Genomic DNA, 71540 nt, shown 5'->3' with positions numbered 1-71540 from the left:
CCATAGGTCTCTGGCAGTATAGCTAATTTTTATTGAATACTTAATATGGTGGGCATTGTGATAAGTTTTTTACATTTATTATCCTCTTCAAGGCCCTCAGTCATATCCCCATTTTATAGATGAGGAGAGTAGATCTAGAGAAGTAACTTATCCAAGGACCGCTAACAGAAAGAGCTGAGATTTGAACCCAGGACAGGCTACTTATCGTGGTCCATCCCTTAACTAATACATATGCTGCTTTTTTTATTTACCAAGCTTAAAGCAGTGTTGTACTTTTAAATGTCTGTGGAATTCATGTCACTTGTTTTCTGTAATGTCCTGTGTTTGTCCCGTCCATCCCCTAATCCTTTTTCCTTTTAAAAATCAGTATTAAGTCTATACATTGATTTTGTTTGAATGTTAGATGGTGTTAGGGACACTAAGTGATACTGTTGGATGTCCCCAGAACTGATATAGATAGTATAGCTAAATGGTTACAAGCACTAGTCATTGAGTCTAGACTGCTTGTGTTTGTTCAATGCTGACTTCACCACTTAACTACGCTGTTAGTTTGGCCAAATGACCTCTTGGCTTCGGTTTCTCCATCTGAAGATTGAATGAGTTAATATGTAAAGTTCTGAGACCACTGCCTGGCATGTGTTAAGTGATTGATAAATGTTAGCAATTTTTATCAACCCCTCATCAGGAATGTACATACGTAACATTGATGCCTCATCACACGTTGATTTTAGATAGGAAATATTCACGTAAAATTAAATTTATGCTTTTTGGATTTCCTGTAAAACTTTGATATTCTACAGTCCTGGCTATTATATTAATAAAAGAAAAAAGCAAGCATAAACACAAAATAAAATGTTTTTATTTTGTGCCCCTGGTGACAACCTGAATGGAAAAGACAGTTTATGGACTGTCTTCTTGTGGGTGTTTCCCTCTTCGCACGCACACCCTACTGCAAAAATTATTAGAGCCCTTCTTAAGTATATTTGTCATTGAAAAATTAGGACTTTTTCTACTGTGAAGGTAACTTTTTTTTTTTTTTTAATAATTCTAGGTTGTTTCTCAGTATTCAAGTCTGCTTTCTCCAATGAGTGTAAATGCAGTGATGAAAGTGATTGACCCAGCCACAGCCACCAGTGTAGATCTTAGAGATATTAAAATAGTTAAGAAGCTTGGGTAAGCATCTCTAATTGCAACTTGAAAAAAAAAATTTGAAAATGAGCATAAGATTGCCAAAAATAAATAAGTTACAAACACCTAGATGAAGGTCACAAAGCTCTCTTTTCTCTTTTTGGTTTTGTTTTCATGAGAACTTGTATTAGTAAGTGGATCTCAAGATTTTGTTTATATTACTTTATGATAATAAGACAGCAGTGGATCAAAGAGATCCAGTAATGGGGCAATAGTAAATGTGAGGCTGAATCACATTTTATTGGACTGATGACTTTTAATCTGTTAACAATCTATTAAATGTACAGATGTCCACTCCCTCTTAACTACCCCTCTTTGTTTTTTTCTTAGTGGGACAATTGATGACTGTGAGTTGGTGGAAGGACTGGTTCTCACCCAAAAAGTATCAAATTCTGGCATAACCAGAGTTGAAAAGGCCAAGATTGGGCTTATTCAGTTTTGCTTATCTGCTCCCAAAACAGATGTAAGTAGAATCCAAACGAAATTGGTTCTGTGTTTAACTTTTTAATAACTCAGGCATTTCTTTATTAAAAATAGAAAATACTTCTAGTGATTTAAAGCATAGATCTCAAAAGAATTACTAGAATTGAGACAAAAATAGAAATTGTTGGTGCTACAAGTGACAAGTCTACATCCTCAATTTGGATATTGAAATTGAGAACTAGCCGATTGCAGCGATGCCTGTAGTCCCAGCTCCTCGGGAAATTTAAGCAGAAAAATTGCTTGAACCTAGGAGTTTGAGGCTGCAGTGTGCTCTTCTATCACCTGTGAATAGTCCCTGCACTCCACTCCAGCCTGGGCAACATAGTGGGACCCCATCTTTTCATCATTGTTAATTTGCAAATTCACACAGATTAGAGAGGGACTCCATCTTTTAGAAACAACTAGGATACCCATTTTATATTTTTTGGTTATAAAAAATGTACCTGCAAAAAAGTAAGATGCCATTGTATTTAGTTGAAAGTAAGACTGAAATTTGGGGTATGTATCTTACCCAGACTCTTTTTCTATGCATGTCTGTATAATATATTGCTTGGTATAGTTTTGGTTGAATTTATACAGTACATAGTATTTTCACTTAAAATTCTACTTTTAAAGTTAAAATATCTTACAATGCAAATTATGATGTTTTTTCTAAACAGATGGATAATCAAATAGTGGTTTCTGACTATGCCCAGATGGACCGAGTGCTGCGAGAAGAGAGAGCCTATATTTTAAATTTAGTGAAGCAAATTAAAAAAACAGGATGTAATGTCCTTCTCATACAGAAGTCTATTCTAAGGTGTGGGACTATTTATTTTGTTCATCCCTTAATAATAATTTTGAATCTCCACTAGCAGTTTATTTTTTCTGATAAAATATTTGATTTAATCACTTACTCTAAATTGGTATTTTTTAAGGGATAACTCTTAGGTGAAACGAAATAGAGAATTTTTGTTTTAAAAGCACGGAGATAAAATGTTAGGCCTCGATATTGTACCATCATTTGCTCAGACCAAGGGAAACAAATGATATAAGTTCAGTTAAGATGTCTAGGAAAAGCACTTTAAAGAAATATATGACTTGTAAATTTAAAACAATAAAGGTATAATTTTGTTTTTTTGTGTTTTTGTTTGTTTGTTTGAGACGGAGTCTGGCCTGTGGCCCAGGCTGGAGTGCAGTGGCGCGGTGTCGGCTCACTGCAAGCTCTGCCTCCCGAGTTCACGCCATTCTCCTGCCTCAGCCTCCGGAGTAGCTGGGACTACAGGTCCCCGCCACCACGCCTGGCTAGTTTTTTTGGTTTTTTTTAGTAGAGACAGGGTTTCACCATGTTAACCAGGGTGATGTCGATCTTACCTTGTGATCTGCCCACCTCGGCCTCCCAAAGTGCTGGGATTACAGGCGTGAGCCACCATGCCCAGCCTCTAATAGCAATTTTTATAGAAACATTTGAGTTGGGTAAACCACCAGAAATCTGCATTTTAACTGGAGTTTTGCTCTTGTTGCCCAGGCTGGAATGCAATGGTGCAGTCTTGGCAACCTCCGCCTCCTGGGTTCAAGCGAGTCTCCTGCCTCAGCCTCCCGAGTAGTTGGGATTACAGGCATGCCCCACCACACCCGACTAATTTTGTATTTTTAGTAGAGACGGAGTTTCTCTGTTAGTCAGGCTGGTCTCAAACTCCCAACTTCAGGTGAGCCACCAGCCTCGGCCTGCCAAAGTGCTGGGATTACAGGCATGAGCCACCACGCATGGCTCTATCCTCCCTTTTAAATGTGGGATATATAACCTTTCCTAGACCAAGGTCCTAAACATCAAGCCTTGTTCTTTTAAAAACCAAGTTTGTTGCAGAATTAATTACCTGGTTAAAAGTGGAATTTATTTAAAGGTCTGTGCAATTGCTTGCCTTGTCACGGGCATGTGCCACCATGCCTGGCTAATTTTTGTCTTTTTAGTGGAGACGAGGTTTTACCATGTTGGTCAGGCTGGTCTTGAACTCCTGACCTCGTGATCCACCTGTGTTGGCTTCCCAAAGTGCTGGCATTACAGACGTGAGCCACTGTGCCTGGCCAGTATTTTTTCCTAATAGACACATTCCTATTTATTAATATGCCAGAATGTACTGTGGGTGTTCATTTTATATAGTCTTTGATTGAAGACTCAGAAGACTTGGTTCTAATCCCAATCATATGATAGCTACTGACCTTGAGTAAATTGCCCCCCAATATACAAATTATAAAGATGAGCAAATTGCCTGTACAGTTTGCTCATCTGTATAATAGGGATAGTAGTAATATCTACCTTTCTAGTATCACAGAGTTGTTAGATTATTCACAGTTCATGGGGAAGTGTAAATTTGTGGAGTCTGATTAATACTTCTAAATTCATGAAGTATTAATAAGCTTTAATTTACCAAGATGTGCTCATTTTTTAAGAAAAATGAGGTCAGGCACTGTGGCTCACACCTGTAATCCCAGCACTTTGTGGGGCTGAGGTGGGAGGATCTCTTCAGCCCTGAGTTCGAGACCGGCCTGGGCAACATAGGGAGACCCTGTCTCTATTAAATAAATGGGCCAGGTGCGGTGGCTTATTCCTGTAATCCCAGCACTTTAGGAGGCCAAGGCACGTGAATCATCTGAAGTCAGGAGTTCGAGACCAGCCTGGCCAACATGGTAAAACCCCGTCTCTACTAAAAATACAAAAATTAGCCAGGTGTGGTGGCAGGAGCCTGTACACTCGGGAGACTGAGGCAGGAGAATCGCTTGAACCCAGGAGGTGGGGGTTGCAATGAGCTGAGATCGTGCCATTGCACGCCAGCCTGGGCAGCAAGAGTGAAATTCCATCTCAAAAAATATATATATAAAAATAAATGGGGAAAAAATAGTGATCTAGTTATTTTGTGTATGTTAGTGTCATTGGGGACAGAGTACATTTTAATACTAGAATTGTACTAAAATGTCCTTAGAACTGGAAATCTTAATTTTGACCTTATGAACTTAGTAAACTAAAGCATTTTTCTTCAGGAATAATGATTGGTCATTTAAGAAACAGTAATTAAAACCTTAAAGGCATTTGAAGAGCAAAATTTTTCTTTTAACCTAGCATTGACATAATCACTGATTTTGTGTTTTAGAGATGCTCTTAGTGATCTTGCATTACACTTTTTGAACAAAATGAAGATTATGGTGATTAAGGATATTGAAAGAGAAGACATTGAATTTATTTGTAAGGTAAAACATCAACATCTGTATTTGTAGAAAATGTCTAATAATCAGATAAATGTTGCCTTAATTTGTGGATTTGACTTTTTTCCCCAGACAATTGGAACCAAGCCAGTTGCTCATATTGACCAATTTACTGCTGACATGCTGGGTTCTGCCGAGTTAGCTGAGGAGGTCAATTTAAATGGTTCTGGCAAACTGCTCAAGGTAACAATATTACACTTAAACTTTTATTTGCTTAGTTTTGGGTGTGGGTTTTTTTTAACCCTTCAGATACTTAATTTGGAATTTGTTTACTGAAGATTACAGGTTGTGCCAGCCCTGGAAAAACAGTTACAATTGTTGTTCGTGGTTCTAACAAACTGGTGATTGAAGAAGCAGAGCGCTCCATTCATGATGCCCTATGTGTTATTCGTTGTTTAGTGAAGAAGAGGTAATGTCAGTGTTACATTATTAAGTAACGTTTTGAACATTAAAACTACTGTATTCTGTTTTTTAAGATATAAATAGTAAATTATTAAAAATTTCTGTTGGATAAAATAAGCTGAAAATATATTTGTGAATTTCAGGGCTCTTATTGCAGGAGGTGGTGCTCCAGAAATAGAGTTGGCCCTACGATTAACTGAATATTCACGAACACTGAGTGGTATGGAATCCTACTGCGTTCGTGCCTTTGCAGATGCTATGGAGGTCATTCCATCTACACTAGCTGAAAATGCCGGCCTGAATCCCATTTCTACAGTAACAGAACTAAGAAACCGGCATGCCCAGGGAGAAAAAACTTCAGGCATTAATGTCCGAAAGGTAATCATTTACTCTCTAATGTAGAAAATGTTGGTTAGTATAAAATATTAAAAGCTTTGTAGTCATCTGTTGAATGGAAAGCTCTATAATGAAAAGCATAATCTTGGAAAGCTCTATAATGAAAAGCATAATCTTGGATTTAAATATGAGGCCTGCTGCAGGTTAATTAATCTATGCCATTGAGTGAGAAGGAAGGTGGTGACATCTTAGGGGGAAGTATTATCTGTTCACTAAATCTGCCACTTACTAACTTTTAGCAAGTTACTTAGTCTGGTCCTCAGTTTCCTCAGGTGTAAAAACAGAGATGATTAATAGTTCCCTCATAGGCCTGTTGTGAGAATTAAATGCATTTCTAGTTAACAAGCTCTTAGATAAATGCTTGGCATATACTAAAGACTATAAAAAATCATTGCTCTAGTTAGCATGAGCTAGTGTAGTTGTGTAAGGTAATCACATAGTAATAATACCACTTTTTTAATTGATGTTTTGTTGAGACAAATAATAAACACATGATGGGAAAGAACTGACAATCCAACATTATATTTTCTGTATGGTACAGAACTCCAAAGGATGGAACTGTCTGTTTAGGGAAGGCTTTATGAAGATTCATTTTTGGTTGGTAGGGGATGAGGGAAATTCCAGATAGGTAAGCAGTGGTTTTACAGGTGAGAAGGACCAAGTAGTTCTTCACCTGTGTAGAGCTGGGATTATATATTAAAGATAATAGTGGGCTTTAAGGTTGGAAAGATCAGATAAAAGCTATTAATAGGCTGGACGCGGTGGCTCACACCTGTAATCCCAGCTCTTTCGGAGGCCGAGGTGGGCACATCACCTGAGGGCAGGAGTTTGAGACCAGCCTGGCCAACATGGCGAAACCCCGTCTCTGCTAAAAATACAAAAAAAAAATTAGCCAGACAAAGTGGCAGGCTCCTTTATTCCCAGCTACACGGGAGGCTGAGTCAGGAGAATTGCTTGAACCAGGGAGGCGGAGGTTGCAGTGAGCCAACATCACACCATTGCACTCCAGCCTGCACAACAGGACGAGACTCCGTCTCAAAAAAAAAAAAAAAAAAAAAAAAAAAACTATTAATAGAATGAGGAGGCCCTTGATTATTGAGCCAGCCATTTTTTTTTTTTCCTTCCCGTAGTTGGGATCCACTAAAGTGTTTTTTGTTTGTTTTTTCTTTGGAGACGGAATCTCGGTCTGTCACCCAGGCTAGAGTGCAGTAGCACTGTCTCAGCTCACTGCAACCTTCTTTCTCTTCCCAGGTTCAAGCAATTCTCCTGCCTCAGCCTCCCGCGTAGCTGGGACTACAGGTGTCCACCACCACGCCGGGCTAATTTTTTTGTATTTTTTAGTAGAGACGGGGTTTCACTGTGTTGCCCAGGCTGGTTTTGAACTTCTGAGCCCAGGCAATTCGCTTGCCTCAGCCTTCCAAAGTGCTAGGATTATAGGCGTGAGCCACCGCGCGCGGCCTAAAGATTATGAGGCTAAGGACATGAATATTTTAAGAAGAGAAGACTGGAAGCAAGGATGCCTGTTAAGAGGCCATCAGGAGTAATCCTGGGATAAAGGGAAGTAGGATGGTTCAATGAAGAATTTAAGGTGGGAAATATGAGACTCTAGACCGGTGTTGGTCTAATTAAGAATTAAAATTCACAGATGATTTCAACATTAAACAGATAATGTTTTGTTTGTTTTGTTTTTTTGAGACAGTGTCTCACTGTCACCCAGGCTGGAGTGCAGTGGTGCGATCTTGGCTCACTGCACCCTCCGCCTCCTGGGTTCAAGCCATTCTCTTGCCTCAGCCTCCCAAGTAGCTGGGACTACAGGCGCTTGCCCCCACGCCTGGCTAATTTTTTGTATTTTTAGTAGAGACAGTGTTTCATTATGTTGGCCAGGATGGTCTCAATCTCCTGACCTCGTGATCTGCCTGCCTTGGTTTCCCAAAGTGCGGGAATTATAGGCGTGAGCCACTGCGCCTAACAAGATACTGTAATTTTTAACTATGATCATAATTTTTAACTGTGATCATTTTGCTAATTTTGCCAACATTTAAAAATAAGTGGCAGGGTGCAGCAGGTCACACCTGTAATCCCAGCACTTTGGGAGGCCAAGGCAGGCTGATCATGAGATCAGGAGATCGAGACCGTCCTGGCTAACATGGTGAAACGCTATCTCTACTAAAAATACAGAAAATTAGCCGGGCGTGGTGGTGGGCACCTATAGTCCCAGCTAGGCCGAGGCAGAATGGCGTGAACCCAGGAGGTGGAGCTTCCAGTGAGCCAAGATTGCGCTACTGCATTCCAGCCTGGGCAACAGAGCGAGACTCCGACTTAAAAAAAAAAAGTGATACTTAGAAGTTGTTTGTGAGTTAGGATTGGGTGACTATAGCATTAATTCAGTTTTTCCAAATTTTAGTTGAAATAATAGCCCGCAGTGTAGAGAAGGGCTTAGTAGAGTATCTCATTCTAATCTGCCTAGACAAAGGGAAAACTAGATTTAGGTCTTGAGGTACACTGTTAACCACGTGGCTGCTGATGTATATTATTAAAGACACTAAAAGCAACTTCTGCTGATTTGATTTGCAGGGTGGTATTTCCAACATTTTGGAGGAACTGGTTGTCCAGCCTCTGTTAGTGTCAGTCAGTGCTCTGACTCTTGCAACTGAAACTGTTCGGAGCATTCTGAAAATCGATGATGTGGTAAGTGTTTCCAGGTTGCAGATTTTCTTAGGAGGTCAAAAAGGCATATATTTTTTAAAGGTTTTTTGTTGTTGTTTGGTTGGTTGGTTGGTTTTTTTGAGACAGTTTTGCTCTGTTGCCCAGGCTGGAGCACAGTGCCACGATCTTGGCTCACTACAACCTCCGCCTCCGGGATTCAAGCGATTGTCCTGTCTCAGCCTCCCACCTCCCAAGTAGCTGGAATTTTAGGCATGTGCCACCACACCTGGCTAATTTTTGTATTTTTAGTAGAGACGGGGTTTCACCATGTTGGTCAGGCTGGTCTTGAACTTCTGACCTTGTGATCCGCCTGCCTCGGCCTCCCAAAGTGCTGGGATTACAGGCATGAGCCACCATGCCCGGCCAGGTTTTTCCTTTTTTTTTTTTTTGAGACGGAGTCTCGCTCCGTCGCCCAGGCTGGAGTGCAGTGGCCGGATCTCAGCTCACTGCAAGCTCCGCCTCCCGGGTTCACACCATTCTCCTGCCTCAGCCTCCCGAGTAGCTGGGACTACAGGCGCCCGCCACCTCGCCCGGCTAGTTTTTTGTATTTTTTAGTAGAGACGGGGTTTCACCGTGTCAGCCAGGATGGTCTCGATCTCCTGACCTCGTGATCCGCCCATCTCGGCCTCCCAAAGTGCTGGGATTACAGGCTTGAGCCACCGCGCCCAGCCTAGGTTTTTACTTTTGATAAATGTTTGCTAGTCATCAAGGTGACAGCAGTTCTTAATACAGTTTTTCCTTTTGTTAATTGCCTTAAACATTTTCCAGCCTTAAAATTCTGTCTGGTTTTGAAATCTAAGTTTTTCTCTTATCAGGTAAACACTCGATAATCTGGATAACTGACTAGCACCATTATGGTCACCAGTATTGCTGCTGGCGTGGAAGATGATCACCTTGGTGTTCCTTGTTTGGAAGATTATTTCCTCTGAATTTTTGGGCTTGGTCTTCCAGTTGGCATTTGCCTGAAGTTGTATTGAAACAATTTCATGAAAATATTAAATATTTGGTTTCAAAAGGCAGATTTATCTTCTCCCAACATTCTGTTATTTCTGATACTTTTGAAAAACTAATAAAAGAAGCGTAAAAAATGAGTTTATATGTTGAGGAAAAAGATGGCCCAGTATGCTCAACACTGATAAATGCTCATTGGCATTAAAAACTACCAACATGTAAATATATGCTGTCTTAAAAGTGAATATTAGTGGCACCTCTCTGAACCTACTCTGGCTTGGGAGGCTGCCAAATTTAAAAAGAAATAATGTTACAGAAAGAAAATTGAAAAATGAAAGCCTCCTTTTATCCTATCCTAATCCCTTTTCCCGGTAATAATGACTGCTGTGTTGGATTCCTTCTGCAAATACAAGTGTATACATATATGTAGCAAATCTTACTTATACAAAAGGGATTCTTAACTAATGTCTTGTTTCATTGGTTTTAAACATCTCGATTGCCACTGTCCTGATCTAAGCAACAGTGTCATCTCACCATGAAGAGGTCAAATCTGTAACTAGTCTCTTTAGCCACTTTCCTGTCTGTCTATTTTGCACACATTAATGTCTAGTGATTATTTTTTTAGAGAAAAGCTTGTCACCCAGGCTGGAGTGCAGTGGTATGATCATAGGTTACTGCAGCCTTGAACTCCTGGACTTGAGCTAAGAATAAAGAATCCTGCTTTATTCTTTTGAATAGCTACAGCTACAGGTGTGTGCCACCATCCCCGTTTTGTTTATGTTTTTTTCCAGAAGCAGGATCTCACTATGTTGCCCAGGCTGGTTTTGAACTCCTGGCCTCAAACAGTCCTGCCTTGGTCTTCTAAAGCCCTGGGATTAAAGGCACTTAGTCAAGCACTCCTTTTGTAAAAGCTTTCATGCCTTTGAGTAAAGGCTAGACCTTTTAAGGTGGATCACAAGTTTGGCCTACACAATCTGGTATTTCAGCTACCATCTCCTTGGGTATTTTACAAGGAGTGTCATGAAAGCAACTGGGCCCCTTTCTAACATTGTGGAGAAAGAATTTCGACCAAACAGTCTGAAGCTCCTTTTGTGTTCATCACAGAACTGAAATAGTTAACTAACTTGGTAAGTGTCTAATATTTTTAGATAAAGATTTCTGTATTATCTGGAATTCAGTATTTCAGTTTATTCTTCCTTTTGATAATTAAGAACGTGTGAAGTATGTTAATTCTAGCTGCCATAAAACAGTTGAATCAGGTATATCTTAAAATCGTAAGTCAAAATACTTACCTAATCCATATTTAAACATTTGTCACTCACTCAGCATCAGATATTTTTCAGTGGCAGTGCCTTGCCATGTTGCCTTGGCAGGAGTGTGGTGGCTGTTCATGGGCAAAGATCATAGCTCACTATAACCTCAAACTCCTGGGCTCAAGTTATCCTGCCACAGCCTCCCAAGTAACTAGCAATACAGGCCTGTGCCACTGCATCCAGATAGCAGAAAAGTTTTTTGATATTTTTTTGAGACGGAGTCTCGCTCTGTCACCCAGGCTGGAGTGCAGTGGCGCCATCTTATCTTACCACAACCTCCGCCTCCCAGGTTTAAAGGAATTCTGCCCCAGTCTCCTGAGTAGCTGGGATTATAGGTGCACGCCACCACACCTGGCTAGTTTTTGTATTTCTAGTAGAGATGGGGTTTTACCATGTTGGCTGGGCTGGTCTTGAACTGACCTCGTGATCCGCACATCTTGGCTTTCCAAAGTGCTGGGATTACAGGCATGAGCCACCATGCCTAGCCAAGTGCTTTTATGTGTTTTGAGACAGGGTCTTGCTCTTTTGCCCAGGCTGGAGCGCAGTGACACAACTACGGCTCACTATGGCCTCAACTTTCCAAGGCTCAAGCACTCCTTCCACCTCAGCCTCCCTAGTGGCTGGGACTACAGGCACACACTACCATGCCTGGCTAGTTTTTGTATTTTTTTTGTAGAGATGAGGTCTCGCTGTATTACCCAGGCTGGTGTTGAATTCCTAGGCTCAAGCTATTCTTGCCTTGGCTTCCCCAAGTGCTAGGATTATGGGCGTGAGCCACAATGCCCAGCCTAACAGCACAAAGCTTTTTGTTCTTAGGTTATGCCTAAATAATACAAATAGTTTATATAACAACATTCTTAAAAGAGGATTCTTCCAGTTGGGCGCGGTCACTCAACGCCTGTAATCCCAGCACTTTGGGAGGCCGAGGCGGGTGGATCACGAGGTCAGGAGTTTGAGACCAGTGTGGCCACCATGGTGAAACCCCGTCTCTACTAAAGGTACAAAAAAAAAAAATAGCTGGGTGTGGTGGCAGGCACCTGTAATCCCAGTTACTCAGGAGGTTTGAAGAGTAGAATGAACATTGTATTACCCTCCACTTAGATTTAGCTAGTGATTGACTTGTGATATAGTTATGTAACAAACAGAAGTCATTGCAGTATGCAAAATTGAGGCAACACCCAAAAACTAGCACAAAGGGAACCTAATTAAGTTTTACCCATGTTAAAGGGTTATGAAGTACTGTATTAATACATCCATCTCAAGGGAAAAAAAAAAAAGGGAAAACAATTGTAAGAAAACAATTCTGTGATGTCCAACCCCAATCCGTGTTCAGATTTTTCTGACAGCCTCTAGAGCAAGGGTGTCCAATCTTTTGGCTTCCCTGGGCCGCGTTGGAAGATGATGAATTCTCTTGGGCCAAACCATAAAATACACTAATACTAAGAATAGCTGATGAGCTAAAATAAATATATATATAATGCTTTAAGAAAATTTATGAATTTGTGTTGGGTCGCGTTCAAAGCTGTCCTGGGCTGCATGCGGCTTGTGGGCTGCGGGTTGGACAAGCTTGCTCTAGAGTGTCTTTTTTTTCCTTTTTTTTTTTTTTTTTTGAGACAGAGTTTAGCTCTTGTTGCCCAGGCTGGAGTGCAATGGCATGATCTCGGCTCACTGCAACCTCTGCCTCCTGGGTTTAAGCGATTCTCCTGCCTCAGCCTGCTGAGTAGCTGAGATTACAGGTGCCTGCCACCACACCTGGCTAGTTTTTGTATTTTTTGCTAGAGACGGGGTATCACCACATTGGCCAAGCTGGTCTCGGACTCCTGACCTCAGGTGATCCACCTGCTTCAGCCTCCTAAAGTGCTGTGATTACAGGCATGAGCCACCGTGCCTGCCTCAGAGTGTCTTTTCTACCTTGTGGGGTTTTTTGGTTTGTTTTTGTTTTTGTTTTGTTGTTTTTGAGACTTCTCGCTCTGTCACCCAGGCTGAAGTGCAGTGGCACAATCTCGGCTCATTGCAACCTTCACCACCCGGGTTCAAGTGATTCTGCCTCAGGCTCCTGAGTAGCTGGGATTACAGGCGCGTGCCACCACGCCTGGCTAATTTTTGTATTTTTAGTAGAAACGGGGTTTCACCACGTTGGTCAGGCTGGTCTCGAACTCCTGACCTCGTGATCTTCCTGCCTCAGCCTTCCAAAGTGCTGGGATTATAGGCGTGAGCCACTGTGCCCAGCCCACCTTGTGTTTTAAACCAAGATTCATTTGGGGTTTACACATAGTATTTAGTTATGTCTTACGAGTTTCTAATCTGCATTCACCCACTTTTTTGTCTAATGGCATTAGTTTTTTGATGAGTCCTAACTAGCTATTGTGTATCTGTCATCTGGATTCCCTCTTTCTTGTTTCTCTGTTTCCTGTAAAATAAAAAATTAGCTCTAAAGAGGCTTAGATTCAGATTAAAGTTTTAGCAAGAATATTTCATAGAGGATACAGTATATGTTGCAGCACATCTGCCTTAGGGTTCTCCAGAGAAACAACCAATAGGATAAAGAAAAATATGTCTCTAGAAAGATTTATAATGCAGTATTAGATCACATAATTATGGAGGCCAAGAAATCCCACAATCTGCCATCTGCCAACTGGAGACCTAGGAAAGTTGGTGGTGTAGTTCAAAGACCTGAAAGCCAGAAAGACGACGGTGTAGATTTCTTTTTTTTTTTTTTTTTTTTCCGAGACAGAGTCTCACTCTGTCGCCCAGGCTGGAGTGCAGTGGCCGGATCTCAGCTCACTGCAAGCTCCGCCTCCTGAGTTTACGCCATTCTCCTGCCTCAGCCTCCCGAGTAGCTGGGACTACAGGCGCCGCCACCTCGCCTGGCTAGTTTTTTCTGTTTTTTAGTAGAGACGGGGTTTCACTGTGTTAGCCAGGATGGTCTCGATCTCCTGACCTCGTGATCCACCCGTCTCGGCCTCCCAAAGTGCTGGGATTACAGGCTTGAGCCACCGCTCCCGGCCGACGGTGTAGATTTCTAGTCCAGATCTGAAGGCCTAAGAACTAGGAGCTCAGAAGGTAGATTTGCGTCCCAACTCAGCAAGAGAACAAGTTCAGCTTTCCTTCACCTTTTTCTTTTTCTTTTTTCTTTTTCTTTTTCTTTTTTTTTTTTTGAGACAGTTTTGCTCTGTTGCTCAGGCTGAATTGCGATGGCACAATCTCGGCTCGCTGCAACTTCCGCCTCCTGGGTTCAAGCAATTCTCATGCCTTGGCCTCCTGAGTAGCTAAGATTACAGGCACGTGCCACCACATCCAGCTCATTTTTGTTGTTTTGTTTTGTTTTTTGTTTTTTTAGTAGAGACGGGATGTCACCATGTTGCCGAGGCTGGTCTTGAACTCCTGAACGCAGTTGGTCCACCTGCCTCAGCCTCCCAAAATACTGGGATTACAGGCGTGAGCCACCATGCCCAGCCTGAGCCCACGGTCAGCCACCTTTTTTTAGCCTCTCAACAGATTGGATGATGCTCACCAACATTGGGGAGGGCTATCTGCTTTATTCAGTTCACCAATTCAAATGTTAATCTTCAGAAACATCTTCACAGACACTCCCAGAAATGTTTTAACCAAATACCATCCCTTGGCCAGGTTAACACATTAGGCATCATAAATCCACCCACTGTCAACTTGGCCATCATACACATCTTCTTAAACCATACTTAAACCTTCAAATAAGGTAATAATGTGGTCATAAATCCAGCTGATATGATACAACTATCCTGTGTAGGACCAAAAACACACTAACCCCTTCCTCAGAAGAAGAGTTAAAGTCACCGAGTGAAGTCTTACTCTTCTTGATACCCCATAACCCAAATACTGTAATACAAAAAATACACCTTATGTTATTATGGGATAAGGAAATAATGAGAGGAAAGTATATGTATATAAAGTATATGTATATATATCCACATCCATACTCATGACAAATGAGGAACTACTCATGACAATTATAGCACTCGTTTCTGTAATGTGATTTTGGTTGTAGCTGTTATTGATAACTACCTTCTATTACATGCTCTGTTTTCCCTTTGTCTTCAGCAAGCACCTCGACTGTTAGTGGTCCTTTCCTCAGTGGGGTGATCCAAATCATTGTGAAGGGTCTGGGCCATTAGTAGTTCCACCTTAATTGGGCGGTTATTATTTTCCATTGGCCGTAATCACAGAGCATGGTAATACTAAGAGACAGCCTAAGGGATCTCCTGTATTCCAGACATGCTCTTCCTTTCCTCTATTGTGGAGAAGTAATTCAGTTTCCCCTTGGTAGTCAGTATCAGTCACCCCAGCCAGCACTGTAACTCCCTCCACATGTTGATTCAAAGGTGCATAAGGAGCCAAACAAGGCCAAGTGGCCAACTTAACTTTCCATTTCAGTGGAATCTTTGTTATGTCTCCTGGTGGAAGCATCCCTCCGTCTGGAACTAAGACCTCTAGACCAGAAGAGCACAAAGTCACAAGTACAGGAAGCAAAAATTGTATTAGTGGGTCACTGGGTGTAGTAGTAAATGGTACCACTTCCATTTCCACCTCTTGATTCCTAGACCCATGAATTCTGGCTATGGGAGAACAACTGTATATTGGGTACTAATTCAGAGTATACAGCCTCTGGAGAATGTCCCAGCCCTGCAAAGTGTTGCCACCTAGCTGGCACTGTAATTGAGTCTTTAAAAAGCCATTCCGCTGTTCTTTAAAACCAGCTGTATCTCAAGCCTGTAATCCCAGCACTTTGGGAGGCTGAGGCAGGTGGATCACAACGTCAAGAGACAGAGACCACCCTGGCCAAGATGGTGAAACCCCGTCTTTACTAAAAATACAAAAATTAGCCGGGCGTGGTGGCGCGTGCCTCTAGTCCCAGCTGCTCAGGAGGCTGAGGCAGGAGAATTGCTTGAACCTAGGAGGCGGAGGTTGCAGTGAGCCGAGATCGTGCCACTGCACTCCAGCCTGGTAACAGAGCGAGACTCCATCTCAAAAAAACAAACAAAAAAACAAACAAATTAAAAAAGCTGTATCAGAGTAGTGGGGAACACGGTAAGACCAGTGAATTGCATGGGGTTGGGCCCATGACCATTTTTTTTGTTTGTTTTTTGAGCTGGTGTCTCACTATGTTGCCCAGGCTGGTCTAGAACCCATGGGCTCAAGCTATGCTCCTTCCTGCTTTGTCCTCCCAAAGTGTTGGGATTACATGCATGAGCTAATGCACCCATAATCCCAGTGTAACCAAGATCTCTATTTTCAAAGTAGCCATTACTTTCTCAAATTTTCCATGTAACTTTTTCTCCTTTGTGTAATGTGTTAAGGAAGTAGCATCAAGATAAATCTAAAAGGGAGTTTTAGAAGGGAGAGAAGCAGCACAAGATAGGGGAAGAAGTGAAGCAATCTTAAGGTTTCCCCTGGAATCTGGCCTCAGCCTGATCCCATAAGGATCTCCCAGAGCATGGATGACAACATATAGTTGTCCCATCAGTATGCAAGGGGTAGCTTAAAAATTTTTTTTTGTAATAGCGAAAAACTGTAAACAACTCAATGTCTATATAGTAGAATGGTGAATCAGTGACTATTCAATTCATGTATAACCAACTCCTCCCTCAAACTTAGTGGCTTTAAACAACATTATTTCATATGATTTTGTGGGGCACCTAGACCCAGATGGGCAGTTATTCTGAGATCACTTATGTGGCTGCATTTAACTGGGAACATTTGGGGCTGGCATGTTCAAGATGTCTAGTTTTTAGCAAAAATTATGAGCCACACAAAGAAACAAGAAAGTATGGCTCATATGTGGAGGGAAAGAACAGTCAATATAAACTGTCCCTGAGGAAGCCCAGATGCTGTGCATATAATAGAGATTTTAAATCTGCTACTATAAATATGTTCAAAGAACTAAAGGAAACTAGGGTTAAAAACCTAACCAAATTATTTATGAGAATGATGTCTTACAAAAAGAGAATATCAATAAAGAGATAGAAATTATAATTTAAAAAACAAAACTTCTGAAGTTGAAAAGTACAATAACTGACATGAAAAATCCACTGAAGGCACTCAGCAGATTTGAACTTGCAGAAGAGAATCAGCACACTTGGAGGTAGGTCAACGGAGATGACCAGGTCTGAAGGAACAGGAAGAAAAAAGAATGAAGAAAAATGATCAAATCCTCAGAGATCTGTGAGACTCCCCATCAAGTGTTCCAACATACTCATAATGGGAGTCCCAGAAGAAATAAGAGAGAAAAAGTGGCAGAATTAGTTTTTTGTTTGTTTGTTTGTTTGGTTTTTTTGACAGAGTTTGGCTCCTGTTGCCCGGGCTGGAGTGCAATGGCACAATCTCGGCTCACCGCAACCTCCACCTCCTGGGTTCAAGCAATTATCCTGTCTCAGCCTCCTGAGTAGCTGGGATTATAAGCGCTTGCCACTATACCCAGCTAATTTTTGTATTTTTAGTAGAGACAGGGTCTCTTCATGTTGGCCAGGCTGGTCTTGAACTCCTGACCTCAGGTGATCCACCTGCCTCGGCCTCCCAAAGTGCTGGGATTACAGGCGTGAGCCACAGCGCTGGGCCATGAGTATTTTAAACTCCCTGATTTGATGAAAAATATGAATCTGCTCATCCAAGAAGCTCAACAAACTTAAAGAGATCCATATTTAGACACCTCCTAGTTAAACTGTCAAAAGACAAAACACTTCTTTTTTCTTTAGATGGAGTTTCACTCTTTCACCCAGGCTGGAGTGCAGTGGCACAATTTCAGCTCACTGCAACCTCTGCCTCCTGGGTTCAAGCAATTCTCCCGCTTCAGCCTCCCCAGTAACTGAGATTACAGTCGCACGCCAGCATGCCCGGCTAATTTTTTTTGTATTTTTGGTAGAGACTAAAATGGTTTCACCATGTTAGCCAGGCTGGTCTCAAACTCCTGACCTCGAGTGATCTACCTGCCTTAGCCTCCCAAAGTTCTGGGATTACAGGTGTGGGCTGCCGCACCCAGACAACAAAACACTTTTTAAAGCTTTTGTTTGTTTGTTGTTGTTTTTGTATGCAATTTAGAGGTTTTTAGTATGTTCAGAGTTGTACAACTACCATCACCACTATCTAATTCCAGAACATTTTCATCCTCCCACACAGACACTCCCTTCCCTTTAACAATCACACCTCATTTCCTTTCTCTCCAGCCCCTGGCAACCACTAAATACTTTCTGTCTTTATGAATTTTCCTATCCTCAATGTTTCATATAAATGGAATCATATAATATATGGCCTTTTGTGTCTGGCACCTTTTACTTTGCATTATATTTTAAGGTTCATCCACCTTGGAGTATGTATCAGTAGTTAAAGCCTTTTTTTTTTTTTTCCAATGTAAACCCCTGCATCTTTTATGTATGTATGTATGTATGTATGTATTTTTAAACGTGGTGAACTTCAACATAGCAATTTTTCTTTTTCTTTTTTTTTTGAGACGGAGTTCCACTCTTGTCACCCAGGCTAGAGTGCAATGGCAGGTTCTCAGCTCCCTGCAACCTCCGCCTCCCGAGTTCAAGTGATTCTCCTGCCTCAGCTTCCAGAGTAGCTGGGGTTATAGGCGCCTGCCACCACGCCTGGCTAACTTGTTTGTATTTTTAGTAGAGACGGGGTTTCATTATGTTGGCCAGGCTGGTCTTGAACTCCTGACCTCAGGTGATCCGCCCGTCTCGGCCCCCCAAAGTGCTAGGATTACAGGCGTGAGCCACCGTGACGGCCAAAATAGCAATTATTACAACAAATGTTATAGTCTAAAGCTCAAACACAGTTTTGCAATTTTGAAATGAATTGCATACAAACCAAATAAAACTTACACAATAACAAATATTTCCATCTAAGACTGTGGGAGCATTTGAGCCTTCCCTGTTTGATCTCAGGACCTTTTCACGCAGGTGCTTTTCTATGTCATCAAAGTTATGTTCAGCTTCATTTTCGGTCTCCTTTGGCTTGTGCTCTGCCACTGGTTCTTGTGCTGAACAGCACAATAATTGTTGTGGGAATAGCAATGGCTGCAGGAGTTACAGCCATTAGGCCATTAGGGCTAGCTGCCCCCACAGGCTTTTCCTTCTTATGTTTTTTGTGCTTCATGTATTTCTTATCCTTTTTATATTGCTTGTCCCATTCTTTTTCTTTCTGACTCCTTCTTCATAGGAATTCCTTGCCTGTGGTGGGCTTGATGTTTGAGCAGTCGCACTCGTGACCAGTTTGTAGAGTAGAGGATGACTAAGACTGGACAGAGGATGGAGGTTCTGGGTTATTTGTGTTTTGTTTTTTCTTCTTCAGCTTCTGGCTCAAGAGATTGTGAGACAGACGGGATAGGACTTGAGGAAGTCCAAGGAGCTTCATCTGGTTGTGCCTTCCAGGTAGACCCTTTCCTGTGCTTTGATGATGATGAAAGAGAACATCTCTTGGTGACTTGGGAAATCCTTTGTTTGGGAACTGAAGAATGGAAGATCCTGTGCTTTGTGGGTGGAGAAAGTGATGCCCTTTGTTTTGGAAGCTGAGGTGGAGAAGAGTATCTCCTCAGTTTTGGAGGAGAGTATCTTCTTGAGGAAGGTGAGTGTTGATGGAAGGAAAAGCAGCCCTTCCTGGTGGTGGTATCAAGAGACCTGTGCTGCAGCTGAGGAGGAGGAGTGAAAGAAGGAAAATGTGCCTTCTGGTGGGTGCTGGGGAGGGACTTCTCTTCCATCTAGCATAAGAGGACGTCTTCTGGTGCTTTCATGGTGATGAAGAGGCACTCTGGGGAGCTGCCTGCCTGCCTGCCTATTTTTCACACGGAACTTCTTGAATCGCTCACCATCATCTGAGGAGAGGAGCAAAGTCAGAGGAAGACTGCTAATTTTGTCATCTATATTGGTATCTCTGCTGCACAGAATCTGTGGCAGCCATTTTGCTACCTTTATCTTCTGATTCAGATAACTCAACTTTTCTAGCCTTTGGGTGCTGATGAAGGGCACTCTTTTTTTCTAAGTACCTTCACATTTTGTCACTTTACTAAGTTCTTCGTGGAGCAGCAAAACCACAACTTTTTCTTATATAGTTTGGCTGGGGTATTGGGGAATGATGCATTTTTGGCACTGGACTTGCTGGAGGCGACAGCCAGTGCACACTCACCTTCAAGGATTTGCTGAAGGAAAGAACTTACTAGTTTTTCAGGGGGCGCTGGATGTTGTCTTGGGAGGCTTCTCTGGTGGTTCCTGGAAACAAGAGGACAACGAGCTACTCCTAGACAGGATGCTGATGAGTGCCTTTTTCATCTCACTGGAGATCTGCTCCCTCTATGGCTTGGTGGACTCCTTCAAGGGGATGGCCACTTTATTGGCCCTTTTGTTCTTGTAGGTGAATATCATCTTGATGGGATCAATGGTGCCATCTAAAGAAAGTATGATAAGGAAAGCCAGACGCATCTGTGATATTGATTTGGAAAATGACAGAGATCTTGGTTGAATCTTCTTTAACTTTTCAGATTTGTTTGTTTCTGGAGAAGGTTCATTACTTGCTCTGGTACAAGTGCACGTTTGGGAACTTTCAGCTGTCACTAGTAGAAGCAGCCTTTTGTACTAGGTTCTTTCACTTTCTTGAAAGGTTCTTGTAGTGCTGGAGTTTTCTCCTTTTCTGGAGCTGGGGAAGGTCTCTGCCTCTTGGTTCTGTGATGGGGAGATTGAAAATGACTGTGCATTCTCTTGCTCCTGACAGGGTAGGATCCTCTTTTAGGAGAAGGAGATCTGAATTTACATTTTCTTGGGCTTTAAGACCTCTCCCCCTTTTCTCTGCTTTCTTTTTTCTTCCTTATCCTTATTTTTCTCTTTATATTGCTTTTTCATAGACACCAATTTTTTTCTTGTTCTATCTGTCCTCCTCCTCCTCCTCTTCCTCCTCCTCCAGTTCTAGGAAAGCAGAACAGATTCCAGTGATGTCTTCTTGTGCACTTAACAGCAGGGACTACAGTTCTCCCATAATTCTCTAGTAATTATTTCATTCAAAAACCCAGTCAGATTGCTTTGTATCATTTTGGAGTCTGGATTTTCCAAACACACATAAGAGAGTGCAGTGTGACATTGGGATGTCCATTCTGCTGAGACCTAATACAATGATGATGTTACACTTGAGATGCAAAGAATAACTTCCATTTTGGTTCAGGTCTCCACTTCCACTTGGTTGAATATAAACTCAATCACAACATCTTCTTCAAACCCAAGGATTTCCATTATTAATATTGTTATCTAAGTCTTTATTAGCCTCCAAATTTACTTTGCTTGTGTCTGCCTTTTTTTTCTAGGCATCCTGCAAATTTCAGCTCCTTCAGTAGCATGTTTGTTGCTGAACCAATGATCTTGTCTTGCATTTGTTTCTTGGAAAGTCATTTTGCTTCTGAGCTCTGAGATTCCTGCCTAACCCAAAGTGCACTGGACCTCCTGAACCAGAGGGAAAGTCCACTTGTTGGGGGAGTGGCTCAGTAACATTTCATTGTATGCATACACCACATTTTGTTTATCCATTCAACAGTTGAAGGAGTGGCTCCTATTAATGCTGCAATGAACATTTGTGTAAACTACAACAAAGATCAAGGCTGGGCATGTTGGTTCATGCCTGTAATCCCAGCACTTTGGGAGGCTGAGGAGGGCGGATCGCTTGAGCCCAAGACCAGCCTGGCAACAGAAGTGAAACCCTACAAAATATTAATAATAAGTTGGGTGTAGTGGCCCGTGCCTACAGTCCCAGCTACTCTGGAGGCTGAGATGGGAGGATCTTTTGAGCCCAGGAGGCAGACGTTTCTGTGGGCTGAGATCATGCCACTGCATCCCAGCATGGGTGACAAACAAACAAAAAAAAAAAACAAAAAACAAAAAAAAATTGAGACACAGAGGTCAAAGGAAATAGGAAATATCATTTAATTTATTTGGGAAACAAAGAATTGCAATTCACATACACTGAATCAGAGCAGCCCTGAATAGTGTCTCATAAGGCAAGCACAGGAGAAGGTTTTTTAAAATAGGGGATTCCCAGAAGTTTTCAGAGGCAGTTCATTGGCTGGGCGGAAATCTTAAATCACAAACCCATTCTGATTGGTTGGTTAATTAGGGTACTCACCACTGAGAGATGATGAAGGCTGGCAGATACTTACTGACTTCAGTTGTTTCTACAAGTCTATTCTGTGGTTTGACTTTTTACCAGGTGTGAATGCAATCCCCTAGCAATCTCCTGACTCCACTTTAGAAAGCCTTCACCTTAGTTACTTCACTTTCTTCCACAATGCACAAATTTTTGTGTGAACATGTCTTCAATTATCTTTGCTGTATACCTAGGAGTGAGTCATATAGTAATTGTATGTTCAACTTTCAGAGGAACCGTCACAATTACTTTTAGCGGGTTTATAGCTTTATTTGACATATATGACGATTGGCAGTTAGTTCTCATCCACACTGACTATCTAGATTTTTGAAAGTGGTAACAGGTATACCGGTAACCAGAGTATAGAGCTTGTTTGGTGAATTTTCATCTTTGTTATGTTTTCTGAACAATCGCACATGTACATGGTGTTGGACATTCCTTATTCCTTTGGCCCTGATAGCTGCGTTAAGCCTGGTATCAGTGCACATATCTGGAGTGCCCATCTTCATGGCAAATTTCTGAATCTCTTTGAATGCCCACAGGGCATGCTTCTTAAAGCCCACTCCATGCATGTGAGCTAGTGACCCAAGTGCGTTCTTGAGTCACTACCTTGTTGATGGCAGAACAGCTCATCTTCTTGCCACCCTTCTTTGCAGGAGCCATTCTGCCAGGCCCAAGATGGAAAGGAAGAGCATGAGCGACTGTGGGAGAAAGAAGGCCTAAACTTTTAAATAAAAGTGGCTGCACCATTTTACATTTAAGGCATTTTGACACACTGTATTTTTGTTATTATTTGACTCTCTATATAATTTCTGCCACGACTTTTTCTGTAATGCACAAATTGTTTTTTGAAGAGTTTTAAATTTCCCAACTAAAAAGGCTTTTCTAGTTATTTTTCTTTTATAATGTCTAACTTGGCTGGGTGTGGTGGCTCATGCCTATAATCTCAGTACTTTGGGAGGCCAAAGCAGGTGGATTACCTGAGGTTAGGATTTTGAGACCAGCCTGGCCAACATGGTGAAACCCCACCCTCTACTAAAAATACAATATATGCCACCCGTGGTGGTAGGCGCCTGTAGTCCCAGCTACTCAGGAGGCTGAGGCAGGAGAATTGCTTGAACCTGGGAGGTGGAGGTTGCAGTGAGCCAAGATCGCACCACTGCACTCCAGCCTGGGCGACAAGGTGACTCCATCTTAAAAAAAAAAAAAAAAATTAAGTTTTGTTAATTACAATAAATTATGTCAAAAACAAAGATAATTTCTTTTTTTTTTTTTTTTTTTGGAGACGGAGTCTCACTCTGTCGCCCAGGCTGGAGTGCAGTGGCCGGATCTCAGCTCACTGCAAGCTCCGCCTCCCGGGTTTACTCCATTCTCCTGCCTCAGCCTCCCGAGTAGCTGGGACTACAGGCGCCCACCACCTCGCCCGGCTAGTTTTTTGTATTTTTTTTTTAGTAGAGACGGGGTTTCACCGTGTTCGCCAGGATGGTCTCGATCTCCTGACCTCGTGATCCGCCCATCTCGGCCTCCCAAAGTGCTGGGATTACAGGCTTGAGCCACCGCGCCCGGCCCAAAGATAATTTCTTAAAACTCTTCACTTTCTCTTATGTTCCTTGCATCTACTGTATCTGTATGGTGGAAATACTATATAACGGTGTGCTACTAGATGTCTTTTCTCAAATTTGCGTTAAGTGATGTCATATTGGTGGCTTGAAATTGGCCATGATGGGAGTATTGACATCATGGAAATCAGCAAATGCTAAAAATTGGACATTTAAACTTAAGAAACTGATGTGGAAAATATTAATAATGCACAGTAAACTTAAAAGTTTGTGTTATCTGTAGCCTTTACATTGTGACTTGCAGAAAAAATTAAGAAAAATTCTTCCAGTGTTAGAAAAGTATTATCTATTTCAGCAAAGAAGTTGCTCATAACACTGACAAGTGAAATTCTGACATATATCTCGGATATGTCACTCTCATCCTAATCATAAATAAAAACAAAAATATTAACTAACATTCATGTTGGAACTAGGTTGTTAATTGCAACCATAAGTTGGCCACAAATATAGGAGTACAGCATAAACCAACCAAAGCATTCTGAGAGAAGCAATTGTCTATGAGGAATTTACAGTAAAGAGAATAGTATATTTCAGTATTTATAATTCATGTGCTCTAATTCCTTATCAATACTTTTTTGTTGTTGTTTTTGAGACGGAGTCTTGCTTTATTGCCCAGGCTGGAGTGCAGAGGCGCGATCCCGGTTAACTGCAATCTCCGCCTCCCGGGAGGGTGCCTGTAATCCCAGCCACTCCGGAGGCTGAGGCAGTTTTGTAGCCACAAAACTGGCTGCCGTGACTGACTGGAAATTGCTCCCCTGGACACTTGGCCATACCTGGCGGTCCATATCTCATGGTTCTAGCTCTGGCTTCTGCTTAGAACCCAGCCAGCATCTGTTCCAGCACTGGAAGGAACTGTTTAGCCAAAACAAAGAGCAGCCTGAAGGAAGTGGGGACGTGGGAGACTTTGCTGGTGCTCACACTCATACAGGAGAACAAAGGTTTGGTAAGGGCTTAGACCTTAGAGATGTATTCTCGACGACGTGCAACGTATAACGAGGAAAATACTGACCGGAGGGGGCCTGTCCTAGGGCTGGGGAGCGGGAGGAGGGCAAAGGATAGAGAGGGGTAGATAGGGAGGGAGTAGATAGGGAGCGGCAGCCTCGGCCTCAGTAAGCAGAGGCTTAGGGAGCAGATGCCTGAGACTGCACCACGTCCGCTATTTTGAGGTTTGGCTTCTCTTACGACCACGTGGTGCAGAGGGAAGGCGCCTTTTGATGCGTCCAAATCCCGAGTGGAAAGAGAAGATACGGATGAGGGAGATGGGTGTGTCTGTGATGACTCTTGGGCACTCGCGCCGTTCAATCCTGTCACTCTCAAGCTGATGAACCCAAAGCAAACGCCAGGTTTACACTACCTGCACCCTCACTCATTAGTGGGAGGGTCAGGCACCACCCAACTCCGGGCTTTTATTGGTCAGGCCAAGAAAAACGCGAGAGGGACAACTGGGAGCCTCCTTCTGATTGGTGGATTCCTACTAGCCCTCAAGTCAATCAGAGTAGAATGTACCTCCCTCCTTCCCACGCTGGCTCCCGCGGGAGACATGATAGGTAGCGCAACGCCAACCTTGCCACTCTTCAGGGGCCGCCACCCAGTAATACGCCCTGCTTTCCTCCTCCGCCGCCGTCTCCTCCATCAACCGTCTCCTTCTAACATATTATTGCAGTTAATAAAAAAGCGCTCTTTTCTTCACAAAAGCAGTTGTTTCATTGTATAATGTGAGAAGTCTGCGTTCAGGCGGTTAAACGCAAAGGAGACGAAAAGTGCCCTGTTCAGCCTGCCAACCTTCGGAACCAGCAAACAGACTCGGTACTGACCGCCACGATCCAGTAAGCACCCGACTCGGGTCTCTGGCAGCCTGAGAGGAGTTTGTGTGACTTTTGGTCCCTGGCGGCTCCTGTAGTGTCCCCAGTTACGGCGCCCATAGCAACCGGCTCCCTAGCTAGGAGCCCCCGGGTCGCCAGGGGCCGCACCAGCTTTCCCGCCCCGGGCCAGCGCAGGCGCTCAGGTCCCGGAGGCGGGGCGATGGCCGCCTCCCACCGAGCGGCAAAGCTGGTGGCCTCCAGTCTCCAGACCCCTGTAAATCCCATCACTAGAGCGCGGGTCGCCCAGTACGAACGCGAAGACCCCTTACAGGCCCTGGCGGCAGCAGAGGCGATCTTGGAGGACGAAGAGGAGGAGAAAGTGGCGCAGCCCGCTGAGGCGTCGGTAATACTGGGGCGGGACGTGGGTTGGGACCTCGCACGGGCTGGTTGCTGGCTGAGGGCTGTCCGGGTCCCCGCCCAGCTGAGGGCAGGCTGGTAAACGCGGGACCCTGTGCACCTACTCCCTACTTGGTGGTCCTGGCCCAGCCCCTTCTCTACGCTCACGAAAAATACTCTAAATCGAGGCGTTGAAAAGTGTTTTAATTTTCACCAGAGAGTCTGTTGTAAAAGTTTCCTAGACAACATTTATGTTACTCTGTTTCTGGCGAGTGCAAAGTATAGAATTTTACTCTTTACTCTCTAGTATCTCGGGAATGGATGGATGGATGGATGGATGGATAGATAGATAGATAGATAGATAGATAGATTTTATAATTTGAGGAAAACTGTTCTGTCAGGTGTGTTTCGTTATTACCTTAAGATCTTGGTTATAAGTGGATCTCAACATAATGCTGGAGAGAGGCGTGTTTAAAACCATCACGTGTTCACTGGCTAAATCAGACACGGATACAGATAAGCAAATCACTGAGGTTTCAGTGTTTCCTAAACGGCTCTTTAGGGTACAGCGAAACAGCCTTTTCACTGATCAGTTTTCAGTGTTAAATCTGTCGTGGACACCAGTCTAGCAGGTGGAGGGCAGGGTCTGCCATCTGCTCTATTCACTTAAAAGATGGGAATCTTGGCTGGGCGCGGTGGCTCGTGCCTGTAATCCCAGCACTTTGGGAGGCCGAGGCGGGCGGATTACGAGGTCAGGAGTTCGAGACCAGCCTGACCAACATGGTGAAACCCCTCTTTACTAAAAATACAAAATTTAGCCGGGCATGGTGATGCGCGCCTGTAATCCCAGTTACTCGGAAGACTGAGGCAGGAGAATCGCTTGAATTTGGGAGGCGAGGGTTGCAGTGAGCTGAGATCTCAGACCCAGTCTCAAAAAAAAAAAAAAAAAAAAAAAAAGGAATCTTGAATTTAAACTAGCAATCTGCAGATAGAAAAAGTTTCTTAACACCATGTGTCCAAAGCTTCTCAGACACAAAACTTATGATTGAGGACTAATTGAAATCCCTGGATATTTTGGAATTCTAATCTCTTTAATCTACCATAAAATTGTTAATGAGAGCATCTTTAGCAACACCTTTTGTGACCAATCTTTCTCCAGTAAACAACTTGAAGTTATCCAGAGTAAGGTAGACTGAGACCCTGAATGTGAACCAGGATCAGAGTGCTAGGACTGATTTTGTTTATTATAAACTACCCCTCAACACAATTTTCAGTAGGCAACAAGGCAGCGTGATGGAGAAAAACTATTTAAGAGTTATGTATTAGGATCCATTCCCTGCCACTCCCTAGGTGGTGTTAGGACATACTTTCCTTAAATCTCAGTTTCCTCATCTGTAAAATAACTATAATAATTGTCTCTTTTTCCCATCTCAGCTCTATGAGAACCAAATGAAAGAATGTGTGTCTCCTCTAAAGAGCAATCTATATAAAAGAGTAATCTATATAAGCAAGATGCCAGTGGGAGTGTCATTTGTGTGCCTTCCCAAAGATTAAACTACTTTGGCTTGCTGTGGGAAAGGAGTCAGTCACTTCTAAGTTGCAGATATGCTTCCAAAGTGCCCTGTTAAACTGCAAATTTGTATTAGAAACTGTTATTACCTTAGGAGGGATCAGTTTATACAATAATCTAGTATGGAAAGGACAGGATCCTACAAAAAACAGAAGGAATCCAAGTCTTAAGAATCTGATACTGTTCTGAGACCACCACACATGAGGGATCCAAAAGTAAAGCTGGGTAAGCTGCCACAGTGGGTCTGATAGCCAGGCGCACAGGACTTGGGGAAGAGGCATTAAAAAGGCAGGAAGAGTGCAGGAAAGAGGCTCTGATTTCTTCACTGGTTGGCTTGGGTCTCCATCTTGATTTCTAAAGGTTAATCTGCCTTAATCTTATCATCTATAAAATGTAGTAAAGTCAAATATTATACCTAACTCACAAGATTGATTTGAGAACCACCCATCACAATAGGCCTCTTTCAGCTCTTTGGTTTTGCCAAAGCCAGACCACTCATCGCACCCCACACTACCCCCCCAACCCCTGCACCATCCCTATACACCCTCCCGGCTCTGGCATGCACATGCATCCCCCCTTGCAGTGCCCATATTGGGCACTGATGCCTGTTCCTTGAATCTAGACTTAGTCAGAGATGTTGGTCCACATATCCTGTTATATGGCTGATGATGACACAGGTAAAGCAATGTTCTGTAATTCGCAATTAAAATCTCACTCACTTTGGGAGGCCAAGGCGGGTAGATCACTTGACATCAGGAGTTTGAAACCAGCCTGGCCAACATGGCAAAACCCAGTCTCTACTAAAAATACAAAAAGTAGCCGGGTGTGGTGGCTCAAGCCTGTAATCCCAGCACTTTGGGAGGCCGAGACGGGCGGATCACGAGGTCAGGAGATCAAGACCATCCTGGCTAATGCGATGAAACCCCGTCTCTACTAAAAAATACAAAAAACTAGCCGGGTGAGGTGGTGGGCGCCTGTAGTTCCAGCTACTCGGGAGGCTGAGGCAGGAGAATGGAGTAAACCCGGGAGGCGGAGCTTGCAGTGAGCTGAGATCCGGCCACTGCACTCCAGCCTGGGCGACAGAGCGAGACTCCGTCTCAAAAAAATAAATAAGTAAAAATTAAAAAATCTCACTCCTAATGCGGCAACCTTTTCAACAAATATTGAACATTTATTAAGTGCTGGTCATTAACTATTCAGTGTCTAGCTCACATCCTCACAGAATTTTCAGTCTGGTAAGGGAAATTAGACAATTAAAAACGAACACGGCTGGGCGTGGTGGCTCATGCCTGTAATCCCAGCACTTGTTGGGAGGCCGAGGTGAACGGATCACCAGAGGTTGGGAGTTCGAGGCCAGCCTGACCAACATGGAGAAACCCCATCTCTACTAAAAATACAAAATTAGCCAGGCATGGTGGCACATGCCTGTAGTCTCAGCTACTTGGGAGGCTGAGGCAGGAGAATCGCTTGAACCCAAGGTGGAAGTTGTGGTGAGCTGAGATCGCGCCATTGCACTCCAGCCTGGGCAACAAGAGCGAAACTCCGTCTCAAAAAACAAAAAATGAACAGACACATAACTATAACATGGGAAATGTTGAGAAAGAAATGAACAGCCAACATTGATTGAAATAAACAGGAGATAATGATTAAAAATAAATAGGAGATAACCCATTTTTTTAAAATTCTGACTCCACTTTTTGTTTATTTATTATTATTTTTTGAAACAGAGTTTCACTCTGTTGTCTGGGCTGGAATGCATCGGTGCAGTCACAGGTTGCTGCAGCCTCAACCTCCCAGGCTCAATCTCCTCACCTCAGCCTCCCAAGTAGCTGGGACTAAAGGTGCATGCCACCATGCCCAGCTAATTTTAATTTTGTAGAGACAGAGTTTCGCCATGTTCCCCAGGCTGGTCTTGAACTCCTGGGCTCAAGTGATCCACCTGCTGTGGCCTCCCAGAAGTGCTGGGATTATAGGCGTGAGCCACTATGCCTGGCTCCACTGTCTATATATATACATACACACATATACACACACACACATATTTTTTTGATATGGAGTTTCACTCTTGTTGCCCAGGCTGGAGTGCAGTGGTGTGATCTCGGATCACCACAACCTCCACCTCCCAGGTTCAAGCGATTCTCCTGCCTCAGCCTCCCAAGTAGCTGGGATTACAGACATGTGCCACCATGCCCAGCTAATTTTGTATTTTTAGTAGAGACGGGGTTTCTCCATGTTGGTCAGGCTGGTCTCGAGCTCCGGACCTCAGGTGATCCGCCTGCCTCAGCCTCCCAAAGTGCTGGGATTATAGGCATGAGCCACCGTGCCCGGCCTATATTTTTTAATTCAACGGTTATTTTAGATACAGAGGTGCATGTGTAAGTTTGTTACATGGGTATATTGCATCCAGGTAGTGAGCACGGTACCCAATAGGTAGCTTTTCAACCTATGCTGCCCTCCCTCCCTCCCCACCTGGTGATAGTCTGCAGTGTCTATTGTTTCCTTGTTTATGTGTTTATGTTCATGTGTACTCACTGTTTTACCTGCCACTTATGAGAACATGCAATATTTGGTTTTCTGTTCCTGTGTTAATTTGTTTAAGATTATGGCCTACAGCTCCATCCATGTGACTGTGAAGGATATGATTTCATTTTCTTTTTTTTTTCTTTTTCTTTCTTTCTTTCTTTTTTTTTTTTTTTGAGACAGAGTCTCGCTCTCTCACTAGGCTGGAGTGCAGTGGCACAATCTCGGCTCAATGAGACATGTGCCTCCTGGGTTCAAGTGATTCTCCTGCCTCAGCCTCCTGAGTAGCTAGGTCTACAGGTGCACACCAGCAGACCTAGCTAATTTTTGTATTTTTAGTAGAGATGGGGTTTCACCATGTTGGCCAGGATGATCTCAAACTCCTCACCTCAAGTGATTCGCCAGCCTTGACCTCCCACAGTGCTGTGATTACAGGCTTGAGCCACCAAGCCTGGCCTAATTTTTTTATTTTTATTTTTATTTTTTGTAGAGACGAGGTCTCACTATGTTGCCCAAGCTGGTCTCAAACTCCTGGGCTCAAGCAATTCGCCCTCCTCGGCCTCCCAAAGTGCTCGAATTAGAAGTGTATGCCACCACGCCGGGTGACATTCTTCTCTTAAAATATCAAATGTTACATATGAGGCTTAGACCCTTTTAACAGCTCTCCCCCAAAGAGAAAATATGAATACCTACTCCCTCCCTAATGGTAGCCACTGTTTCAAAATTGATATGTATTCTATTCTTCTGTCCATTTTTCTATCTCCTCCATATATTTTAATATATAGTACATACTATAAATATACATATATCTAGAGAGGGAGATAGTTCTGCAACTTGCTTTTTTTCTTATTTATTGGGAGTTTAGCCGTGTTAGTACGTGTAGATCTGTGTCATTCTTTACAAATTCAGTGAAAAATTTTTTTCAAAAATTACAGATTGCAGATGAAACTATGTGGGCTATAGCACAAACAGTTCTTCATGGGTGCTGATTACTAATAAAGCAACAGGTGCTGGAAGGATTCATTATCTAAATGGGTCAAGCCAATCTAGGGAGGATTATCCTCTAATCTGGTGGCTGCATTTACAACATTCCACAAAAAGCCGATTAAAGGGAGAGGATGCTATTTTAGGCTCTTGGAAAAATAATGTCTATGGCCCTTATTTTGTATACTAAATATTTTCTCAGTGGAGACAATTAAAGATTAAATTAGAATTGGAGGTCATTTACTAGCCATTCATCTGTTTTAGGTTAAACACTGTGAGATCAGTTTATCTGAAAAGTTCCAGCTAGTGTTAACAGTATTAAGCTGAAAACAGAATGGATCCAGTGCAAAATCAGTACATAAGTATAATTTATCAGACCTGCTGCATCTTTCAGAAGCTACTCATTCTTCTATATGGTTTTCAAATGGTTCTTCCAGGTCCAAATAAATTTGATCCTTCTTGTGTAAATGACTGCTATAAGACTTTTAAGAGATATTCTAAAAGAATGAATGAGAGCACATAGATTCTTTTGCTTAAAAACAGTTCTTTGGAATACCCTCCCTGTTTTAATTATAGTTTTTGGAACATAGGCCTTTTACTTAATACTTGGTGGAATATAACCTTTACAGCAGCCAGAATTTCTTTGCATGGTTCATTCTTTTGGGAGGGAGTAACTGCCCTCTTCCCATGGTGGAATTTTTTTTTTTTACTGTACATTTATTCATTCATTCAGCAAATATTCCTTGAACATCTGCCATTAGCCAGGTACTTTTCTAGACACTGGGTACACAACATTGAACAAAGCAGACAAATCCTTGCCTTTGTTTTTTGTTGTTGTTTTTTTTGAGACAGGGTCGCACTGTTACCCAGGCTGGAGTGCAGTGCCTCCATCATAGCTCACTGCAACCCCAACGTCTGGGCTCAGGTGATCCTTCTGCCTCAGCCCCCCAACTAACTGGGACTACAGGTGCATACTACCTCACCAAGTTAATTTTTTGTATTTTTTGTAGAGATGAGGCCTTGACATGTTACCCAGGCTGGTCTGAAACTCCTGGGCTCAAGCGATCCACCTGCCCCAGCCTCCCAAAGTGCTGGGATTACAGGCCTAAGCCATCATGCCTGGCAAATTCTTGCCTTTGTAATGTTTACTTTTTGTTAGGGGCAGACATGTAATACACAATCAAGTACAGATATGTAGAACGTCAGTGGTGATGAGTACTTCTGGGAAAAATAAGACAGACAAGGGGGCTGACAGTGAGTCCTAGGAGGAGTTGTAATTTTAAATAAATAGGAGAGTCAGTGAAGACCTTGTTGAGAAGATAACATTTACATAAAGACCTGAAGGAGTGAGCAAGTGGGCCATGTGGATATCTGGAGGAAAAGCATCCTAGGGAGAGGGAACAGCAAGTGCAAAGGCCTTGAAGTAATTCTGTGGATTTTTCTTTCTTTCTTTTTTTTTTTTTTTTTTTTTAGACAGAGCCTCACTCTGTCACCCAGGCTGGAGTGCAGTGGTGCGATCTTGGCTCACTGCAACCTCCACTTCCTGGGTTCAAGTGATTCTCCTGCCTCAGCCTCCTGAGTAGCTGGGATTATAGGCATACACCACCACACCCGGCTAAGTTGTGTTTTTAGTAGAGTTGGGGTTTCACTATGTTGGCCAGATTGATCTTGGATTCCTGACCTCAAGTGACCCAAAGTGCTGGGATTACAGGTGTGAACCACTGCGCCTGGCCAATTCTGTTGATTTTTTGAGCACAAACTGCAAACTGGATTCAGACACTGCTACTAAAACGAATTGCTGCTGCCCAGATGAAGAACCATTGCTGGGCTGACACAAGCAGACAGGAAGCAGACAGAGGGCTAACAGGAAGGAGTAAGTCCCCTCTTTCTCCTCTAGCCTTGTGTCTCCCTCTAACTCCACTTTTGGCAGTCTGATGAGGAGCACTGGCAAAGCAGAAGTGTGGTTTGCAGAGTTCCAGCTCTGGCATTGCAAAGCAGAGTCAAGAAGGGTGGCATTGGAGCTGAGAGACACTAGTTTAAAACCTGGCACACCTACTTTATGGATCTTAAAGCTGATAATCAAGAAGTTCGTGCCCACATCACATTGCTAAGTGCAGAACTCAGACTTGACTGATTATCCTAATATCACATCTGAAATCTTTCTCCTAAGCTGTGAGAACACTCCAAACTAAAAGTTATTTAACTCCCACCCAACTCTTTCATCTTAGAAGGGTCATAAGGGGGGCTGAAACGAGGTGGCCAGTAATCAGGAGCCAGTGGTAGACAGGAGAGGGCAACCCCTTCTTGCTTGCCCTAACCTCCCTTTCTAGGTTTGCTTCCCAGAACTGCTTTATGGGTTTTCGTCTCCTTTTATCCGGCAGCCCTGTACACCTTGCCCTCTGCTGTGCACAGTCTCCCCAACCCCAGCCTGCACATTTGCTAATGCCATTTCCTTTGTCTAGGGTACTTCCCCCCTCTTTCCCATAAACACTCTGTGATCCTATAGATTTCTCCATTCTTTTTTTTTTTTTTTTTTTTTTTTTGAGACAGAGTCTCATTTGGTCGCCCAGGCTGTAGTGCAATGGCTCGATCTCAGCTCACTGCAATCTCTGCCTCCCAGGTTCAAGCGATTCTCCTCCCTCTGTCCCCTGAGTAGCTGGGACTGCAGGCACACACCACCACGCCTGGCTAATTTTTGTAATTTTAGTAGAGAAGGAGTTTCACCATGTTGGCCGGGCTGGTCTTTAACTCCTGAGCTCAAGTGAGCCACCCACCTCGGCCTCCCAAAATGCCGGGATTACAGGCATGAGCCACCGTGCCCAGCCTTCTTTTTTCTTGAGACAAGGTCTCACTCTGTTGCCCAGGCTCAAGTGCAGTGGTGCATTCACAGCTTACTGCAGTCTCAACATCCTGGGCTCAAGTGATCCTCCCGCCTCAGCCACCACATCCAGCTAATTAAAAAAAAAAAAAAAAATTTGTGGAGACAGTGTCTTCCTCTGTTGCCCAGGCTGGTCTGGAACTCCTGACCTCAAGTAGTCCTCCCACTGCAGCCTCCCAAAGTGCTGGGGTTGCAGGCATGAGCTGCCACACCTGGCCTCCATTCTTTATGACTCATCTCAAATATCACCTCCTCCAGGAAGTCTTTCCCTATCTTCCAAACTCAAGCCAAACAAAAGTTCCCTCCATTTCCTGTCTACCACTGGCTCCTGGTCACTGGTCACCTGGTTTCAGCCCCCTTATGACCCTATAAAGGTGAAAGGGTTGGGTGAGAGTTAAATAACTTTTAGTTTGGAGTGTTCTCATGGCTTAGGAGAAAAATTACGGATGTGGTGTCAGAATACTCAATCAGAGGCTCCAAAGGCCCTTATCAGTTGGTCTTTGTATCTCTCATGCCACTTTCTACCTCCTATTACTCCTCCTTCCACTGCTTATTTAAATGTTAGTGTTCTCTAACATCTCCATTCTCGGGTCCTCTCATCTCTTGTTGCCCACACTCCCTCCAAGCAGACTCATCCATATCCAAGGCTGCACCTGCTACTTCTATGTGGATTGGTGGCTCCTGTATCTGCTCTCCAGCCCAGCCTTCTCACCAGGTCTCCAGACATATTTATCCACGTGTTTCCTGGTGATGGATGTTCTAGCACTATGCCTCCTATTTATTTATTCCTTTTTCCCTGCCTCCCTGATCTGGCAAACTTTGTCCTCATCCAACCATATGTCTCTAGTTTGACTCACCTCTGTGAATTGTGCCTCTGTCTCTTAGTATCTGACATTGTGACGTACATCTGTCTCCCTCCTTAGCTGGAAGTAACTTGTGGGCAGGAATCAGGTGTTCTGTCTCATTCTAAGTCGTCTGTCAATTATTTATATACATGTCCTTTCCTAAGCTAGCTGGAAACTTCTCAAAGGTAGAGTTTTGTTTATTTGTTTGTTTTAAGTGAGACGGAGTCTTGCTCTGTCACCTAAACTGGAGTGCTGTGGTACGATCTTGGCTCACTGCAACCTCCACCTCCTGGGTTCAAGTGACTCTCCTGCCTCAGCCTCCTGAGTAGCTGGGACTACAGGCACGTGCCACCATGCCCGGCTAATTTTTGTATTTTTAGTAGAGACAGGTTTCACCATGTTGGCCAGGCTGGTCTCAAACTCCTGACCTCAAGTGATCTGGCTGCCTCAGCCTCCCAAAGTGCTGGGATTGTAGGTGTGAGCCACCGCACCTGGCCTCAAAGGTAGAGTTTAAAAAAAACTGACATACCTTTTAGCAGCTAGCTGATTGCAGGATAGCCCCCAAATATTTAATGAATGAGGAAATTCACAAAGTAGTCATCCTACAGGTAAGAAGTTTATGGTGAGAAGCACATATAGAAACAGCAGAAGATATCAGAGAATTATCTTAATTGAATTGTTTGACATACTTAAAGCAGTTCTGATTCATAGAGTTGTTGGTAGCAAATTTCTACATATAGGTTCTATTGAAGACTGATTTTTTTTTTTTTTTTTGAGACAGAGTCTTGCTCTGTCGCCCCAGGCTGGAGTGCAGTGGCACGATCTTGGCTCACTGCCAGCTCTGCCTCCCGGGTTCACACCATTCTCCTGCCTCAGCCTCCCGAGTAACTGGGACTACAGGCGCCTGCCACCACGCCCGGCTGATTTTTTGTATTTTTAGTGGAGACGAGGTTTTACCGTGTTAGCCGGGATGGTCTCCATCTCCTGACCTCATGAACCACCTGCCTCGGCCTCCCAAAGTGCTGGGATTACAGGCATGAGCTACTGCGCCTGGCCCCTGAAGACTGATTTTTTAAAATTTGTTTTCTCTAAGTTACCCCAAATAGTACAACATTGTCCTCTTATACACTGATTTTAGCCCATTAAAAAAACACCATATCTTCTGAGAAGCCTCCAATGGGAAACAAAAACACCACATCTATAACTACTATTTATAATGGACTCTTCTGAATTTTTCTTTTGAGAGAAGCTAAACAGATTTATTTTCTAGAGTCTTATCAGATTGGATCTATAATTTTCTGTAGCAAATTTTTTCATTTTGCGTCTGTTCCAGACAGTAGACTAAATTTAAAACCGTGGTTGGCAGCCTTTTATGCATAGTATCATAAATAATTTCAACTGTTTCTCAACTGAAAACATAATAAAAATTGTATATTTATAGAGAAAATGGGGTTTTATCTCTTTAGTTGCTTCAGTTAAAAGAACTGAAAGGGTAGGGCACGGTGACTCACACCTGTAATCCCAGCACTTTGAGAGGCTGAGGTGAGTGGATCACCTGAGGTCAGGAGTTCGAGACCAGCCTGGCCAACATGGTGAAACCCCATCTCTACTAAAATACAGAAATTAGCTGGGCGTGGTGGTGGGCACCTGTAATCCCAGCTACTCGGGAGACTGAGGCAGGAGAAGGCAGAGGTTGCAGTGAGCCGAGATCACACCACTGCACTCCAGTCTAGGTGACAGAGTGAGACTCTGTCTCAGAAAAAAAAAAAACAAAAAACAAAAAACTGAAAGGTATGTAAAGGGAATGAGGGAGAAAGGCCAGTCAGACCCTTCTAAACATGATCTGTGTGTTGAATAATTACACCATTTTTTCTTCTCTGCTTTGTTGTCATCCCAAAGTCCCTGTCACCCATGGGAGCTACTGCTTTTGTGCCCACAGGAGCAGCTACCCTGAAAATCCCTCCTACCCCCTCCCATGTCCTCTTACTCCCTCCCAAGGTCTTGCCCCACTGTGAGGAGGGCTTCTCCCTGGCTCCTTAATGAGCCACTGAGAACTTTGTCCCTGCCTCCATTCCCTCTATTTCCCTGTCTTCTTTCACTGGCAGTCCTTGGAGCCACACTTCAGAAGCGCAGCTGAAGGGAGAGCATTGGGCTGTGGTTGCCTGGTTTGCAGCAGGAAGAACTGTGTTCCTCTTCATCTCAGTTAAGACTTACAACTCAAGCCGGGCGTGGTGGCTCACGCCTGTAATCCCAGCACTTTGGGAGGCTGAGGCGGGTGAATCACGAGGTCAGGAGATCGAGACCAACCTGGCTAACACAGTGAAACCCCGTCTCCACTAAAAATACACAAAATTAGCCAGGTGCGGTGGCAGGCACCTGTAGTCCCAGCTACTCGGGAGGCTGAGGCAGGAGAATGGTGTGAACCGTGGAGGCAGAACTTGCAGTGAGCCATGATCGCGCCACTGCACTGCAGCCTGAGCGACAGAGCAAGACTCTGTCTCAAAAAAACAAAACAAAACAAAAAAAAACTTACAACTCAGGAGGTTCCTTATAGAAATACTTTGTAAACAATTGTTGGGTTCTATCCTGTTATACCTTTTGTTGGTTGATCTGGGAATCTAACCATCCTTTATCAAATGGATTAAATAACATTTATTTTCTGACAGTTTGGTCTCACTCTCTCTTGTTCTTAAAATGTCACTGGGGAAAATGTACACACAAATAACCTGTAACTCATTCTATATGCATAACCCATAATTAACGTATAACCTAACTAGGTGGACTCTTTAGGAAGCAGCATTTTGGATCAGTGTCAGCTTAATTTGTCTTTCAGCTCCAGTCACCATATAACAGGTGTTTTCTCCCCACCAGGCTGATTTGAACACCAGCTTTTCTGGGGTGGATGAACATGCGCCAATAAGCTCTGAGGACTTTGTGAACTTTCCTGGTATTCACCACTCTAATGAGGAGTATTTCAAGAAAATAGAAGAGTTGAAGGCTGCCCACCTAGAAACTATGGCAAGATTAGAGAAAATGTACCAGGATAAATTACATTTAAAGGAAGTTCAGCCAGTGGTCATCAGGGAAGCCTCTCTTAGTGACGGTTCCAGGTAAGCTTGTAACTCAAAGTTATTTGTGGAGTATAAAATAAAATGTATCCTTAAAAGGACAGAACATAGTTATTTCAGAATATTTTCTCTTAAATAGCCCTTTGTACTCTTAATGATATACAGAGGTAGGATTTTCTTCAAAATGTTTAATGGCTTATCAGCTTACTAGATGACTTTTGCTTGAGGGTCATTTGGTGGCCATTTGGTCTTTTCTCTCTGATCCACCCATAGAACTGAGGGCATGTATCAAAATACTTAGTCTGGGCCATTTTAAATGGTAAACATAAAAGTTTAACTTTAAAAGTTCTTTATAATATGTGGATTAACATGAGCTCATTAAAGATCTAGTACAAAGAGTTCAGGACTAGGAGACATGTTTCTGATTTATGCTTTCAAAATAGTCTGCAATTTCAAGACCCATTTCTGCTGTGAATTCACCTGCTCTGAGACTTACACATCCAGTCAGTCAGCGATGCTTGCATGTCTCCTGTGTGCCAGACTATGCCTGGGCACTGAGGAGTCAAAAACAAGATGCCCTCAAGGAGCTTAGAGACTAGCTGAGAACCAAAAATTGCATTACAGCATGATGTAACAGAGTGTTACAGAGGAAGAAGCAGTTGGTTATGCCAAGCTTTTGGAGGGATGCAGGCCAGAATTTTCCACTGAAGTGTCACATCTGAGTTCAGTCTTGGAGGAGGTATAAGTAGTGGTCTTCTAGCCAGCAGCAACCATGTATGCAAAGGCAAGATGGCATGAGAAATAATATCGTGTGTGAGGAACTTCACAGGACTGGATATGAATGCAGAATAGAGACTGGGGTAGCCAGTGGTGAGGAGTAAGACTGAAAAGATAGGCGCCAGTCTCAAAGGGCTTGTAATCTAGGCTTGACTTTGTAGCAGTGAGGAATTATCAAAAAGTTTCAAGCAGGAGAATGACATGATCAGATCTATGCTTCAGAACTGTGACTCTGGAAATTGTGGGGAGAATTTAATAGAGGTTAGTCACAAGGAGCCTCTGCCATCTCAGGTTCCTTCTCTGTAAAATGAAGAAGTCAAAGTAAATAAGGTATGGGCATCTCCCAGCTCTGTTCCAAATAAAAGTGATAATTCTTACAAGCCCTGTCCAGCTCCTCTCTTCTGATTATACCCTGATCTTAGAAATGTAACTCTTCGCTGGGCGCAGTGACTCACGCCTGTAATCTCAGCACTTTGGGAGGCGGAGGCAGGCAGATCATGAGGTCAGGAGATTGAGACCATCCTGGGTAACATGGTGAAACCCCATCTCTCCTAAAAATACAAAAAATTAGCTGGGCACAGTGGCACATGCCTGTAGTCCCAGCTACTCGGGAGGCTGAGACAGGAGAATCAACCCAGGTGGCGGAGGTTGCAGTGAGCTAAGATCAGGCCACTGCACCCCACCTGGGCAACAGAGTGAGATTCTGTCTCAGAAAAAAAAAAAAGAAAAGAAAATATGTAACTCTTAATTTTTATATTTGGTCACATACAACTGAAAGTATAACATAGTTATTCTTCTCATTTAGATCTGTGTCAGAAAAGAACTCCTATCACCCTGTCTCATTAATGACATCATTTTCAGAGCCTGATTTAGGCCAGTCTTCCTCCTTGTATGTGTCCTCCTCTGAAGAAGAGTTACCCAACCTAGAAAAAGAGTATGCTAGGGAAAACAGAATGATGGCCTATGCTAAGGAGCTTATCAACAACATGTGGAAAGACTTTTGTGTTGAAGATTATATTCGCTGTAAAGATACTGGCTTCCACACTGCTGAGAAAACAAGGAAGAAACGAAAAGAATGGGTGCCCACGATTACAGTCCCGGAGCCTTTTCAAATGATGATAAGAGAACAGAAGAAAAAAGAAGAGTCCATGAAATCTAAATCAGATATTGAAATGGTACATAAACTGCTCAAAAAACAAGAAGAGGATCCAGAGTGTAAGAAGAAATTCCGAGCCAATCCAGTTCCTGCATCTGTCTTTCTCCCCCTTTACCATGATTTAGTCAAGCAAAAAGAAGAACGGAGAAGGTCTCTGAAGGAGAAAAATAAAGAAGCTCTTTTGGCCTCACAAAAGCCATTTAAATTTATAGCAAGGGAGGAACAGAAGCGAGCAGCCCAGGAAAAGCAGCTGAGAGACTTTTTTAAGTCTAAAAAGAAAACAAATCGATTTAAAGCCAGACCCATTCCTCGATCTACTTATGGTTCAACTACCAATGACAAGTTAAAAGAAGAAGAGCTCTATCGAAACCTTAGGACGCAGCTGAGAGCCCAGGAGCGTTTACAGAACTCATCTCCTCTGCCTTGTAGATCAGCTTGGGGATGCAGGAACCCCAGGTGTCCTGAACAGGCTGTAAAGTTGAAGTGTAAACACAAGGTTAGGTGCCGGACTCCTGATTTTGAGGACCTTCCTGAGAGATATCAGAAACACCTCTCAGAACACAAGTCTCCAAAACTCTTAACGGTGTGTAAACCATTTGATCTTCATGCATCTCCACATGCATCTATTAAAAGAGAAAAAATTTTGGCAGACATCGAAGCAGATGAAGAAAAGTTAAAAGAAACACGTTGGCCTTATTTGTCTCCAAGGCGTAAGTCTCCAGTAAGACGTGCAGGTGTAAAGCCTGTGCCTTGTAACTACAACCCTCCAGTGCCCACGGTGTCTTCTAGAGGACGAGAACAAGCTGTAAGGTAAGTAACTAAGACACAGTACTGACTGACTCAGGGTTGCCAGATGAGTGTATGTAGCTCTGTGGAGTTTATGTTGGTGAATTTGAAAATACTTAGAAATTATTATTGTATCTATAAAATATTTTACTATATAATATATGATATTTTGTCAGAGAGCATTCTAAGAAAAAACGTATTTTTCATTTTATAAATTTTGGGGGATTAGAAAATATTAGTCTTAAGATTTCTAGTTTTACCTGGCCAGGTGCAGTGGCTCACACCTGTAATCCCAGTGCTTTGGGAAGCCGAGGTGGGTGGATCACAAGGTTAGGAGTTCAAGACCAGCCTGGCCAAGATAGTGAAACCCCATCTCTACTAAAAATACAAAAAATTAGCTGGGCATGTGGCGGGTGCCTGTAATCCCAGCTACTCAGGAGGCTGAGGCAGGAGAATTGCTTGAATCCAGGAGGCAGAGCTTGCAGTGAGCCAAGATCGCGCCGTGGCACTCTAGCCTCAGCGACAGAGCGAGACTCCGTCTCAAAAAATAAATAAATAAATAAATAAAGATTTCTAGTTTTACACGTCAGATCCTTTTCAAAGGGTTACCTTTTTTCAAATTTTGAATTATCGAAATTCAAATTATCCCATGTTAAATCTTTGCTAAACAACATTCACATTGGCTTAAAGTGGATTAAGCCTTAGTTTGTTACCCTCAGGAGATCACTTGAGGAAAAGAAAATGTTGGAAGAAGAGAGAAATCGGATCCTAACTAAACAGAAGCAAAGAATGAAAGAATTGCAGAAACTTCTGACAACCCGGGCTAAGGCTTATGACTCACATCAAAGTTTAGCTCAAATATCTAAATCCAGAGTAAAATGTCTCAGGTATCATAAAAAAATCTTGAACCTCCACACCACTGGTTTTCAAACTTTCTTTTTTTTTTTAATCAGTAGATAGTAAAATATGAGCAGACTGAAAATGGCATTAGTGTTTTAGCTTATGGATTTAAATTGTCATCAGTTACTTATGTTCAGCACACACACACTCATCTCATGGTGAGAACCAACATATATACTCACTTTCATGGTAAGAACCATGAAGCTATGTTGAGGAATACAAACATTTTCTATTGTGGCCTTAGTTAATAGTTATAATCTTATACCAGTATCTAATCTTGTTCTTTATATTATTTTTGATTGCAGTAAACTGATATATCAAAGAGCTTTGTTCTAAGATTTGGCTGAAATCTGATAGCACAAATTAACACATTAAACATCCATTATGTGATGTGTTCATTAGCACACATGTTAATGTTTAGTAGTATGTGTTGCATTTTGTTAATTTCAATATAAAAATAAAAATATACACGGAATCCTTAGAACCCCTTCACTAGAATTCTGCAGTACAAAGTTTGAAAACCAGTGTTCCAGATGTTGCACATAAAAATGTTGATGTTTAAGTAGGAAAATATCTCCCTCAAAGCCAGGTAAGTAATATGATTTATTACTTTTTAATCTGATTTCTAAATATACATATGTGCTTTTAATTACAATGAGTATTCTTTTATAATTTAGCATTAATCCATTGACAAAGGGAGCTTAATTTGATTAACTTGAGCATAATGTTTCTTAGAAATAGATTACTTACCCTCAGGAAGTAAACTATTAATAGCTTTTTTTTTTTTGAGACAGAGTCTTGCTCTGTCGCCCAGGCTGGATCGCCCAGGAGATCAAGCGATTCTCCTGCCTCAGCCTACAGAGTAGCTGGGATTACAGGCACTCACCACCACGCCCAGCTAATTTTTTTTTTTTTTAGTAGAGATGTGGTTTTACCATGTTGGCCAGGCTGGTCTCAAACTCCTGACCTCAGGTGATCCGCCAACCTCGGCCTCCCAAAATACTGGGATTACAGGCGTGAGCTACCACACCTGGACGATAGCTTTTTCATAACCCCAACTTGTGTATAATTAAGCCTAATTATTTGGAAGTATAATTGTTTTCCCCAATCCGTTAATTTTATTATCTTGGTAGCAATTAAATAGTGTAGTTTAATTTATTATAGGATCTTGCCCAAATAGTGAGAACACTTACGGTAAATTTATATATTTTGGTTCTTGTTTCTCTTTATGTTATGTTTCCATGCGCTTTATTTCTCCTTTGACTTGCTCTCATTGAATTAACTTTGCCACTAACCTGTAGGAGATCTTATTTAGGGGGAAAAAATAACAGCAAAGGCTGGATGCCTTGGCTTACATCTATAATCCCAGCACCTTGGGAATCCAAGGCAGGAAGATTGCTTGAACCCAGGAGTTTGAGACCAGCCTGGTAAACATAATAAGACCCCCATTTCTACAAAAAATTTAAAAACATTAGCCAGGTGTGGTGGCATGCACCTGTAGTCCCACCTACTCGAGAGGCTAAGGTGGGAGGATCATTTGAGCCCAGGAAGTTGAAGCTGCAGTCAGCCATGATTGTACCACTGCACTCCAGCCTGGGCAGCAGAGCAAGAACCTGTCTCAAAAATAATAGGCCGGACGCGATGGCTCATGCCTGTAATCCCAGCACTTGGAAAGGCCGAGACGGGCAAATCACCTGAGGTCAGGAGTTCGAGACCAGCCTGGCCAACATGGTGAAACCCTCGTCTCTACTAAAAATACAGAAAATTAACCAGGCATGGCGGTGCACGCCTGTAATCTCAGCTACTCAGAAGGCTGAGGCATGAGAATTGCATGAACCCAGGAGGTGGAGGTTGCAGTGAGCTGAGATGGTGCTACTGTGCCAGCCTGAACAACAGAATGAGACTCTGTCTCAAAACAAAAAACAAATAACAACAATAAAATAATAAATAAGAGCAAGGTCTTGTTTTCGGAAGAAATTCCTTACAGATAAGATAGCTGATTTGTTCCAAAATGTTCTTGGTTTTATACACTTATAAATGAGACAAGAGGGCTTTCATTCATCTTTTCAGGTCAGTTTGAAGTGCCTTAATATATGTATGCCTTGGGGATTTCAGAAATTGAAGTGTTCAGACTATTCCTAGAGCATAATATGTATGGTCTCAGAACCTAGGATTTTATTCTGCATTCCGTGAGAATTAACCAGTACAGAAGAGGAATCGGGGTAAACTGTGAACTGTGCTCATAATTTCTGATTTGTCAGCTAAGCTAAATGTTATTTCTTTTTTTTTTCATTGACTTTGTAGAGGTTGATAAGTTAAATGTTACATATGTAAGTTCTTATTTCTTAGATGATCTTTTAAAAAATTCCATTGCTTTTATTTAATTTTAGAAAGAGCGAAAAGGAAAGGATGAGAGAATACCAACGAGAACTAGAAGAAAGAGAAGAAAAATTAAAAAAGAGGCCACTGCTATTTGAAAGAGTTGCTCAGGTTGTGTTTATTGGAATTTAAGAGCTGTTGTCAGTTGTTGTTGTTGTTTTTTTTATAGCTTTAGCTCCTAAATTTATAGTCCATTTTTCTTATGTGTTATATAACTGTTGGGATACATTATTGTTGTTTATGTTGGCTTCATCATATCAGCCAATGAGTAATTTTGCTTAAATTTGAGCATTTAACCAAGTGTGGTGGTGTGCACCTGTAGTCCCAGCTACTTGGGAGGCTGAGGTGGGCAAATTGCTTGAGCCCAAGAGTTTTGGTCCAACCTGTGCAACGTAGCAAGACCTCATCTCAAAAAATAATCTGAACATTGAATCTTTTTGATGAAGCACATAAGTTTGATAAATAACATGCCAATCCAGTAGTTTGTAAAATAATTTTCCAAGCTGTTTTCTAATGGCTGGTCTTTTTTCAGTACAAACTTGGTTAGATATTAAGATGAGGCTTCATGATATCACTTGGAGGTCTTTGAAGAATTAAAAAAATGAAACAAAATGGCTAATTGAATCAGAGTTATTTCTGCCAGTTTTTTTTTTAAGTGAGTCTGTAATTCAGTCTTCTCTGCAATTACTAAAAAAACTTCCTTTCTATAAGAAAAACAAACTAGCCTTACAGACAGTAGACCCTGAGTTTACTCAGTTTATGCCCAGTTTTATAATCTTTCCCTTAAGGGAGATTTGTTCATTTTAGGTCATCTTCTCCTTTATCCCATAGAGGAGGCATCTGTATGGGTGACATGGCTTAACAATTGACAAAATCACTGGAGGTTGCAGGTTCTAAATTGTGAATTTGAAGCTGTTATAATTGGACAATAGACAGTTGGAGAATTTACCTGTAACAGATGAGCATGGTTACAGAACTGTACTTGTCAGTGACTCAGTGAGGACAGTGGACATGTATTGTGGGTGAATCTGCACGTTACAGTCTCTCAAAGTTACATAATCTTTTTGCTCACTGATCTAGATATAATTTTATGTAATGCCTTTCATTTTAAGGGATGGATTTTTTTAACATCTTTATTTCAACTTTAGGGGGAAAAATCATTTTAAGCTGTTATACATTATAATCATAAAGTGATTGGCTTTTGGCCCAAAGACATAATCTCCAGCTCTGAACTGCAAGTTTTTTGCTTTTGCTTTTTACACTACTTCTGGGTTTTTCTTAATTTTTTTCAACTTTTATTTTAAATTCAAGGGGTACATGTGCAGGTTTGTTACAAGGGTATGCCAGGCACTGTGGCTCATGCCTGTAATCCCAGCCAGCATTTTGGGAGGCCGAGGCAGGTGGATCACCTGAGGTCAGGGGTTCGAGACCAGCCTGGCCAACGGTGAAACCTCATCTCTACTAAAAAAACAAAAATTAGCCGGGCATGGTTTTGTGTGCCTGTAATCCCAACTACTTGGGAGGCTGAGGCAGGAGAATTGCTTGAACTTGGGAGGCAGAGGTTGCAGTGAGCTGAGATCGCATCATTGCACTCCAGCCTGAGCAACAAGAGCGAAATTCCATCTCAAAAAAAAAAAAAGTGGGGGGGGTATATTGTGTGAGCTGGGGTTTGGGGTATGATTGAACTCATCACCCATGTAATGAGCATAGTACCCAATACGTAGTTTTTCAACCCTTGCCCTCCTCCCTCCACTCTCCCTCTTATATTCTCCAGTGTCTGTTGTTCCCATCTTTATTTCCATGTGTACCCAGTGTTTAGTTCCACTTGTAAGTGAGAACATGTGGTGTTTGGTTTTCTGTTTCTGCTTTAGTTTGCTTAGGATAATGGCTTCCAGCTGCATCCATGTTGTTGCAGAGGACATGATCTCATTCTTTTTTATGGCTGTGTAGTATTCTGTGGTATATGTGTAACATATTTTCTGTATCCAATCCACTGCTGATGGGCTGGGTTGATACCATGTCTTTGCTGTTGTGAATAGCACCAGCACTTGTTATTGTCTGTCTGGTTTTTATAAAAAACTATTTTTAGAGACAGGGTCTCACTCTGTTGCCCAAGCCGGTGCAGCAGTACAATCTCACTGTAACCTTGAACTCCTGGACTCAGATGATCCCCAGTATCAGCATCCCCAGTAGCTGAGACAAAGGCCCACATCATCATGCCCAGCTAATTTTATTTTTTGTAGAGACTGGATCTCACTGTATTGCCCAGGCTGGTCTTGAACTCCTGGCCTCAAGTTATCTTCCCACCTCCACCTCCCAAGTTGATGGGATTATAGGCGTGAGCCGCTGCACCTAGCTTTTGCCTGTCTTTTTGTTACAGCCTTCCTAGTGGGTATTGTTCAGTAACATTCTTTCAACTGTTCTTTTATCTTTTTCATTACAGACTCTATCTACTAGCTTATTGATATGGTAAGTGAGGATTTAGCTGTTTTACCACATTCTCTCGGAAGCACACTTACCTTCCCTTTCTCTGTCTTTCCATCCTTCCATTTCCCAGTCAGCTCTATCACAGATCAGAATTCATTGTTATGACTTAGTAAACAATGTTAGCAGCTGAGCCCTATATTATTATCATCACATTCCTTTTTCTTTTTTTTTTTTTTTTGAGACAGTCTTGCTCTGTCATCCAGGCTGGAGTACAGTGGCACAATCTCGGCTCACTGCAGCCTCTGCCTCCTGAGTTCAAGCCATTCTCCTGCCTCAGGCTCCTGAGTAGCTGGGATTACAGGCATGCACCACCACGCCCAGCTAATTTTTTTTGTATTTTTTAGTAGAGATGAGGTTTCACCACGTTGGTCAGACTGGTCTCGAACTCCTGACCTGATGATCTGCCCACCTTGGCCTCCCAAAGTGCTGGGATTACAGGTGTGAGCCACCACGCCCGGCCCATCACATTTCCTTTAAAAAAATTTTTCCTTGTGTTAATAATTACTAATTTTCTTTGGTCCTCCCCCCACCTTCCCTCATTCCCTGCCAATGTATATATCATTATTATTCTTAAATTTTTCTGTTAGCTCTCAAAAATCCCCCTCAAACAGTTAAACACATTGTTAATTCATCAGTTCCTTTCCTCCCCTGGAGCCCACAAGTGTCCTGCTCCACTTTGGAATGGTTTCTCTCTAGGCCAGCAGTCCTCAATCTTTTTGGCACTAGAGACTGGTTTTATGGAAGACCATTTTTCCACAGACCAGGGTTGCATGGGGTGGGGTGGATGGATGAGGGAATGGGTCATTTCTGGATGGAACTGTTCCACCTCACATCATCAGACATTAGATTCTCATAAGGAGCATGCAACCTAGATCCCTGGCATGAGCAGTTCATGATAGAGGTCACGCTGCTATGAGAATCTAATGCTATAGGAGGCAGAGCTCAGGTGGTAATGCTCACCCTCCCACTGCTCACTTCCTGCTGTGTAGCCTGGTGCCTAACAGGCCACAGACCCGTGCCTAGTTGGTGGTAATGACCCCTGCTATAGGCCTCTGGCATAAGTGACATTTTAGGACCTTTTTCACTGTTACACTGGGGATTAGTTAGATATTAACCTTCTGGATTTATCTACATTTCTTGTATTTCTTTTAAAGTCACTATTAGTTTATTCTGGTTCTGGAAGTTTTCCTCAAATTTATCTTCCAAGTCTGCATTTTTTGCTCACCTAATGAAAAATGACATAATTTCCAGAATGCTTCTCGTTTATTAAATATTCCTTTGGTATTTTTCATGGGTGCAGTACCTTTTTTTTTTTTTTTTTTTTTGAGACAGAGTGTTACTCTCTCCCAGACTGGAGTGCAGTGGCATGATTGCGGTTCACTGCAACCTCAACCTCTTTCGCTCAGGCGATCTTCCCACCTAAGCCTCCCAAGTAGTTAGGACTATAGGCACAAGCCACCGTGCCAGGCTAATTTTTGTATTTTTTGTAAAGACAGGGGCCTTATTATGTTGTCCATGCTGGTCTTAAGCTCCTGGGCTCAAGAAATCCTCTTTTCTCAGCCTTCCAAAGTGCCAGATTCCAGGTGTGAGCCACCACACCCAGCCTATCTTTTATATCTCTGCGCATACTGGTGATGTTGTCTCAGTTTCCTTCAAGTTTCTTTTCCTCTTTTTTAGCCTCTTGTCTATCATATTAGAAGCTTTCCTCAGATTATCTTTGGTTGTCTGTTTGCATTTAAGAGGGAGATTGTACAAAGTTATATGGAAGCTGGTTTCTAATGTTTTTTGTGAGGTTGCTGAAAGACAAGCGCTCCACTAAGCACTTTATATGCATTATCGTTTTTTTTTTTTTTTTTTTTTTTTTTGAGACAGAGTCTCGCTCTGTCGCCCAGGCTGGAGTGCAGTGGCCGGATCTCAGCTCACTGCAAGCTCCGCCTCCCGGGTTTACGCCATTCTCCTGCCTCAGCCTCCCGAGTAGCTGGGACTACAGGCGCCCGCCACCTCGCCTGGCTAGTTTTTTTGTATTTTTTAGTAGAGACGGGGTTTCACCGTATTAGCCAGGATAGTCTTGATCTCCTGACCTCGTGATCCACCCGTCTCGGCCTCCCAAAGTGCTGGCTTGAGCCACCCTGCCCGGCCTATATGCATTATCTTAACTGACCTTTACACTGCTCCTGTGAGGTTCTTATTTCACAGATGAGGGACATCTCAAGGCTTAGATAATACAACCAGAAGAAGGGGAACCAGGATTCAAACCCAGATCTGGCTGTCTTCGTGTGATTGTTTTATCTGTCATCTTGTTTTCCTGCCCCCTTCTCAACAAATGCTTTTTGAATATCAGAAAATCCCTTGAGACTCTTAAAGTCAGATAGAAACAAGACGCACAATTGTAGTCATTCAAGACACACAACTGCAGCAATTACAGATGTGTATTGAGACAAAATTGTCAATATGATTGTTTGGGAGGTTGGGGGAATGGTCAGATTGATATATTCTTTTTTTCTATTAACCTCAATTCCAGGGAGCCAGGTACATAACCTGGGAATACTAATATTTGTGTTAGTGACATGTGAGGCTTGTTCCAAGAGGTCTAGAAAAAAAAAAAGGAAAGTAAATAAAATGCTAAATTAAAGGAATCTTTATGGGTGATACTATAAAACCAGAAAGAAAGTATGAGGTATTATTTGGGAAGACCAAAAACTGAACACATATACAGCAATGATTTATTATAGTGCTGTTTGTCTAAGAAATATCTTTTTTTTTTTTTTTTTTTTTTTGAGAAGGAGTCTCACTCTGTCACCCAGGCTGGAGTGCAGTGGTGCAATCTCAGCTCACGCAACCTCTGCCTCCCGGATTCAAGTGATTCTCCTGCCTCAGCCTCCTGAGTATCTGGGATTACAGGCGCGTACCACCATGCCTGGCTAATTTTTTTTTTTTTTTTTGAGATGGGGTCTCGCTCTCTCACCCAGGCTGGAGCGCAGTGGCGCAATCTCCACTCACTGCAAGCTCCGCCTCCCGGGTTCACGCCATTCTCCTGTCTCAGCCTCCCGCTAATTTTTTTTGTATTTTTAGTCAAGACGAAGTTTCAGCATGTTGGTCAGGCTGGTCTCGAACTCCTGACCTTGTGATCCGCCCACCTCAACTTCTCAAAGTTCTGGGATTACAGGCGTGAACCACCACATCCAGTCAGAAATATCTTTATATTAGAAAATTAGGCCAGTGACTCACACCCTGTAATCCCAACACTTTGGGAAACTAAGGGGACAGGATCATTTGAGGCCAAGAGTTTGAGACCAGTGTCTACTGTTCTCATTTTTTTTTTTTTTTTTTTTTTTTTTGAGACAGGGTCTCACTCTTGTCGCCCAGGCTGGAGTGCAGTGGCGTGATCTCAGCTCACTGCAACCTCTGCCTCTTGGGTTCAAGCAATTCTCCTGCCTCAGTCTCCCGAGTAGCTGGGATTACAGGTGCACACCACCACACCTGGCAAATTTTTTTTGTATTTTTAGTAGAGACGGGGTTTCACCATGTTGGCCGAGCTGGTCCCGAACACCTGACCTCAAGTGATCCACCTGCCTCGGCCTCCCAAAGTGCTGGGATTACAGGCATGAGCCACCGTGCCTGGCCTACTGTTCTCATCTTCATATCTGTGTGTACCCAATTCCTCCCCATTCAGCTGGTCATTGAGAGACCTGTCAAATTTTCTTCCTAAATAATTTTTGGATCTGCCCTTCATCATCCTTGATGGTGAAATGCCAGGTGGAACCTTTATTTCCTATTTGAATCATAATAGTTTGATTGATTTTTCTGCCTTGCTCTTTGCAGAACCATTCATTATATCTTCACCTTACCATTTCCACTCCCCTACTGACATGTTAACCCTGGGTAGATAGTTAATAAGCCTTTATAACAGGGGCAATCATCCATTCTCACCAATTCCATTTATTCTCATTTTCAATGAATGATATCAAGGGGTCTTCTCATTAACTCCTCAAATAGTATATACAGAGTTACTGTGGCAGTGAATCACCATTGCTTTTTTTTTTTAGTACATTTTTTTTCCTGCAGTGTATTTTGCTGGAACTATTGCTGTTAATTAACAGTTGGTTTTATTAAAAACAATTTTAATAGCTTGCAGCTATTTGCTTTGCCCATTTATAGGAGTTAATTGTGGTCTCGCTCCTGCTGAGTGATTCCCTAACACAATATGCCTGTGATTCTTTACAGAATAAACTATGTTGTCCTGTTTCTTGGAAATCACAGGATTAATTAACTGAGAAGATTTTAGATTGAATTTTAAACCAAAGTCAGATAAAGGCTTACTGGCACAAATTTTGACTAATGTCTTATATATTTAATTTGCTGAAGTCAAAATATACTATTGGTAATGCATTCAGAGCTGGGTTTGGGGTTTCTTTATTCTTCTCTGTAGTCTTTAGGGTATAGTTCTTATTTCTCATTTTGCCCTTCCTTTCAGTTCCCCAAGGCTTGTCTGTTGATATTCACAGACTCTGGATGGGTTTTTACTTACATTTCTAAAAAATATTATTGTTATTCACAGTGAGTGCATTTTAGCAGCAGTTTGAGTGCTTCTTTTTCAGTTTTCCAGAGTATCAGGAAATGCACTGGTGATAGTTTTATCCATTGTAATCAGTCCTTGCTATTTCGGGTTCTCCTGTGTAACACTAGACTCCATGGTCCCTCATTATACTAGATTTGGCAAATATCTGACAACTACATTGCTCAAGTCAGACTTTAGGTCACCTTCAAACCCTAGAACAACCATTACCACTTAGAGAAAGCAACATGATGTAATATTAAAGACCTAGGAAATGGTCAAGGGACTTGGTTCTACCACTCACTAGCCTTGTCACCTTAAACAATTTCACCTTTCAGGCAGGGGCTGGGGGAGATTTGGTTTCTTTATTGATTAAATACGGGGGTTAGACTGGATGCTCCTCCACACACTTCCCCGTATGAATGCCATTGGTACATTGGAATTGGGCTAGTCCTAGTCACCTTGCTTTAGTTGGAGGTCCAGAGGGCAGTTCTTGGCCCTCTCACAGTTCAGATCCACTCATAGGAGCTAAAATGGACTAAAGTCGAGGCACTAGTGTGAACCCAGGCACTTTGTGACTCCATAAAGTCTGCCATCTCTGGAACTGTGATGACTTCAGTTTGACCCAGGTATGAGAGAGTCATCACAATTCCAAAAGATCTTAAAGCCAGGAAGTGACATTCTACAGATTTGAACTAGTTCTAAATTCATATTGTTTTCGTTATATCCCTTGCTTCCTCCACAGAGTAAAGATTACAACACTGGTGCTTTTATCATCTTTAATGAATTGGGGATATGGCTTATAAAGAGTAAAAATTACAGTAGATACATAAAATAAAAGAATTTGGCTGGGCGCCATGGCTTATGCCTATAATCCCAGCACTTTGGGAGGCCAAGGCGGGTGGATCACTTGAGCCCAGGAGTTTGAGACTATCCTGGACAACATAGTCCCATCCTACAAAAAATACAACAAGCCCCATCCTACAAAAAATACAAAAATTAGCTGTGCATGGTGGCGTGCGCCTGTGGTCCCAGCTACTCCAGAGGCTGAGGTGGGAGGATCGCTTGAGTCCAGGAGGTTGAGGCTGCAGTGAGTTGTGTTCACACCACTGCACTCCAGCCTGGGTAACAGAGCAAGACCCTGTCTCAAAATGAAAAGAAAAGAATCCTCTGACAACAATTATTGCATGAAATCTTTTTTTCAGATATCTTTATAAACAGTCATAAAAGTATATAAAACCTAGGTACAATATAAAAAAAATTATAGATCAATCTAATGTGGCCGCCACCCATGTTAACAGACCATTGCCTGCACCCCAAAAACCCTACGTGCCCCTTGCAAATCACAGCCCTTCTACCTCTCCCCAAGAGGTAACCACCATTCTGACTCTCAGGATAAGTACTTCCTTGTTTTTCATTGCAATTTTACAGTGTGTGTACCTATCCTCAAACAATATAGTTGTTTTGCCCATTTCTGAACTTCATATAGATCATACAATATGTACTTGTTAGTGCTTTGCTTCGTTTGCTCAGTATTATATTTGTGAGATCCATCCATGTTGTGGCATGTAACTGTAGTTCATTCATTTTCATTGCTTATTTTACTCCATTATAGGAATAGACCACAATTTATTTATCCATTCTTCTGCTAATAGATATTTGGGTGATTTCCAATTTGGGGGTTATTGAAGGACAGGACTATCCTGAACATTCTTTTATATGTCCTCCATTGGGACACATATGTGGGAGCTTCTCTGGGCATATTCCTAGGAGTGTAATTGTTGGTCATAGGGTATGCAGATTTTCAACCAACTGTGACTGCTGAACTTAATTATCACTGGCACTTTTAATCCATACATTTTTAATGAAAATTTAAAGTCTTCTGTTCTCGTCTAAAAGGGTTTGTCTTTCCTATAGAAAAATGCAAGAATGGCAGCAGAAAAGCATTATTCTAATACCCTAAAAGCACTAGGAATATCTGATGAGTTTGTTTCAAAGAAAGGCCAAAGTGGAAAAGTACTTGAGTACTTCAACAATCAAGAGACAAAAAGTGTCACTGAAGACAAAGAAAGGTAACATGTGTAAGATGTCTGAATGGCTTACCTTTGAAAAAGTATTACCTGCAGAAAAGCACAATTGTATACTATATATATTTTTTGTTCTATATTGTTTTAAAAAGATCTTTTACCCAATAGTAAAAGACGTGTGAACTGTTGTAAAACATACTGATATTTTAACATGTTTAACACATTAACGTTCACATGAAGTATTTTATTTTTAAAGCAGAATAACTTAGATTTCTTACTGACATAAGTAACAAAAATAATAGCATGCTTTCAAATGAAGTTTAAAGAATCAATCACTCAAATTTTGAAATAGGGCAGGCGCGGTGGCTCATGCCTATAATCCCAGCACTTTGGGAGGCCGAGGCAGGTGGATCACAAGGTCAGGAGATCGAGACCATCCTGGCTAACATGGTGAAACCCCCGTCTCTACTAAAAATACAAAAAATTAGCTGGGTGTGGTGGCGGGTGCCTGTGGTCCTAGCTACTTGGGAGGCTGAGGCAGGAGAATGGCATGAACCCGGGAGGCGGAGCTTGCAGTGAGCCGAGATCGCACCACTGCACTCCAGCCTGGGTGACAGAGCGAGACTCCATCTCAAAAAAATAAAAAAATAAAAATTTTTGAAATAAATTAATTTTCAGGAATATTAAATTTCTCAATGGGCACTTTTATAGCATTTTCTTTCTTTTTTTTGAGCTGTCTTGATAACAAATTGGAATTCATACACTTGAGGAAGACTGGCTACATGGTGGCATACTTGCAGAGGGTTTGTTTACTTTTAAACTAACTCATTTTTCCTTTGAAAGATTGATAAATTTCTTCCCCTAGCTTTAATGAAGAAGAAAAAATAGAAGAAAGAGAGAATGGGGAAGAAAATTATTTTATTGATACCAACAGCCAGGATTCTTACAAGGAAAAAGATGAAGCCAATGAAGAAAGTGAAGAAGAGAAAGCTGTTGAAGAATCACACTGAATCATCAAGGTCTCCTCTCTATGCCCTTGCTGTTGTTTGCAGCGTCAGGGTGTCAGCAGCTGCATTTGTGTTTAGAACATCTGTGGGGATGCCTCTGATATGTGCAGGGCTGTTGATCAAAGTCATCTGTAGCCTGAAAAGCCTGAATCCAGCTGATTGGTCATTTGATCAGTTAGAGTAAGGCTTTGCCTATTCAGTTTTAAAAATTACTGTATATGATCTGTTTGCAACTATGATTTTGTATTTTTAAAAAGTGTTTCAGAACCACAGCTGTCACAAACTGATTAGTTTTAAAAAAATACATTATTTAATTAATTTTACTGGAAAAAATGGCAGAGAGAAGTATTGGTCTTTGGTGATTTGCTTTTTAAAAATTTTGGAAAGTGTGAATCAGTAAGTATTTTTAATTGTACTATTTGCCCATTCTTTTTCTCTGCAATACATTTCACAGAATAAATCCTCGAACTTGTTTTGCTGCTCTGAGCCATTTTTAAAAGTAGAGAAAAAAAATAGATACTTGCAAATTTACATTTATTTTTGCACTGAAAGTTTACTGTTAAATTGTCTACACCATCATCCCTTTTTCTTTTTATCCTTAGTTCTAGTCCAAATTATTTTTGATATTATTGGGAAAGTTTTTATACTAGCTTTTTTAACCCTATGTATTATTACAGATGGAAGGAATTATGGCATGTGCTAAATTAGGGGCAAGTATCCCTGTTTTATATATGATGAAATTGTGCATAATAACTTGGCTAAGGCAAGTCTTCAAAGTAATTCAGATTTAATTCTTTACTGCTAAACCCAGTTGTGTTCAACTTTTTACATATTATTGCCAACACGCTTTGTCTCTCTGTGTACAGTGTTAATCTGATTTTATAAATCCATAATTTTTTTCTTTAAGCAAATTTTTGTTTTAAAATTTGAAGTCAGTCATAAAGATAATACAGCATAAGACATTTTCTTCTCTAAAAACAATCAGCATCATTTTAAAAGGATGAACTAATACAGGTGTATGTAATAGCAGTGTTTCCCAACTGGCAATTTATGCTTTAAATTAAAAAATAAGGTCGTTTTTCTCCATTAGGGGCAAATGTTTACTCGTAATTTTCTCCCTACAGTTTGTGTTAAATTGCTTTTCACTATTATTATATTGTAAACTCCTTGGGAGTTGGCACCACTTAAAAATTCATCTTTGTATTCCCTTAATATTTGGTACAGGATTGTACATATGGTAGGTACTAAATAAAGGTTTGAATGAATGTGTAGATGAATATGGTTTTTATACACTTACAGCTACTTCAGAATGAGTACACATGGGATTAAAAACATTTCCCTCCTAGCTCATTGGGAACCTGTGAAACACAATCTGCAAATTGTAATAGTGCTTAAAACATTACTTGCTTTCAAGGATTCACACCTGTCCCTTCTCAATTTCATGGGGAGAGTATGGGCTTTGGTCATGAAACACTTGGCTTCAGGACCAATCTCGTTTTCTTACCTTTAAAAAAATGGGAATAGTACCTATCTTGAGTGGCCATGGGAAGGACTGGATGAAATCATGTATGGAAAGATCTTTGCAAACTGTGATATACAAATGATGGTGTCAGAAGACAGAATATTTCTGAGGAAACTATTAACTTAAAATACTTGTACTTAAATGAGATACACTGTGATTTAAATATTATTTTGTTAGAAATAACTTTTGAAGCACTTTGTTAGACATGATCTGGTAAACACAGAACCAAAGTTAAAAAGAGAGAGAGAGAGACACTGACAGCTTCAAATCATTCTATGCATATCACTGTTTTCTTAAGAAAGCCGTCAAATTGACGGCTGAAAGATTACTTTAGCAGGTCACATTACACAGTGATGGTCAGAAGTCAATTGGTTAAATCAAACATGTTTTCAGGTGTTAGGTAACTGAAAATTGTTTACATTTGTGTCATCTGAATTGGCTCCAGAATTCCTTTTGCTTATGGGATTTTACCTTATACAAGATTAACCTAACATCAAGAAAAAGGTTATGCTCTTTTTTTCTTTCGTAATATTACTGGATACCCTATGACTTCATTTTTATTTCTGCAGAAGAAATGGCCTGGGGACTTGTTGGAGAATTAAGTTATTTTAGACATACACAAACACATGTATATATGTATCTATATATATGATGGAAGGCTGGATGCGGTGGCTCATGCCTGTAATCCCAGCACTTTCGAAGGCAGAGGAAGGCGGCTCACTTGAGGTCAGGAGTTCAAGATCAGCCTGGGCAACATGGAGAAACCCTGTCTCTACAAAAAATACAAAAGTTAGCCAGGCAGGGTGTCATGCACCGAGTAGTCCCAGATACTCGGGAAGCTAAGGTGGGAGGATTGGTTGAGCCCAGGTGGTTGAGGCTGCAGTGAGCCCTGATCATGCCACTCCAACCTAGGTAACAAAGTGAGACCCTGACTCAAAAATAAAATATATATATGATGGAAAATTTCACTTTTTTTTTTTTTTTTGAGACGGAGTCTGTCACTCTGTTGCCCAGTCTGGAGTGCAGTGGCGTGATCTCAGCTCACTGCAACCTCTGCTGCCCAGGTTCAAGCGATTCTCCTGCTCCACCTCCCAAGTAGCTGGGATTACAGGTGCCTGCCACCATGCCTGACTAATTTTTGTAGTTTTAGTAGAGACGGGGTTTCACCATCTTGGCCAGGCTGGTCTTGAACTCCTGACCTCATGATCCACCTGCCTCGGCCTCCCAAAGTGCTGGGATTACAGGCATGAGCCACCATAACCGGCCACCAATTATTCTTTTACTCTGTTGAGTTAATCTACACAATAAAACAAATGGGCATGCCTTTAAGGGTATCTGGTATTTTTCTCTTACACAGTATTTCTCAAGTTAATTCTAGTCACTTGAGAATAGCAAAGATTTCAACATTTGGACCTACGCAATAAAAAGTCATTAACTTCAGGCTGGGTGTGGCAGCTCATCCCTGTAATCCCAGCACTTTGGGAGGTTGAGGCAGGCGGATCACCTGAGATCAGGAGTTTAAGACCAGCCTGGCCAACATGGTGAAACCCCGTGTCTACTAAAAATACAAAAAGTTAGCCAGGTGTGGTGGCATGTGCCTATAATCCCAGCCACTTGGGAGGCTGAGGCAGGAGAATCGCTTGAACCTGGGAGGTGGAGGTTGCAGTGAGCCGAGATTGTGCCACTGTACTACAGCCTGGGCAATAAGAGTGAAAACTCTGTCTCAAAAAAAAATAATAATAACTTTATAAAAATTACCGACCGGGCAGGGTGGCTCACGCCTGTAATCCCAGCACTTTGAGAGGCTGAGGGGGGCGAATCACGAGGTCAGGAGACCAAGACCATCATGTCTAACACGGTGAAACCCCGTCTCTACTAAAAATACAAAAAATTAGCCAGGCGTGGTGGCGGGTGCCTGTAGTCCCAGCTACTCGGGAGGCTGAGACAGGAGAATGGCGTGAACCTGGGAGGTGGAGCTTGCGGTGAGCCGAGAGCGTGCCACTGTACTCTAGCCTGGGCGACAGAGCGAGACTAAGTCTCAAAAAAAAAAAATTACCTTATTGCTTCAAAGAAAAATGTATGCCCTTCTCAACCAACTATCACATGTGTATATGTGTGTTTTAGTGGTTGTTTAGAAGGGAGCAAGTTATTGTGAAATGAAGTTTTTGTCAATTTGACAAGATTTAGACTATAATATTATAGTGTCAAAGTTATTACTTTGTCCTAAATGCTTTAGGCAGTCTCATTTCTCATCACTTATATGTAGTCCTGATGTGGCCTGTGGTTGGCTAACTTACCTGTATTGTTAGAAAAGTTATAGGAATAACTTTTTTAATTTTTAATTTTAATTTTAATTTAGCTTAGAGACAGTGTCTCGCTATGTTGCCCAGGCTGGTCTCAAACTCCTGGGCTCAAGTGATCCTCCTGCCTTGGCTTCTCAAAGTGTTAGGATTATAGGCATGAGCCACCGTGCCTGGCCAGGAATAACTTTTATGTTATAGCAACTTTGTTTTTAAGGGAGGAAATAATAATCAGGGTCACAGTATATAGTGTGTTTTAAAATTTTTACTTAAAAATTACAATATTCTGCCAGGCACAGTGGCTCACACCTGTAATCCCAGCACTTTGGGAGGTTGAGGCAGGCGGATTACTTGAGGTCAGGAGTTTGAGACCAGCCTGACCAACATGGTGAAACCCTGTCTTTACAAAAAATACAAAAATTAGCCAGGTATGGTCGTGGGCACCTGTAATCCCAGCTACCCAGGAGGCTGAGGCAGGAGAATCGCTTGAACCTGAAAGGCAGAAGTTGCAGTGAGCTGAGATCATGCCACTGCACTCCAGCCTGGGCAACAGAGCAAGACTCTGTCTTAAAAAAAAAAAAAAAAAATCCAATATTCTGGCCAGATGCAGTGGCCTACACCTGTAATCTCAGCACTTTGGAAGGCTGAGGTGGGAAAATCACTTGAGTCCAGGAGTTCAAGACCAGCCTGGGCGACAGAGTGAGATCCTGTCTCAGAAAAAAAGAAAAAAAGATATTCAGATTCTATTTTACAACTAATATAGATGGAGTAAATGAAAAATAAAACTATGGCTTGTAAAATTTTCTAGTTAAGAAAGCAGATATACTAACATTTAGATGTCTACTTTAATTATTTTTTCATTTGTGTAACAACTAAGACTGTGGTGTTTGGCAAATTATAAATCTCAATAAGAGAAGGAGATAAAAAATTGAGAAGGAAAAAAATTGGTATGTAACTATTAAAAGTCAAGGCATAGCCGGGTGCGGTGGCTCACGCCTGTAATCCTAGCACTTTGGGAGACCAAGGCAGGCAGATCACAAGGTCAGGAGTTCAAGACTAGCCTGGCCAATATGGTAAAACCCCATCTCTACTAAAGGTTTAAAAATTAGCCAGGCATGGTGGTGGGCGCCTGTAGTCCCAGCTACTCTGGAGGCTGAGGCAGGAGAATCGCTTGAACCCGGGAGGCCAGGGTTGCAGTGAGCTGAGATTGTGCCACTGCACTCCAGCCTAGGTGACAGAGCAAGACTCTGTCTAAAAAAAAAAAAAAAGAAAGAAAAAAAGTCACAGCATAAAATGCATGCTTATATCTAACTCTGAAAAGATATACCAGAAAATAAAAATGTTAATAGAGTTAGCCTCTAAGAGCCTGGGAATAGGTGATGGAAGAGAGACTTCATTTTTTTGTTTCTACCTTTTCAACACTTGCATATGTTAAAGAAAAATATAAACGAGGCTTTAGCTTTGTAGGAAAGTATTTTCTAGTCATATCTTCTAGATGTGCCCATCACCTAATGTCAAGAATTATCAACTCACAATTAAGTTTATTTTTTCTATAGTCCCACTCTCTGGCCCCTAGTTGTTTCGAAGTAAATCACAGACATATTTCATGTATAAATATTTCAGTATAGATCTTTAAATGATAAAAACTTTCCCTTGTTGCACAGCTCCAATACCATCATCACACATACAAAAAAGAATAATACAAAAAAGAATAACCCCTTAATACCAGTTATCTAGCAGTGTTACATTTATCCTACTGTCTTTAAGGTGATGTTTTTCAGTGTCTTCCTTAATGCCACCAACAAATAACTTCTTAACAGCCGAGTGGCATCTGGTCTATGAGAACATTCTCTTGAGACAGCCCTCTTTGGTTCCACAGCTCTCCCATCCACCTTGTGTGGCCTTGTATTCATGACTGCATCCACCTGCTCCACAGTGTCATAGGTGACAAACCCAAAGCCCCTGGAGCCCTTGGTGTTGGGATCTCTCATGACCACAACCTGTGAGCATCCCCCATTGCTCAGAATGGCTCCTCAGCCTCTCATCAGTCGTTTCAAAGCTCAGCCCTCCAGTAAAGAGCTGCCACAGCTGCTCGGCATACTGACTTAGACATGACGGCAGTGGGAAGAGAGATTTTAACCATGCTTCCTGGTGGCAGCCATGGGCAGAAAGTGGGTTTCTATTAAATGCAGCAGAACACAGTTCCTAATTCAAGAGATATACCCAACCCATCATTAAATATACTGTATGAAGTAACATTTCTGAATTTCCACCAGCTACATGTGTCTGTGATGTACAGTGAGGTTCATCATTTACTTCTCTTAGAAGAATGCTCACTTCTTCCAAGACAAAAAATATCCTCTATGAGGAAAAAATGCAAAACAAGACATTAACATTGTATAATAGAAAAAAATCATAAAGGAGCCTTTCTCAAACAAATAACGATATTCGTTCATCTTGAATGCTTAATAAAAAGATAGTATACTTCATTATGAAAATAAGTTACCCTGTTGCATTATAATAAAGCTCAGATAGATGGAAAAAAAAAACCACAGCATCCTTTTGCTAACCCTAAAATTTATGTTCCTGAAAACCATGCCAAGAGAGTGTGTGGTTGAGGAACTGCAATACTTCATGGGAAACAAAAAGAGGAATCAAAATAGGACAGGAGGAAGCCTGACAAAGTCAGTGCATTTAAAAAAATGTTCACTAATATAGAACAGTCCACTGAAGATAATGTCAATGACATTAATGTACAATTAGTTGTTTTTTGTTATTCCTTGCTCATCACCACATTTTCAGGACTTCTCTTTCTATCAGATTTGAACAAGATTTTTGTTTTTTGTTTTTGTTTTTTGTTTTGAGATAGAGTCTCACTCTGTCACCTAGGCTGGAGTGCAGCAGCGGGATTGTGGCTCACTGTAACCTCCACCTCCTGGGTTCAGTGATCCTCCTTCCTCAGCCTCCTGAGTAGCTGGGACTACAGGCATGTGCCACCACCATGCCCGGCTAATTTTTGTACTTTTTGTAGAGACAGGGTTTTGCCATGTTGGTTGGCTGGTCTTGAACTCCAGGAATCCAGTGATCCACCCACCTCAGCTTCCCAGATTGCTGGGTGCATTTAGTTTTGATAGCTCTTTAGTCTCTTTTTGTCTAAATAGCTCTCTGTCTTTTTTGTCCTTCATTTCACTGTTACTTTGTAAGAGTCCAGGCCAGTCATCTGTAGCCTGGCATATAATTTAGATTTGTCTAATTGTTTGCTTTGATTGGATTCTGGTTAAACGTTGTGGGCAGGAATACTACCTAGCTAATTTGTGTACTTTGTATGACATTAAGCGGGGAGGCACAGAATGTCACTTTGTGCATTAATAATAATAATAATGTCAGCATTATTATTGATACTAAATTTGATCACTTGGTTAAAGGGTTATCCATCCATCAGTTCTCTCCATTGTAAAGGCACCTGTATCCCTTGATGGCTTAAGTAACCTGGTAGTGTCGGGGGGATACTTGACACGGTGTGAACATCCTGTTCCCCAACACATTTTGCCTAATGGTTTTAGTATTCCTTGATGGTCTTCACCTGAATAAGTTGTTATGCTGGGGGTTGCAAAATGGTTGTTTTCTAATTCTATTATGCGTTCTATATTAGCTGATAGTCTCTGTAAAGAAGAGCTTCCCAGTCTCTATTATGTGAGGTATCACCATGATGCACAAATTCTTCATTTATTCAATGTGTTCTAATGTGTTACCATCATTAAAATTTTATAATTATGCTCAAATTGTCCTAAATTTGGCCAGTGGGAGCTCCTACAAGCTGGTTTGTGCGTTTTATTTATATCTTTCCATCAGTCTTTGTGCACTTTCTTACTTTCTGGAACAAGAAGAAATCCAAGGATCATCTTGTACTTTCTCTGCCCCAGCCCTGGCACCAGCCATTTATTTGACAGACCCTGAAGCCTTTTAATGGAAAATGGTGTTCAGAAATTAGGATCCAGCCAGGGATGGTGGCTCATGCCTGTAATCCCAGCACTTTGGGAGGCCAAGGCAGGTGGATCACATGAGGCCAGGAGTTTGAGACCAGCCTGGCCAACATTGTGAGACCCCATCTCTACTGAAAACACAAAAATTAGCCAGGCATGGTGATGGGCGCCTGTAATCCCAGCTACTCGGGAGGCTGAGGCAGGAAAATCGCTTGAACCCGGGAGGTGGAGGCAGTGAGCCGAGATTGCACCACTGCACTCCAGCCTGGGTGATAGAGACTCCAACTCAAAAAAAATAAAATAAAAATAAAAATTAGGATCTGAATGTTAGGGATACTCATTGTTACTAGATGTCATTGTTTCTAGGTCTGGGAAACATACATGCTTCCTGTTTTGGTTTGGTTTTGGTTTTGTTGCTTGTTCCAGACAGGGTCTTGCTTTGTCACCCAGGCTGGAATACAGTGGTAGAATCACTGCAGTCTCAACCTCTGGGTTCAAGTGATCCTCCCACCTCAGCCTGCTGAGTAGCTGGGACCACTCTTACAAGCCACCGCACCTGGCTAATTTTTAATCATTTTTGTAGAGATAGAGTCTCACATGTTGCCCAGGCTGGTCTTGGACTCCTGAACTCAAGCCATCCTCCTGCCTCGGCCTCCCAAAGTGTTGGGATTACAGGCATGAGCCACTGCACCTGGCCTATGTTTCTTTGTTTTTGAAAATGTTGGTTTAACACGTGGTGATGAAGCAACTTCAAGGATTTGTCCTAAGCTGAGTGTATCTCAATGCTGGGCTTGAATGTCTGTCACACGAAAAAGAGAGACCCCACCAGGCTCCATGCTCAGGATCCAGTATTCACATATGGTGAGTGTGTTATTAATTATATTGAATTTAAATTCTTATTTCAATAATCTTCTTGATAATTTTGAATTTGTTGGCTTAGTCCAAAGTAAGAATTAGTTAGATCACCATTATTTTTCCTCCTAATGTAACTGATTAAGAGCTTGTACCAGGTACAGAGAAGCATTCTTGCATTTTCTTGTTTCCTTGTGCTGTGTTAATAGTATTATCTTCAGTCTGAGGTTTCTCTGCAGGATTTTCTTTTAAAGCTGCTTGTCTGTTTTGTGAGGATTGGTTTTGGAAAGCTGCTAATATGATCTGTGAAGTGACTCACAGGGCACACACAACGTGAGGGGCATGGCCAAGTTCCATGCAAATGAAAGCAAAGGGCCCTGTCCCCACATGGCACTTGGCCGTCTGCAGACCGGATCATGTGAGCAGCCAGTGACAATCCACATATTAAATCTTGGTAAAGTTTTATTTCCTTTTTAGACAAAGTTAGTATAAATGTTCTACCTATTTCAGTTTTGAATTGCAGTTTCTTTCTGCAGCAAATGGGTCATGTTGCTCCCCTCTCACCCTGGGTGTGTGACCCCACTTGGAAAATGCCTGCTTGGGGCCCCTGCGGCTGACTCCCGGCTGCTTTCCCTGTTTCCTCTCTGGCCGATGCAGCCAGTGTGGCTAGAATGAAGAGTGACTATAGGACTGTGATTGCTGAGGCAAGTAGGGCAGAGAATGAAGGGCCATTTGCTCCAAGTTAAAGTATACACAGGCTGGCGCTGTGGCTCACACCTGTAATCCTAGCACTTCAGGAGGCCGAGGTGGGAGGATCATGTCCAGGAGTTCAAGACCAGCCTGGGCAACATAGTGAGACAGTCCCCCAATCTCTACAAAAAATACAAAAATTAGCCACACCTAGTGGTGTGTGTCTGTGTTCCCAGCTACTCAAGAGACTGAGGCAGAGGATTGCTTGAGCCCAGGAGGTCGAGGCTGCAGTGAGCAGAGATTGCACTACCACATTCCAGCCTGGGTGACAGAGTGAGACCCTGCCTCAATTTAAAAAAAAAAAAAAAAAAAAAAAAAAAAAACCGTCAGTTTACAGGAAGCCAGGATAGAGAGAGAATAAACCCGAACTCCCCAACCCACCATTGCCCCAGTGTTGAGATGATACTTGTAGATTTGGGCAAGGGATGAAGGGATGCCTCTGCTGTCAGTCAAGGTCAGAGTGCTAATGTGACCCAGGCAGTGGGAGGGTGAATGTAAGGGAATAAATAAAGTGAAAACAGTGTGTTCACAGGAGTAAGACTTCTATGCGTAGCTCAAATGTGGGGTTTCAGAAGAAATGCATCCTCAGGGTGGAGGTGTGTTCAGTTTTATGCTATGGGAGAAAGCCAACGTCAGTGGAGGTCTCACTGCCACCCAAAGATCCACGCTTACCTCCTCTCAAGGGGTAGAGGTTGTGGGGGAAGCAAGCAAGACTTGAGCTTAGGAGGGCTCTCTGCAGAGCCAGCAGTAACTGGTTTAGGGCTCAAGAAAAGATGTTGATTTTCCACAGAAGCCTAAGGATGAAAAATTTGCAAGACACAGAAAAAAGGGGATAGGCTTTCAATTATTTTTGTTGGGAGGACTGGTTTGCTTTGGGTAAAAGGAGGTACAGTGGAGGAGGGACAAAACATAGGGAGAGAGGCCGGGTGTGGTGACTTACACCTGTAATCCCAGTATTTTGGGAGGCTGAGGTGGGCGGATCACTTGAGGTCAGGAATTCAAGACCAGCCTGGCCAACCTGGTGAAATCCGGTCTCTACTAAAAACACAAAAACCATCTGGGCATGGTAGGGCATGCCTGTAATCCAGTTACTTGGGAAGCTGAGGCAGGAGAATTGCTTTAACCCGGGAGGCGAAGGTTGCAGTGAGCTGAGACCGTGCCACTGCACTCCAGCCTGGGTGACAGAACGAGACTTCATCTCAAAAAAAAAAAAAAGAGACACATCTTTCAGGGTGGACACGGAGGATTTTGCCAGTAAACAGCAAACATTTTGCTCAGGTTGGAGAGGCTTCTGGCCCTTTGTACACGCTTTCCTGGGGCGATACAATTGGCCATCAGGACATTAGTCATAAGTTGTCCCCTCCCTTGAGGCTGATTCAACAAACAGGTTCTTTCCTGCTCTCCAAGCATGCCATCATACAGCATGCTGGCATGGCATTTGGACAAAGATTTTCTACCTAACTTTGTACTTATATGGAATCTCTCTGAGAAAGGTCCTCCCAGATAATGGTGTGACTTACTAGAGGACAGTAATTTATAGCTGTAATTTGTTAATCCCATGAGTATCCCTAGAGGAGGAAAAATCTTGATTGTATGGAAGCTGTGGGGACTTAAGGTCTTTATAAAAGAATTGACCCAGGGCTGCCCCTGGTCATCTGATGGGAACAACTCCTTCTTTGTGGACCCCTAGGCATCAAGGAATAGCTGCACACCCACAGATAGTGACTGATTTGGGCAAACGGAGCTGATCACTCACTCTTCAGACCGATAGAGACTGTCAACCGAAAAATCATGAGAAATTCCAGCATCTCTAACCTCACTCTGAGAGTGGCAGCCCTGGAAAGGAGAAATTTATTTCTTAAGAAGGGGATTCAGCCTCCGGCTGAAAAACTGAAAGCAAACTCTTTGAAAGAGAAGAGGTTGGCAAGGGATTTATACTGAAGTTGGCCAAGTATATGCATTCAACAGGTTGTAGGAGGTGCTATGAATATTCATGAAGGGGGTCCTGATCACGCATTTTGAACAAACATGCATTTATTTCCTCCTGTCTTGCCCTGCTGCCCAGGCTGGAGTGCAGTGGTGCAATCATGGCTCACTGCAGCCTTGACCTCCTAGACTCAAGCAATCCTCTCACCTCAACCTCCCAAGTAGCTGGGATTACAGGTGCACATCAACAAGCCTGGCTAATTTTTGTATTTTTTGTAGACACGGAGTTTCGTCACATTGACCTGGCTTGTCTCAAACTCCTCTCAAGCAGAGGAAAGGAAGAGAAGCAGAGATACAGATTATGATTGTGCTAACAGTTGTCTGAGCATAACTGTATAAACAGTCTTACAACTACTGCATTTCAACTCATGTTACAGCAAGCATTTCAATGATATGACAATATCTTTGATCAAGGCATTCTGTAGTTCAGGAGTGGGCAGAAAGCAGTTAAAAGATCTAACAAAACTAATAAGAAGCAAAAAAGTTCAAAGAGCAAACTGTCAGGAACCTAGGAACTCAGAGAAAATGGGGATAAGTTCTGGACGAACAGAATTTACGTACAGAATTCCAATCCATTTCTGAGGCAATAATTTTCTCACTGGTAGGTGACACTCCAGCCACCCACAAACCTCATGCCCCTTGTCTCAGTGGTGCTCCCCTTTGCCCCCTGACTGAATCTGAGGGGCTTCTGCATTTTCCCTCCCATTGCTGCCTCCAGGATGCATCTTTCTGGCATCTCTAACCTCACTCTGAGAGTGGCAGCCCTGACTGCCTGGCAGTTTACACACACTGCTAAGTCAGAACTCCTCAGGGTTGGGTCATAATTGTTGTAATGTTGTATCCCTGAAGGCCAGATTTTATCTTTCCGCTTTCTATCCCCAGGACTGGCCCGGAGTCCAGTATGTATGATGGGCTTAATCCATGTTTTTGAGTGAATGACTAATACATAAATCCATAATAATCAAGCACACTATGTTTCAGCAAACACCTCAACAATATAGCTATCAGAGTGACTTTTTTCTTTCTTTTTTCTTTTTTTTGAGACAGGGTCTTGCTCTGTCACCCAGACTGGAATGCAGTGGCACAACTGCAACTGACTGCAGCCTCACCTTCCTGGGCTCAAGTTATCCTTCCACCTCCGCCTCCCAAATAGCTGGGACCACAGGTGCGTGCCACCACATCTGGCTTACTGTTTTTTTTTTTTTTTTTTTTTTTTTTTTGAGGTGGAGTCTTGCTGTGTCGCCCAGGCTGGAGTGCAATGGCATGATCTCAGCTCACTGCAACCTCCACCTCCCAAGTTCAAGCAATTCTTCTGCTTCAGCCTCCTGAGTAGCTGTTACTACAGGCGTGCATCACCATGCCTGGCTAATTATTGTATTTTTTTTTAGGAGAGAACAGGTGTCACCATATTGACCAGGCTGGTCTTGAACTCCTGACCTTGTGATCTACCCGCCTCGGCCTTCCAAAGTGCTGGGATTACAGATGTGAGCCAGCATGCCTGGCCACATCTGGCTAATTTTTTAAATTACTTGTAGAGATGAGTCTCTCTAGTTGCCCAGGCTGGTCTTTAACTCCTGGGCTCAAGTGATCCTCAGCCTCCCAAAACGCTGGGATTACAGGTATGAGCCACTGTCTAGAATATCTTTTTTCTCTTTTTTTCTGGTATTGTTACTTTAATCTTCATAAGAACATAACACAAGACTATTCACTACCAAATTTACACTTAAGCATTCTGGTTTTTTTTTGTTTTGTTTTGTTTTGTTTCAGACGGAGTCTTGCTCTGTCACCCAGGCTGGAGCACAGTAGTGTGATCTCAGCTCACTGCAAGCTCCGCCTCCCAGGTTCATGCCATTCTCCTGCCTCAGTCCCCCGAGTAACTAGGACTATAGGCACCGCCACCACGCCTGACTAATTTTTTTGTATTTTTAGTAGAAATGGGGTTTCACTGTGTTAGCCAGGATGGTCTCAATCTCCTGACCTCGCGATCCACCTGCCTCGGCCTCCGAAAGTGCTGAGATTACAAGCGTGAGCCACCGCACCCAGCCAGTATTCTTTAAAGGATGGAATGTTTGTTGTTTTTGTTGTTGTTTTGGTTTTTAAGAGTCTCACTTTTTTTGCCCAGGGTAGAATATAATGGTGCGATCTTGGCTGACTGCAACCTCTGCCTCCCAGGTTCAAGTGATTTTCCTGCCTCAGCCTCCCGAGTAGCTAGGATTACAGGCGATGCCCGGCTAATTTTTGTATTTTTAGTAGAGAGAATATTTCACCATATTGGCCAGGCTGGTCTCGAACTCCTGACCTCTGGTGATCCACCTGCCTTGGCCTCCCAAAGTGCTGGGATTACAGGCATGAGCCACCGTGCCCGGACTAAAGTATGGAATGTTTTATTGGAGGCTTTTAATTATTTTATTTCAACCAGAGAGCTCACTTATAAATAATCCATATAAAATCATCAGACTGTCCCATAATATATGCTAATTCCTTAATTAACAAAAACTTAATCTAGGTACTGAGAATACATCAGCAAACAAAAAAGAGAGCCCCTAGTCTCATAAAATTTATATGCCAGTTGGGGGAGGATTGGAGATAAGCAGTATAAAAATAATGTCAGTTGATTAATAAAAAAAAATAAAGCAAGGTGAAGGGGTGAAGAGTAACTTGGGGCGAGTTTGCCTAGTTAGAGTCAGGAAGGCCTCTCCAATAAGCGACATTTGAGTAAAGGCCAGAAGGAAGTTAGGGCTGTATGTCTGTGGATAACTGGGGGAGGCATCTTAGATAGAGGAACAGCAAGTACCCTGGGCCTGGGGTTTTGAATTACGGGGAAACCCCTGAGGCCACAGCAGTGAGATGTGGAGAGAGTTGCAAAATGTGAAGTCAGAAAAATAGCAGATTCAATGGGGCCTTCTGGGACACAGTAAAGATTTTGTATTTTATTCTGAGTGAGATAGGGAACTTTGGGAGGGGTGAAAACTGAGGAGGGACTTGGGTTTTAAATGGTCACTCTGGGCCAGGCACAGTGGTTCACGCCTGTCATCCCAGCACTTTGGGAGGCTGAGGCAGGAGGAGTGCTTGAGCCCACGAGCTCAAGACCAGGCTGGGCAACATAATGAGACCACATTTCTACAAAAAATAAATTTAGGCCAGGCATGGTGGTTCACCTGTAATCCCAGCACTTTGGGAGGCCGAGGTGGGCAGATCACTTGAGGTCAGGGGTTCGAGACCAACCTGGCCAACATGGTGAAACCAGTCTCTACTAAAAATATGAAAATTAGCCGGGTATGGTGGAGCCCACCTGTAATCTCAGCTACCCTGGAGGCTGAGTCAGGACAATCGCTTGAACCTGGGAGACAGAGGTTGCAGTGAGCTGAGATCATGCCACTGCAGCACCATCCTGGGCGACAGAGTGAGACTCCATCTAAAAGAAAATAAATAAATAAATAAATAAATAAATAAATAAATAATTAGCCAGGTGCGGCGGTGCATACCTGTAGTCCTAGCTGCTTGGGAAGCTGAGGTGGGAGGATTGGTTGAGCCTAGAAAGTCAAGGCTACGATCAGCCATGATCTCATCACTGCACTCCAGTCTGGGTGACAGACCAAGACTCTGTCTCATAAAAAAATAATAAATAAGTGGTTGCAATAATCCAATAATCCAAGTGAGAGTTGCTGGTGGCTTGGACCAGAGTTGTAGTGGAGGAGGTAGAAATATTTGGATTCTGGATATATTTCAAAGGTAACACTAAAAGGATTTGAATGTGAAGTGTGGAAGAAATTAATGCATCCAAGGATGAAGTTTCTGTGGGAAGCAATTGGAGGATGGTGTTGCCACTTAATGAATTGGGGAAGATGTGGGAAGAAATGGGTTTGGGGAGTTAGCAGATGCTGTGACGTCCTGTCCTGCATCCTCCTGGCCTACCTCTGAGTTTGCTTGCAGCCAGGATGGACAGTTCCCGTATATGCTGATGGCTTCTACCTCAAGTTTACCCTTGTTCCTCTACTTCCCTGCCTGCAAGATCTCTCCATTGCCAGTGACCTTGTTCAGCTTGGCTGCACAGCAGATCACAAGTGCTGGGGACCAGGCCAGGCGCAGTGGCTCATGCCTGTAATCCCAGCACTTTGGGAGGCTGAGGTGGGCGGATCATCTGAGGTCAGGAGTTTGAGACAAGCCTGACCAACATGGAGAAACCTCCTCTCTACTAAAAATACAAAAATTAGCCGGGCATGATGATGCACACCTGTAATCCCAGTTACTCAGGAGGCTGAGGCAGGAGAATCGCTTGAACCTGAAACTGGAAGGCGGAGGTTGCCATGAGCCGAGATCGCACCATTGCATTCTAGCCTGGGCAACAAGAGTGAGACTCCATCTCAAAAAAAAAAAAAAAAAAAAAAAGGAAGTACTGGGGACCTAAATCCCCTGGGGAGCCACTGGCCAGTGAGGCATAGAGTAAGGAATTAATTGGTGAGTAACCTGGCTTCTCTTTCCGTGGCGAGACGGTTCTGAGATACCTTCTACAGGACTCCTTACAGGGTATCCAGCAGGATTTAGCTTCAACTGCCCACAGTAATAACCTGCTCGTTAGAGCACCCTTTATTAACTCTCCTCCCTTCTCTGTCTTACTTCTTTTATTTCCTCACTTATGCTTCCTGGGATAACTTCCTCTATAATTTAGTTTCTGCTGCATAATAAACCACCCCCAAAATGCAGTGGCTTACAACAGCCATTATTTTTGCTCATGATTCTGTGGGTCAACAATTTGGGCTTGACTCAACTGGACGACAAATTTTCTGCTGGTCTTACCTGGGCTCACACAGTGGCTACAATAATATGGTGGCTTGACTGGGGCTGGAAGGTTTAAGATGGCCTCCCATGGTACATGGTGGATGCTAGCTGTCAGCTGGCTGATTTCAAAGGCCTCAGATGGGTTGGCTCCTGTAGTCCCAATGCCCTCTCCTCTCCATCAGGCTAGACTGGGATTCTTCACATGGCAGTCTTGGGCAGTGTTGCAAAGTGACAAAAGTGGAAGCTGCGAAGCTTCATGAGGTCCACAGTGTTGCTCCTACTGCATTCTTTCCATCAAAGCAAGGCTCAGGTGCTAAGCCAGATTCAAAGGGTAAAGCGACAAATTCCACTTCTTGAAGGCAGGGAAGTCAAAGTCACATTGCAAAGAAAATGTCATACAAGAAGGAAAGAATGCTAAGGCCATCTTTGCAAACAACCTACCCATCTCCCCCAACCCCCAAATTGCCTACGGATCTCCTTATCTCAGAGTCCGCCTTTGGGGGAATCCACACTTAGCTGGGATGGGTAGGAATCAAAGCTCTGCCACAGACATGCTAAGGGAGATGATTCGTGGAGGAACCCAAGTGGAGACTTTGAACTGGCAGTTGGATTTATGAATCTGGAATTTAGAAGGGAGGTCCGGACTGGAGATACTCAATCTGGGAGTCATCGAAATATATATATAAACAAAGATAGGTCTAGTTTGGACAAGAGCATATAAGGAATGTATGTAGAGAGAAGAGGTCAGAATGCTGAACCCCAGACCACTGCAGTGTTGACGGGTCAGGGAACAAGAGGGGGCAGCAAAGGACGCTGAGAAGGAGCAGCAGGTAAGGACACCAGCAGTAGTGTCTGGGGGGCCAGGGAGAGAGTGTTTCAAGAATAGCACTAGATGGGGCATGGTGGCTCATGCCTGTAATCCTAGCACTTTGGGAAGCTGAGGCGGGTGGATCACCTGAGGTCAGGAGTTTGAGACCAGACTGGCCAACTTGGCGAAACCTCGTCTCTACTAAAAATACAAAAATTAGTTGTGTGTGGTGGCAGGTGCCTGTAATTCCAGCTACTCTGGAGGCTGAAGCAGGAGAATTGCTTGAACCTGGGAGCGAGAGGTTGCAGTGAGCTGAGATCACACCACTGCACTCCAGCCTGGTGACAGAGCGAGATTCTGTCTCAAAAAGAAAAAAAAAAGTCAGCATTACAGTGTTTGTTTACAATTAACTAGTGATTGGGCCTTTCGGGTCTTCTCCACTCCTCACTCCCACCCAAATCTTGCCTCGCTATTTGTGCCTCATTTTATGTTACCCAGAATGCTTTGATTCCTCCCTTCCCCAAAGAGTAGCAATTTACCTTTTCTCCTCCAAGCCTTCCTGAACTTATTCTTATCAGGCATTCCAGAATGTAGTAATGCTATAATTTCCTGAATATCGTATTCTATGCCTAAAAGAAAAAGAGCCAACCGTAAAAATCTGGATTCAGCTCAAAATTAAAGAATTTTTCCGGCTGGGCACGGTCGGTGGCTCATGCCTGTAATCCCAGCACTTTGGGAGGCCGAGGAGGGTGGATCACAAGGCCAGGAGATCAAGACTATCCTGGCCAACATGGTGAAACCCAGTCTCTAGTAAAAATACAAAAAATTAGCTGGGCTTGGTGGCAGGCGCCTGTAGTCCCAGCTACTTGGGAGGCAGAAGCAGCAGAATTGCTTGAACCTGGGAGGCGGAGGTTGCAGTGAGCTGAGATCATGCCACTGCACTCCAGCCTGGGCAACAGAGCAAGACT

The 71540-nt window shown here is 42.6% G+C and overlaps 2 protein-coding genes across 4 annotated transcripts in view; both read left to right on the top strand.

Moving 5' to 3' along the window:
- CCT4 (chaperonin containing TCP1 subunit 4) overlaps window positions 1-9434 on the top strand; it is a 20053-nt gene extending 10619 nt beyond the window's left edge. The window contains 9 exon segments of the mRNA XM_007970493.3: window positions 1052-1173; window positions 1519-1651; window positions 2331-2470; window positions 4800-4896; window positions 4984-5094; window positions 5190-5320; window positions 5457-5691; window positions 8284-8397; window positions 9231-9434. Coding sequence (XP_007968684.3) covers window positions 1052-1173; window positions 1519-1651; window positions 2331-2470; window positions 4800-4896; window positions 4984-5094; window positions 5190-5320; window positions 5457-5691; window positions 8284-8397; window positions 9231-9245 — 1098 coding nt within the window. The 3' untranslated portion in view covers window positions 9246-9434.
- A 15859-nt stretch (window positions 9435-25293) lies between these two features.
- Window positions 25294-54863, top strand: FAM161A (FAM161 centrosomal protein A). Of its 3 annotated transcripts, XM_007970494.3 has the most exons (7): window positions 25294-25660; window positions 37322-37560; window positions 39101-40261; window positions 40957-41124; window positions 43528-43627; window positions 52476-52630; window positions 53451-54863. In XM_007970494.3, the coding sequence occupies exons 1-7, from the start codon at window positions 25478-25480 to the stop codon at window positions 53593-53595; spliced, it is 2151 nt and encodes a 716-aa protein (XP_007968685.3). In that variant the 5' UTR covers window positions 25294-25477; the 3' UTR covers window positions 53596-54863. The 3 variants fall into 3 exon arrangements, with proteins under 3 accessions (XP_007968685.3, XP_072879133.1, XP_007968686.3); XM_073023032.1 differs by lacking the exons at window positions 52476-52630; window positions 53451-54863 and adding an exon at window positions 45960-46086 and having other exon boundaries at window positions 25377-25660; XM_007970495.3 differs by lacking the exon at window positions 40957-41124 and having other exon boundaries at window positions 25381-25660.
- The last annotated feature ends 16677 nt before the right edge of the window (window positions 54864-71540 follow it).

This window comes from Chlorocebus sabaeus, chromosome 14 (genome assembly GCF_047675955.1).
Source record: "Chlorocebus sabaeus isolate Y175 chromosome 14, mChlSab1.0.hap1, whole genome shotgun sequence".
Taxonomy (NCBI): domain Eukaryota; kingdom Metazoa; phylum Chordata; class Mammalia; order Primates; family Cercopithecidae; genus Chlorocebus; species Chlorocebus sabaeus.
Note: the sequence above shows the minus strand (reverse complement) of the source record. Positions and strands in the feature narration are given on the sequence as shown.

Bases quoted from the DNA above. Each gene is read 5' to 3' on its own strand.
- FAM161A (XM_007970494.3), top strand. From the start codon at position 25,478: ATGGCCGCCTCCCACCGAGCGGCAAAGCTGGTGGCCTCCAGTCTCCAG. The intron at 37,561-39,100 runs GTAAGCTTGTAA...CTTCTCATTTAG, and splicing joins TCTCTTAGTGACGGTTCCAG to ATCTGTGTCAGAAAAGAACT. The intron at 52,631-53,450 runs GTAACATGTGTA...TTCTTCCCCTAG, and splicing joins GTCACTGAAGACAAAGAAAG to CTTTAATGAAGAAGAAAAAA.